Raw genomic sequence first — 72,089 nt, 5'->3', positions numbered from 1 at the left:
TGTGAACAAAACAGACAAAAATCCTTGCCCTCATGGGATTTGCATTCTAGTGGAGGTATACAGACACTGAAGAATACAAACACATAAAATTTGTACATATCACATGACAATAAGTGCTAAATTAAGAAATAAGGCAGAGCAAGGAGAGAGGGAACGTGTGAGAAAAGGTATAATTTTAGACAGGGTGGCCAGAGCAGGCCTTACTCCGAAGGTGATACCAGAATTAAGAGCAGAGGGAGGTGAGAGTGAGCCATGGAGGGGGAAGGGCATTAGAAATAGAGGGAACAGGCCGGGCGCGGTGGCTCACGCCTGTAATCCTAGCACTCTGGGAGGCCGAGGCGGGTGGATCGCTGGAGGTCAGGAGTTCGAGACTAGCCTGAGCAAGAGCGAGACCCCGTCTCTACTAAAAATAGAAAGAAATTATATGGACAACTAAAAATATATATAGAAAAAATGAGCCGGGCATGGTGGCGCATGCCTGTAGTCCCAGCTACTCGGGAGGCTGAGGCAGAAGGATTGCTTGAGCCCAGGAGTTTGAGGTTGCTGTGAGCTAGGCTGACGCCATGGCACTCACTCTAGCCCGGGCAACAGAGCAAGACTCTGTCTCAAAAAAAAAAAAAAAAAAGAAAGAAATAGAGGGAACAGCAATTGCAAAGGCAAAGAGGCAAGAGCATGCCTGGTGTGTTCAAGGAACGGCAAGGCAGCCAGTGTGGCTGGAGTTAAACAAGTGAGTGCAAGAATAGTCCAGAATAGGGTGAGAGTGGTGAGGAGAGGAGGCCAGACTCTCTGGAGCCCTGTGGGCCCAGCCGAATAGACTGTGTTGGTATTTATTCTGGGTGGAAGAGGCAGGCGTTAGAGGATTGTGAGTGGACTTTTGTAGGGGCAGAAAGGTGTGATGCCTTTCCTCACCCATCATCCTCAACCAGCTGACACTCCTAGAAGGAAAGACAGGTTAACAAGGGAAAAGGATAACAAATCTATTTAATTAAAGTTTGATGTGACATGGGAAACTTCAGAAATGAAGACCCAAAGATCCAGGGAAAACTGTCCATTTTTAGACTTACATTCAATGAAGAATGGACAGCCGTGTAGAAATTTGACTGGAAAAAAGGACTATGATCTGATGGTAACAGACTGAGAGGGAAACCCAGCAGGGCCCGTCTGTTCAGATTCCTCTTGGCCTCTCTGTACAGCATTCCTTCCTTTGGGTACAGGGCAGGACCCCTCTGGAACAAGGGTCTTATGACCTATTATCAGACAACGTAGGTCCGAATTTCTTTATGGCCAGCTCCTGCACAGAAAGGCAGGGCAAGGTTAGAGTAATATTTCTAGGTTTTATGGCTTGCTTTGGGGGAGAGGGGCTTTGTTTTATGACTTGCCTTGGGGAAAGAGGAGAGGAATTCTGGTTTTTACGTCACACTTGAGTGGAGAAAGAGGGGCAGGAGACAGGGGGCAAGAGAAAGTCACAGACTTTGATTCTGAGGCTGCTTCTGAGGGCTTCCAATCTCCTGTAATTCAAACTACTCAGCAGCCCAAAGCACCATACTTTGGGGTCTCCTTTTCTGAGCCCCAATATTTACATTTTAACAGTATCACTCTGTCGTGGTGACAGCAGGCTGAGGAGGGACAAGGTTAGGAGGCTGTTGATAACGCAAGTGAGAAATGATGGTGGCTTGGATGGAGGGAGTGAAGGTGGCGAGAGTATTCAGATTTCAGTATTTTGAAGTTAAGTCAACAGGATTTCCTGACAGTTTGGAGGTGGGAGGTGAGAGAAAGGGAGAAGCTGGGAATGACACCCAGGTTTTTGGCCTGAGTGTCTGGAAGAATGGAGTTGCCATTTACTGAGATAACCGTGGGAGGGAACAGGTTTGGAGGATAGTTATCAGGAGCTCAATGTTGGACATGGTGCATCTCGGATGCCTACTAGAGACCTAGATGGAGACGAGTAGGTGCCCAATAAACAGTTCTAGAGTTCAGGGAAGAGATTTGGCAGGAAACACAAATGTGGAAGTCATTAGCATATAGATGGTATTTTTTTAAGCCACAAAATTGTATGAAATCATCAAGGGAGTGAAAGCAGTTTAAGAAGAGAAATCTAAGGACCATGCCTTGGGGCACTCCGAGAATGAGTGGCCAAAGAGAAGAGGAGGAACCAGTAGGAGAAGACCAAGAAAAAACAGAGCGGTAAGAAGAAATCCAGAAGAATGTTTCAAGGAAGAGGGCAAGATTAATTGTGTCAAATGTTTCTGATTGGTCAAGGAACAAGAGGACTGAAACTTAACCCATCAGATAAAAATAAGAAATGCTTAGTAAAATAGTTCCCTTGCTTAGTTTAGATGTGTGTATTTGTCTAGACTTCTCAGCCAATTACAAGCCTGGGAAGGGCAGGAATTTTGTCCCAGAGTTCTGTCCCCTACTCCCCTTGCACCACCATGCCTCTCTTACCTCCTCCCCTACACCGTCACACCCTACCCCAACCCCCAGACACCTCCACTCTGGCTTTGCTGAGATCTGAGGGTTGACTTGCCAACCAAGGGACTCTGGAGCCTGAGCTGCAGCACCAGAACAATGTCTTAGGCGAGCCACTGCTTCCCAAATTTGGCAAAGAGAATAAGCTGCCACCACTCCTTTAATGCAAAGAGGATGGAAAGGATAAATTGGGGGTGGTAGAAGGGGAAGATGTGGCCACCTATGTAAAGGGAAGACAAATTTTGCTTTTAAAAAATGCCTGCAATTTTTTGTTGTTGTTATTCTAAAGAAGCAAAGGAATTTATCTTGGGGCTGCATGGTTCCTTGGTTTAGGTCACTAATGAGCGTTTTCAAGTTGGATCCATCCTGCAGCCCAGACTAGGGTAGACGTTGAGAACTAAATTCCTCTGCACTGAGTCTTTTCTTTCCTTGGCAGGTGAAGGAGACAGGCGTGTCAGAGCCTGGGAACTGGGAGAAGAAAGATAGGAGAAAGATGGCTGGCAAAAAAATTCCCAGGGGTGGGGCCAGGCTGAGGAACCTGTTTTAAGAGAAGTGAGGGCTAACATTATTTTTTTTTATATTGAAGTATCTAATAGATAATACAGAAATGTGCACCACTTGGTGAGTTTGCACAAACTGAGCGCATCCATATGACCAGCACTCAAGTCAAGCAAGACGACATCACCAGCACCCAAGGAGCCCTGATATTCTCTCCCGTCACAACTCTGCCCAAGGGCAGTCACCTATCCTGACTTTGAACAGCATGGACTAGTTTTGCCTGTTTTTATACCTTATACAGATGAGTCTTGCCTTTTCGCGTCTGGCTTCTTTCACTCAACATTACATTTGCGAGATTCACCCACACTGTTGCAGACAGTCATAGATCTTTCATTCTCAATGTTGTACACTCTTCCATTACATGATTATAACGCAATGTAGCCCTTCTATTGTTGATGGACATGTAAGTTGTTTCCATTTGGGGACCATTACAGATGGTGCTGCTATGAACATATTTAGACATGTCTAACACATTCAATTCCTCCCCCCAACCGTTTATTTTGAAATTGTTCAAACATACAGAAATAACTGTACAGTGAACATCTATCTATGAACCACTCAAATTCTAAATTAAAATTTTATTATATTTGCTTTATCATTTATCCATCTTATACCCATCCGTCATCTTTCTTTTTTCATGCATTTCAAAGTAAATTGTACACAGAGGTACACTTTACCCCCAAACATTTCAGTATCATTGACAAAAGCTGAATGTTTATTTATGGGTTTTCCTTTGAGGGGAAATGCACATGTTAACTGTACCATTCAATGAGTTTGGGAAATGCATGCACCTAGGTAACCTATACACTTATCAAAATATAAAATATTATCGTCCAGAAAGTTCCCTCATGCACCTACCCAATTTCCCCCACAACCATTGTGTTCTCAGTTTGTTCACCATAGATCAATTTTGCCAAATTTAGAACTTGATATGAATGCAGTCATACAAGATGCAGTCTCTTGTCAAATGCCTGTCTCACTCAGCATGTTTTTGAAATTCATGTATGGTGTTGCATGAATAACTAGTTTGTCCCTTTTTATTGCTGAGTAGTGTACCCTAGTATGAATATACCATAATTTGTTTATCCATCATCCTGTTGACTGACATCTGGGATGTTTCCAGTTTGGGGCCTTATAAAGAAAAATGCTATTAACATTTTTATACTAGCTTTTTTGTGGACACATGCTTTCATTTCTCTGGGGTAAACACCTGGGGCTGAAATTGCTGTGTCATAAGTGTATGTTTAGTTTTACATGAAACTTCCAGACCTTTATTTCAGAGTGGTTGTGTGATTTTACACTCCCGCCAACAATACAGAAAAGTTATTATTGTTCAACATCCTTGCCAACATTTGGTGTTATCAGTCTTTTTAATTTATGCTGTTCTCGTGGGTGAGTAGTGGTTCCTCATTGTGGTTTAATCTGATAACTAATGATGTCAAGCACTTTTTCAAGTGCTGACTGGCCATTCATATATCTTCCTTCGTGAAGTGTCTGTCTGAATTCTTGCCATTTCTTATTAGATTGCTTGTCTTTTTGCTGTTGAGTTACAGGAGTTCTAAGTCCCAAATACCAATCCTTTGACAGATAAATGCTTTCTTTATAAATAATGTCTCCCAGTCTATGGCTTGCCTATTCATTTTCTTGAATGTCTAAAAAAAAATCTTTGCTTACCACCAAGTGATGAAGATATTTCCTAGGTTTTCTTATAGAAGATTTACAGTTTTAGCTTTTACATTTAGGTCTATGATCCATCTCAAATTAATTTTTGTGCATTGTTTCTTTGTTTGTTTGTTTGTTTTAGAGACAGTGTCTCACTCTGTCACCCAGACTGGAGTGCAGTGGTGCAATCCTAGCTCACTGCAGCCTTGAACTCCTCAGCCTCCCAAGTAGGTAGGACTACAGGTGTGTGCCACCATATCCAGCTGAGCATTCTATATTTCTTTTAGAGATGGGGTTGTCAAGACTGGTCTGAAACTCCTGGCCTCAAGCAAGCCTCCTGCCTTGGCCTCTCAAAGTGCTAGGATTACAGGTGTGAGCCACGACACCTGGCTGTGTTTTTGTGTATAGTATAAGGTAAAGTTTAAGGGTTTTTTTGTTTTTAATATAGACATCCAGTTGTTCCAGCATCATTTGTTGAAAAGATTTTCATTTTTGTATTGGTAATTTGGTCAAAAATTAAATGACCACATAAGTGAATTCTACACTATTTCCATTAACCTATTTGTCAGTCTTTATGATAGAATCACATTTTCTTGAATACTGTAACTTTACAGTAAGTCTTCAAGTCAGATAGTATAAGTCCTTCTAATTTTCTTCTTTTTTTCTTTCCATATTGCTTTGGATAGTCTAGGTCCTCCAAATAATTTTTAAAATCAGTTTATCATTTTTAAAATGAAAGCAGAAGATAGAGATGATGCAAATTATCCTAAGGTTTATGGGATGAGGCTGAAGCCCCTTATTTGCGTGTTGCATGTAACCTCAGCAATGTAGAGCATGGGAAGAAGTTTAGTTCAATTTGGCAAGTATTATTAAGTGCTTAATGTGTACTTTCAGACATCTTCCTTTTCAACCAAAGAATGGGAAGACTCTACAGGAAGACCCCCACCCAACACCACCACCACCATCACTGGGTCTACGGGGTCTGCTGACTCTATGATACCGCCTGGAAAAGCTGATTACCAGCCAGATGCTGCCAGATGTGCCCTGATGAACAGGTGAACATTTCAAAACAGAGAGAGTTGAAAAAAGCTTCCTCTCACTATCTGATGCCAGGGAAAGACAACTTTTCCTGAGACACGTGTTGCTCAGGTCACCAGAGCCAGGCACGTTTGGGCCAGGTGGTATGAGGTGATTCCAGATTTCCCTAGGAAGGAGTCATGCAGATCTGCAGGCCAGAACTAGGGTAAGTCAAGTGCAAAATTTAAGGGGATGCCAAAAAAACTGAACAATCAAGGTAAATAGTATTTTAATGCAATACTTTAAAAAAACAAAGTTAATGCAAAAAAAAAAAAACCTTTGATGAACAAAATATTGAACTTTTAAATAAGACAGACTGACTCTACATTCTCACAACTCACATCACTTGCCTCCCCCTAATCCTAGCCCTGTTGGATCCTCCCTTTACTTAAAATGTTGGTGTTTTATTCATTGTGGATTTTTTGCATTGATTTTGATTTTTTTAAATGTTGCATAAAAATGGCACTTATCTTGATTGCTCACGTTTTGAGCACACCTTAAAATTTACACTTGCTTCACCCTAGTCCCAGCCTGGAACATCACTATGGACCTCTTTAAAATCTTCCCTGCTGCTGGGCGTGGTGGCAAACACCTGTAATCCTAGCACTTTGGGAGGCCAAGGTGGCAGGATCGTTTGTGGCCAGGAGTTTCAGATCAGCCTGAGCAAGAGTGAGACCCCGTCTCTACAAAAAACAGAAAAACTAGCCGGCATCATGGTGAGCACCTGTAGTCCCAGCTACTCGGAAGGCGGAGGCAGTTGGATCACTTGAGCCCAGGAGTTGGAGATGGCAGTGAGCTATGATCAGCCCACTGCACTCTAGCCTGGCCTATGAGCAAGATCGTGTCTCAAAAAAAAAAAACAAAAAAAGAAAAATAGGCCGGGCGCGGTGGCTCACGCCTGTAATCCTAGCACTCTGGGAGGCCGAGGCGGGTGGATCGCTCGAGGTCAGGAGTTCGAGACCAGCCTGAGCAAGAGTGAGACCCCGTCTCTACTAAAAATAGAAAGAAATTATATGGACAACTAAAATATATATATACAAAAAATTAGCCGGGCATGGTGGCGCATGCCTGTAGTCCCAGCTACTCGGGAGGCTGAGGCAGTAGGATCGCTTAAGCCCAGGAGTTTGAGGTTGCTGTGAGCTAGACTGACGCCACGGCACTCACTCTAGCCCGGGCAACAGAGTGAGACTCTGTCTCAAAAAAAAAAAAAAGAAAAATAAATCTTCCCTGCCATACCCCCATGCCCACTAAAAGAAATCCCTCTGGCATACTTTGATGATAGCAAGGCATTTTTTCATCCATAAAAATAACAAGCTCACTGGTGACACTAATAACAACCAAGTGAGGGATTTGGGTGAGTTCCTGGCATAGTTCACTTAACAGTTTTATACCTAGGAATTCTAACAGACTTCTGGATCCCAGTGTAAAAATTCATCAGTTAAAACAATCCCAAATTTCCTCATTTCAACATAAAAGACTACAAATGAGGTTGAGAAATGCAAGAAATTTGAGTATATTTTGTTATGTTTGTTATAATGCACATTAAGTATTTGCTATGCATTTAGGGCTGCAAGTGGATGGTTAATTAAATCTCAGATCTGATACTTTGTGGCGGAAGACGGCCAGCACTGGTACCATTCATGAGACATTTCATCCTTTTTATTCAGTCCCTCTGTGTGTCAGCAGAGGCAACATGAAACCACAGTGAGAACTCTAGATTGAAAATCTCAGTTATAACATACATTACCCATATCAATTTGAGCAAGTCACTAAATATCCTTGGGTCTCACTTTCCTCATCTGTAAAATGGGACTACAATGTACCATGTAATTTAAAAAAAAAAGGAAAAACTTTAATTTCCTCCTCCTTTATTTATGCTAAATAATTACAGGCTATCTGATTATCCGTGGTCTCTAAAATTATAAAAGTTAACTCTGAAAAATAAAAAATAATTTCTAAAGAACATTTTGAAAGAGAACATAGGAATAAGTGGAAGAAGATTCTATTCTATTTTTTAAAAAATAATTACAAAACCTTTTGGAGGCCCACATATTGATATGCTTATGCCTGATGGGAGACAGAGACCATTTCTAATCTGCAACTCCGGAGAGTTCTGAATAAATACTCTGGGCTAAAACATCAATGATCTGGGTTGATTAAAAAAAAAAAATCCGGATTTAACATTTGAGCTAAAGCTTCAGCAGGTCAAGACTGCTCTTGACAATGGCTGTCATTCTCAGAGGACAGAGGCATCATGCTGTCACCAGGACTTAATTAGGAATCCAGGCTATATTATTAATTTCCTATCCAAAGGGAAGGAAATCTTGGGATTATAATTTGTCAGTATGATTGTACAGCATTTGATAGGTTAGAATTATTCTTTCATTATTTTGGTAGATCATTTCCTTTTGCTCCTCACTTTCAATTCTAGTGGTTCCTGTCTACCTTGTAGCCAGGTAAGTCTCTTAGGACCTTCTCTAAGCACCCCGGCAAAAGACACATTAATATCTTAATCAAAAAGAACAGGAACTAAGCCCCTAAGAGGTCCCCAAGATAGTTTGTCTCTTTTTAATCGGTAAATAACAACTTTATTGATATATATTATATACCGTACAATTTACCCATTTAAAGTGTACAATTCAATGGCTCTTAGTCTATTTTCAGAGTCAGGCCACCACCACCACAATCAATTTTAGAACATTTTTATCACCACTTCAAAGAGAAATCCTGTACCCTTTAGTAGTCACCCCTCATTCCCCTATGCCCACCCCTAGCCCTAGGCAACCACAAATCTCTTTTCTGTCTCTATGTATTTCCCTATTCTGGACATTACACATAAGTGGAGCCATGCATTATATGGTCTTTTGTGATTGGCTTCTATCACTTGGCATAATGTTTTCAAAGTTCATCCATGTTGTAACATGTATCATGACTAAATTCCTGTTTATGACTGAATAGTATTCCATTGTACCGATATATATAGCACATTTCCTTTATCCACTCATCAGGTGATAGATATTTGGGTTGTTTTCACTTTTTGGCCTTTGTGAATAATGTTGCTAAGAACAGTTGGGTATAAAATTTGATGTGGACATTTGGTTTCATTTTTCTTGGGTATATACACCCGGGAGTGGAATTGCTGAGTCATACGCCTCTTTACACTTTTTAACAGAATAATGTGTTAATTACCTATTGCCGTATAGAGAATTATCTCAAAACTTCATGGCTTAAAATAACAATACATCTTACCTCTCACGGTTTCTGGGGGTCAGGTTATTTGGGAGCACCTCCAGGTTTCTCATGAAGGCGTAGTCAGATGCTGCTCAGGGTGGCTGTGATCTGATGACGTGGCCAGAGCTGGAAGATCCATTTCAAAGGTGACTCACTCACACGGCTGGCTAGTTAGTGCTGGTTATCAGCTGGGGGCCTCAGTTCCTCTCCACAGGGCTGCCTGAGTGTGCCCAAAGTATCTGGCTTCCTCTGAAACAAGCTAGCCAAGAGACCAAAGTGGAAGCTGTGTTATCTTTTATGATTAAACCTCAGAAGTCACATCTTGTCACTGTCACCATATTGCATTGTTCACCTAGGCCAGCCCTGATTCCCATGGGAGGGACTACAGGAAGGAGTGACACCCGGGGAGGCTGGCTCCCACAAATAGGTTGACTTCAAAGCTCTATTCTGTTGTTCCTGAAGAGATAATGCAAATTTATAGACCTCAGGCAGGAGGTTAAAAAATACGTGTCAAAGTTGGTCGGATCCTGATAGCACTGTGGTTTGCTTCCTCTTCCTGGTGAATTTAACAACCTGCAGCGGAGCTTCCTAACTCTTCTGCTGGGGAATTTGAGAAGAAAGAAAACTGTAGCGCACTACATAATAGAAATAAGGTTTTAAAAACTCCAAGGCTACATGCTGCTCTTGTATGAACACACCCTGGAAGAACTACTCCTTTGTCTACCTACATGAGCAAAAACCTTCCTGGAATGTCATTTGGGTTATTTAATCCAGTAGTCAAATCCACTTTCTCTCCTGGCAAATCAGCAAGTTACTTATTAAGCATCTACTGTGTACCCAAGAGCAAATCCCAGGATCATTTGAGACTAGTGTAGATAGATAAGCCAAAAATGCGCAGGCATGACCAAAATAGATTGTTGTCAAACCCACCTGTCCTGAGGCTTCAAAGGCAAGGAACTGAAAAGGATTTCTTTCTTTCTTTTTTTTTTTTTTTGAGTTAACATTTAGAGAAGTCACAGCCACAAGAATGCTCTCAGATTTATTTTCATTTAGCAAATAACAAGGACACAAAAAACAAAGAGAGATTGAGAAACGATTCTAGATTAAAGAAGACCAAAGGCATCTGACAACAGGATATAATGCTTATCCTGGATTAGATCCTGGACTGGGAAAAAATAGTTGTAAAATACACGATTAGAAATTGGTGAAATTGGAATATGAACTGCAGATTAGATCATGGTATTGGATCAATGTTAACTTTCTGAAATTTTATAGTTATATTGTGGTTATATAATAAAATAAAACATATTTGTTCTTAGTAAATACACACTAAAGTAATAAGGGTAACTGTGTCTACAACTTAACCTTCAAGTTGTTTAGGAAAAAAGTCTATATATACACACACAACTATGTGTTGGGGGAGGGAGAGAGAACAAATGGAGCAAAATGTTAATTAATGAATCTGGGTGAAAGGTATACAGGAACTCCTTATAGTAATACATTTGCTGCTTTTCTGTAAATCTGAAATTCCTTCAAAATAAAAAATTTTTAAAAAGAAAACTCCTGAGGGTCTCCTGTCAAGCGTGGTGTCATCGCTCCTTCATAGAAGAGGTAGAGATCAGACAGCTGCCAACAATCCACATGACCAAGCTGCTACTGTGTCTAGGGTGCTGGAGGTGACAACTGTCTGAGTTAATAACATCTCCTGGCAGCTGTTAGGAACCCCAGTGTTACCAAAACTTTGCACTGTCCTTGTGACCCCACAGTTAGCCCCTGACAGCAGCAGTCTCCACTTGTTCCATCCCAACCTGTAGTCTAGGGACAACTCAGTGACTCCTCCAGGAGGTCCCAGGCTGGGTAGTGGCCCCGCCCACCCTCTTGCTCCTCAAGACTTGAGTACCACCTTCTGCTGAGTCGGGCCCTGGGCCAGAAGGCAGAAACGTCTCCCTTTCCCTCCAGATGAGAGGTGGCCTGGCCAGAAAGCCATGATACAAAAATCCCCCAAGTTTTCCAGAACATTTCAGAGCTATGGAGTTAACCAAAGTCTTTGAGCTGGTCCACAGTAAGAAAACCCCTCCCCATTATGCCACACAATCTCGGAAGTCAAGGCACATGCCCTGATTCCTATTTCACCAGATAGGGAAGGGGCGGGTGAGAACTCCACTGACATAAGAAACAGAGCCTCTGATCAGGGCTCAGAGAACACCCAAGTTTAACAAATTGGCCCTTTGGCCTTCAGAACTCACTCAAAATGAACTCTACAAAATAGCTGCAATGCCAGCCAAGCCTGGGTATCACCATTTGCCTGCCAGAGCCAACCAACTGACTTCCAATTAGCAGTGAGAGGAAGTGGAAAGGCCACCAGGTCCAGGGGCTTCAAAGAGGAGGAGATCAGGGAGATGCCTGACAAGGGAATCCATCACAGAGCACCTGACGAGAACAACAGGAGAAAGTCTTTCTAGTTTTCATGAAAGTGGTTACTAGACTGTAATGGCCCCAGGCAAGCCCATAGGCCAGACGGCCTCCTCCTGGGGACAAAAACCTTTCTCCTCCAGCTCTCATGTGAGTGGCCTCTGGCTGTACACCACTCATAGATGACATCCTCAGCCCTCGTGATTCCATGAGATCATGCAAATGAATCACAGGCCCCAGCACATAGCAAGCTCTCACCGGCAAACATTTTCTTGGTGCTTACCAAGTACGGTCCCAAGCAACTCATGTCATCCCAAGAGCCTTATGAGCATTTAACAGATGGGGAAACTGAGGCACAGAGAGGTTAAGTAACATACCCAAAGTCACTGACCTAGTAAATAATGAAGCCAGGATTTGAACCCAGGCATCTGGCCTGAGTCTATGCTTTTAACCACTTCCTTATGCAAGTCCTCCTAGCTTGTTCTACATGCCGTCTCCAAAACCCGTAAATAAGGAAATAAACACTCATATTTTGAAAATCACACATAGACAAGGAGAGATGGATATGGGGGATCTGCAAACCAGGTTGACAGATGACAGGAAAAAGGAGCAGGCCTCACCGTTACCTGGTGCACTGATAATTCATATCATTCATTCACTTATTCATTCACCCTCTCATATTTACAGTTCAGGGCCTACTAGGTGTTAGAATGAGGGGAAATAAGAGGAACAAAGTTGAGCTAATGAAATGAAACCTGAAAACACAAATAGTAAAGTAACCAGAGGAGGACTGCAGGCCCAGCCAGTGGTGCTGACGTCAGCAGCAGGGTGGGCTCAGGAAAGGAAGGTTTGGCCAGTGGAGGGGGAGCGGGCCACAGCTCCAGGAAGCCTTCCCTGACCACTCGCCCCACCGCAGGCTAGGGGCCCTTCTTCCTTCCTGCCTATCCAACCCACACACAGCATCCTCATTTTAGCATTTCCCATGCTGAGCTGAAGTTTCCTATTTGCTTCTCTGTCTGTTAATAATTTCTGTATCCCCAGGGCTAGGCATAGACTCAAGTGTTTGCTGAATGACTTTCTGAATGAAAAAGGATCTGGGGGTGGGGTGGGGGTGGGAAGCACAGGTGTACTGAGGGGAAATGAGCAGGCAGGCCACCTGAGCAGGGGGACTGACTGAGGCAGCTGCTTACCAAACTATAACATGCATAATGATCACTGGAGGAGCTTGTGAAACTGCAAATCCCGATTCCGTAGGTGTAGGGTGGGGGCCTGACAGTCTTCATTTCCAACAAGCTTGCTGGTGATGCCCATACTCCTGGTGCCTGGACCCCACTTTGAGTAGCAAGGCCCTAGATGACCCCTGACCCGTCTCCAGCCCCAAGAGAGGCTTATTCCACACCAGGACACTAGGACTTCCCCTGTCAGCCTGCTGGTCCCTTTCACCAGCCTTAGTTAGCCACTGCTCCCATTTCTGCTGTTCCTTTCCAGACCCAGGTTTGAAGACAACCTACCTGATGCTAGCAGTTCCCACAAAATGTGCTCCACTCGTCCCAAGGGAGGCCTGGCGAGGGGGCTCCTGCAGTCAAAGACATTTCTCAGAACTCAGAATCACAGCTCGCTTTAGCTCCAAGAAGCTAAAGGCTTCTTTGGGGAGCCAAGAAGTCCTGCAATGACAAAGCTTTTGGGAGCTGGGGCAGGGGGGAGGAGGAGGGGAAGGGGTGGCTGAGATGGGGGAGAGACTTAGTGCCCCCATAATCCTCATCAGCACCCCACCCCCACAGACTCAAATCTAAGTGATATCTGTGTTCACTACGCAATGGTGGCTTCCTCGTCATCCAAATTGCCATCCTTAGATCCTTACCATACGTAAATTCCAGAGCCACCACCGGGAACAGGTAAGGTTTGTCTTTATTTGGAGGAGAGCAACGAGGGAGGCACTCTTTCCTCAGTCAGTGATGCTCTTTTCCTCGCGACTCCTCAGGACAAGGTTCCCTAATCTCCTTTCCATCTCCTTCTTGAAGGATCTGATGTCTTCACGCTGAATTGTAAATGACTGATAAGACTAAACTATGTCACCTCTGAAGTCTTATTATCCTCGGTTTGCTCTCCTACCCCCATCCCAAATCTATTCCCTCCTCTTCTCAGCCCCAGGTAGGCTGACCCCTGGGAACAGCATTCCCCAGGCCCCCTCAGCCTCTGGCTTCCGGTTGGGCTTGGCCAATGGGCGGCACTTCCGGTAGAGCGGAGGGCAGAGGAAAGCAACATGGCGGCTACTCTCATGTCCCGGGGCAGTGGCTAAATCTCCGCAGCCTCGGTCTCGCTCAGGGCGGCTCTTGGCGCAGCTCGGCTCTCTCTGCGCCTCCTCGGACTCTCCTGCCCTAGGGTGCTAACGGCTTTCCTGTTGTTGCAAGGCCTAGGGTGCCTCAGTTTCTCCTCTGGTTCCTTTAATCCTGCCCACTTCACCGTAAATGGCCCTTTTACCACTTCCTTTTTTTTAAATCTTTATTTTTATTTTTTCAGTTAATCCCTTTTGAGTTTTTCAGCGTGCCTTGTGTTTCCTGCTAGGACTCTGACTGATACAGAATGTTGCATTTTTATCAGATACAGGGTCCCGATTTGGCTTAAGCCAAAGAAATGAAGCTCTAATCATAGATTCTAGGGCTAAAGAGAGTCCAGAGAGAAGATATTCTTGAAGGGGAAAGTGCGTGGGTGTTTCTCAGCGCCTTGAAATCCAACTACATCAAGGCCAGGGAGCTAGTTTCTCATTAATTGTATTCTTTTCCACCGTCATGTGCTGCTGTGTTCCAGACACGGTGCTGAGGATTGTGGGAGCCAAGGACGATCAAGACCAGGCCCTGTGTCCCAGAACCTCACACTCAGGGACACTCAGACCAGGGTAGGATGAATGCCCTGGAATGGAATTGAATGTGACAGGCAGCCAAGCAGGGCAAAGCCGGCTGAGATAAGGGCCTAATCAGAGTTCAGACAGAACAGTGGAAGAACAGCAGGCGGAGGCTTTGTTCCAACGCTGGAGGCCTCGGAGATCCTCAGGAGCGGGAAGGAGGACATCACGCAGGACCCTGGAGGACTGTAAAGCAGGCCCATCCGTAGCCTCAGCCCAGAAGCCATAGCAGGCCTCTCTCTGTGGCCTCCTCAGGGAAGTCTTCTCAGAAGCCCGGGCCGTTTTATCTGCTCTTCCCTGGACGCTTCCTGCATGGTTGCTGTGCAGCTCCCACTGACCAAGGGCTTACCACGTACATACGCTGTTCTGGGGCTTGGCCGCGTGAGCTTGTTCGGTCCTCCCAGCCACCCTTGGGGTAGGTATTGTTCATCCCGTTTTATAGCTAAGTAAACTGAGGCTCCGTCCAAGATTTCATAAATAGACACTGGAAGAACCAGAGTTTGAATCCAGGCTGCCTGGCTCTAAAATACACACTCTCAACCACTATATTATTGCCTTTATTTCTAACTTATTGTAATAGCAGCATCTACAACCAGCTAGGGCTGATGCCGAATACTTTGCAATCAATCCTCAGAGCGCCCCCATGAGGTAGGTCCTAGTATTACCCTCACTTTACACACAAAGAAACGGACCCGCCAAGAGGTGACGTCACTCCCTGAAGGGCCCACAGCCAGATAGTGGTGGAGCCAGAGTTTGAACCCAGGAGACCAACTCCCAGTCCATGCCCCCAACCACGACATTCCTTGAGGGGAGGACCTTAATTATTGTTTTTTTTAAATTTTTGAGAGAGAGTCTTGCTCTGTTGCCCAGGCTAGAGTGCAGTGGCATCATCATAGTTAAATGCAATTTTGAACTCCTGGGCTCAAGCGATCCTCCTGCCTCAGCCTCCTGAGTAACTGGGCCTACAGGTGCGTGCCACCACACCGGACTGATTTTTCTATTTTTGTAGAGATGGGGTCTTGCTAGGTTTCCCAGACTCAAACTACTGGCTTCAAGTGATCCTCCCGCCTCAACCTCCCAAAGTGCTAGGATTACGAGCATTAGCTATTGTGCCTGGCCAAATTATTATTTTTTTGATAGACCTTTTTTGGTATAACGTTTTTAGATTTACAGAAAAATTATGAAGATAATACAGGGAGTTTCCATATACTCCATTTCTACTTTCTACTATTATTATATATTTGTTACAGTTAATGCACCAATATTGATATATCATTATTAACTAAATTCCATACTTTTTCCTTAGTTTGCCTAATATCCTTTTGTGTCCCATCCAGGATACTATATTATTAATACTTTGAATTGTCACATCTCAGTGACAATTTCTCAGATTTTCCTTGTTTTTGATGACTTAACAGTTTCTTAAATTGTGTTGAAATATACATAACAAATTTATCTTCACCATTTTTAAGTGAAAATGGTGAAGATAACCAAGTGAACACCAGTTCAGTAGTGTTAAGTATAATATATTCACATTGTTATGAATCAGTTCTTCAGAACTTTTTTATCTTGCAAAACTGAAACTCTATACCCCTTAAACAGGAGCTCCCCGTTCTGTGTCCCCCCACACCTTCCTTGGTAACCACCATTCTACTTTATGTTTCAGTAAATTTAACTACTTTAGATAACTCATATAAGTGGAATTTGTCTTTCTGTGACTGGCTTATTTCACTTAGCATAATATCCTCAAGGTTCATCCATCTTATGCTATGTATCAGAATCTCCTTCCGTTTAAAGGCTGAGTAATATTTCATTGTGTGTATACACCACATTTTGTCTATTCATTCATCTGTCCAGGGACACTTTATTGTTTCTGCCTTTTTGTTAGTGAATAATGCTGCTATGAACATGGATGTACAAATATCTCTTTGAGACCTTCTTTTCAATTCTTTGAGGTATACACCCAGGAGTGGGATTGCTGGATCACATCGTATTATAAATTGTATTTTTAATTTTTTGAGGAACCATCTTACTGTTTTTCCACAGTGGCTGTACTGTTTTACATTCCCACCAACATTGCACAAAGGTTCCAATTTCTCCACATCCTCATCAACACTTGTAATTTTCTGGTTTTTTGACAGTAGCCATCCTAGTGGATGTGAGGTGGTATTTGTGGTTTTGATTTGCATTTTCCCAGTGACCGGGGTGACAAGCACCTTTTTTATGCATGTGCTTATTCGCTATTTGTATATCTTCATTGGAGAAATGTCTATTCAAGTTCTTTGTCCTCTTTTTTTTTTTTTTTTTTTTTTTTTTTTGAGACAGAGTCTCACTCTGTTGCCCGGGCTAGAGTGCCGTGGCATCAACCTAGCTCACAGCAACCTCAAACTCCTGGGCTTAAGCGATCCTACTGCCTCAGCCTCCCGAGTAGCCGGGACTACAGGCATGCGCCACCATGCCCAGCTAATTTTTTCTATATGTATATTTTTAGTTGTCCAGATAATTTCTTTCTATTTTTGGTAGAGACGGGGTCTCGCTCTTGCTCAGGCTGGTCTTTGTCCATTTTTAAATCTGGTTGTTTTGTTGTTGTTAAGTTATAGGTGTTCTTTATATATTCTAGATATAGAATGGCGTGAGCCATATCAGATACAGTCATGCATCGTTTAACAAGGGGGATATATTGTGAGAAATGCATTCTGAGAAGCTGACAATTTTGTCATTGTGTGACTATCATAGAATATATATACACAAGCCTAGATTGTATATTTTTTTATTTATATATATTTTTTCATATGAAAAACCATATGTCCCAGAACCATTACTGAATATCAGTCATTTCCCCTACTTGATCAGCAATGCCATTATGAAATGCCATATGTCAACTTTCTATAAATGCTTCCTTATAATCTTATAGGACCACTGTTGTATATGTGGTCTGTCGTTAACCAAAATGTCTTTATATGGTACATGACTGTATATGATTGCAAATATTTTCTCACATTCCATAGGTCGCCTTTTCACACTGTTGATTGTGTCCTTTGATGTACAACCTCGACAGGTTAGAGAACTACTGATCCTAACATTGTAGGATGGCCCCTCTATTGGAATATTGTCTGATGATTTTTTCACTATTAGACTGAGGTTGAGGGTTTTGGGGAGGAAGACTACAGAGGTAAATTGCCATTTTCATCACATCATATCAAAGGTACATACTATCAACATGATCTGTGACTCTTTTTTTTTTTGAGACAGAGTCTGGCTCTGTTGCCCGGGCTAGAGTGCCATGGCGTCAGCCTAGCTCACAGCAACCTCAATCTCCTGGGCTCAAGCGATCCTTCTGCCTCAGCCTCCCAAGTAGCTGGGACTACAGGTATGTGCCACCATGCCCAGCTAATTTTTTTCTATATGTATGTATTTTTTTTAGTTGTCCAGATAATTTCTTTCTGGGCGTTTTTTTGTTTGTTTGTTTGTTTTGGTTTTTTTTTTCAGTAGAGACAGTGGTCTTACTTTGCTCAGGCTGGTCTCGAACTGCTGACCTTGAGCTATCTGCCCGCCTCGGCCTCCCAGAGTGCTAGGATTACAGGTGTGAGCTACCACGGCTGATCTGTGACTGTTGATGGTGACCTTGATCACCTGGCTGCGTTACTCTTTCTACTCCCCCCGTTTGGAAGAAAGTCAGTAGGTGTAGCCTTTGTGGTTTCTCTATACCAAACACACCTTTATGCACAGTTCCTTTGTTAAATTCTCCTCAAATTATCTGCTGGGACCCTTGCTGCAATATAAACAAATCACGTGTTTCATGCAAGTCTTTTTGTGGACATATGTTTTCATTTCTTTTGGCTAAATACCTTTTTATTATAGGTTTCTATATCTACCAATGCTTAGCACCTCGCCAGTACTCAAAACCTGTTTAAGACGAACTCAGTTGCAGAACTTATAGCTGCGAGGTGGTAATAATCATTTCATATAATAAAGTGCAGCCATCTCCAAAGTTGAGCATGAAGGCCAACGGCAAAGGCTGAATAAAAAGAAAGGACATCTGAGGTAGACACTTAATGATTCAGTTAAGAATTTTGAAAAAGGACAGGCTTTGAAGAAGAGCCAAAGCATGGGGACAACCAGTAGACTTCCTCCTGCAAGGGACAGAGACTTCTCTCCCACACGCTGGCTGGACAGGGAGTCCTGGAGGGTGTCCCTGCTGGTGTCACAGCCTGGGGCAGTGTGGGGGAGGGAGGCCCTGAGGGAGCAAAGATGACAATGCCCTTGCTTGGTTTGTCGGGGAGATTTCTCATGATGTTTTGTATCTTATTGAGGGGCATTAATATCCTTTGTTTTTCCCTCTGTAAATCCATTCCTGAATTGCCACACTGAGAGGGTTTATCCTGGCCAGGCATAATCAGAACAGGAGACAATCCAGCACTATTTTCTCTTTGGCTCTGGGAATTGTTTGTGTGTAGTCGGAAACTCTGGGCTTCAGCCACTGGCTAGCCATGAAATACTGTGACGCAACAACTATGCTTCTTTTTTTCCAATACATGCTTTTTCTTATTACAAAGGTATGTGTATTCGCCATAGAAAGCTAGAAAATATAAATAAGGGTACAGAAGAAGATATAAAGTCACTCAATTTCACCACCCGGTGCTAACTCTTACTGACATTCACTCATTTATTTAACAAACCTTTATTGAGTACCTGCTATGGGCTGAGCACTTTGAAATATATCTTTTCCGGCTATTTTTATTTATATTTTAGGGAAATCATCTTGCTTTGTAAACTACCTTTCGCCTATTAGACAGCTATGAACATATTCCCATGTCGGTAAATATTTCCCTACAATGTTCCAGTTTTTTGTGTGTTAATAAACACTCTCAGAGCTAGATTTCGAGCAAATTCATAACCATTTCTTTAGGATAATTACTAGAAGTCGAATTCCTAGGTTAATTAGTCATCACACCTATGAGACTACGAGTCAGTACCACAAAGGCTTCTCTCCCCAGCTTTCTTGACGTTGTCTACTGACACAGACACGCAGAATAAGGCCCAGAGCCGTGTTGTTCATTTCGGCAGACACTATCCACACATGGCTACATGTATTTAAGTTAAAATTAATTTTAAAAAATTAAGCTTCTCAATTTTACTAGCCACATTTCAAGTGCTCAACAGGCATATATAGCTAGTGGTTACCATTACTGACAGCACAGAAAACAATTCCACCATCACAGAAATTTCTACTGGACAAGCACGGTCCAGAATAATGTTCAATTGATGTCAATCATCGTTTTTGGGGGCGGAGAGATTTGGGGTGACTTTCTTTTTATTGCATTTCTTGACCCCATTATAATGAGCATTTATCAATTATTGTTTTACATATATATCATGTTTAAAAGCCTTTCCAAAAGGTTTGTACCTTACGCCTACTAGCCTTCTGTGTATATGTTTAATTCTGCAGAGCCCATATGTCTGGTTATTGGGTTTGAATTCTAATTTTCTTCCTAGAGCTTGAGTACAATAGAGGCGTAGTAAGGATCTCCAAGCAAACTCACTTACGCATGCATAAAGAAATTCTAGAAGGATACATAAATACTTAGGAACATTAGTTACCTATGGCATGGAAAGTAGGTAGCTTGGCAGAAGAAGACAAGAATGGGAGGGAAATTTCCCATGTGAATGTATTACCAATTTGAAATCAGATTAAAAAGTAAATTGAAAAATGTATCTTACGTTTTTAATTACGCAAATAGCATACAGTAGTTTTAAAAATATATCTAATAGTAGACAGTGAAATTCTTTTCCCTGAAGGTTATTGGCAGGTTAACGAGAATCCTTCCAGACTTGGGTCTGCTATGGACAATCGCGCATAGTATCTTTATTACAGAAACAGGGTCATAGACACCTGTGCTCTGCACTGTGCTTTTTTCCAATGACACTGTCTCTTAGACATTTTGCCATGTCAGTGTGCATTTGTTCTTTCTGTAGACATCACCAGAGTCTAGACATAGCCTCCCTTCCTGTTGATGGGCTTCGAAAGCCCCAGAACTTTTTTCTCTTACTGTGCAAGCCTCCCCTGAGAACACCTCCACCTCTCTTTTAAAGCCCCAGCGTCAGACAGTTTCCAGACCACGGCAGAGCCGGCGTCAATGGGTCTAGGTTGATCCACCCTTGCTGCCGCTGTGGAGATATGGGAGGCAGGGCAGTTCCTTCTAGCCCTCTCCCTGCCTCAGGTATCTCAGTTTCCAAGACAGTGAGGTGAATAAGGAGCTCTTCCAAAGTACTAGGTGGAGCCTGGCTGTAGGAGGGAGGGACATGGACCTGTGTCACCTATAGGTCCCTCTCTCCTTCCCCAGGCAGCCAGTAACAGCACTTTTGTTTACTTGTCTCATCCAGCCTCAATTCCAAAGCCATTCCCAGCCCCCACCTTGCTGGATGCATTTCTAAATCTTCCTTAACTTCTTTGCATTTCTGTAATGGATTTGCTACATTGACCTTGGAGAGTCCATAACTCCCTCCTTCACTGGGTGCATCTAGGCTCATGTCTGCCACGGGCAGGGGAGTTAAAGGAGCAAGGAGCGTTTCCAGAGGACTGGGTGGGCCTGGGGTGGGTGTAGGAGGGAGGCAGGGACACAGGGTGTGAGTCACCTTCAGGTGTCTCTGATGCTGTTAGAATTCACCACCCAGTACCTGCACCAAATAGAGAAACTTCAAGTTCAGGGCATCGTCTGGGCTGGTGGGTGGCCATGTCCCCTCACTGAGAGGACCAGCAACTGGTCTAGCTACAAAGCCTGTTCTCCCAGCCTCACTGGACTGGAACATGCAAATCCATAGGGACAGAAAGAGATCAGTGACTGCCAGGTGCTGGGGTTGGGGCATGAAGAGTGACTGTTAATGGGTAGGGTATGGAGTTTCTTTTTGAAGTGATAAAAATGTTCTGGAATTAGTGGAATTAGATGGTTTCTCTGTGAATATGCTAAAAAATCACTGAACTATACACTTAAAATGGTTAGATTTTATGGAATGTGAATTGTATCTCAATGAAAAATTAGAATGTTGCAAATTTACTGAGTTCTAATTTATATGCAAAAAAGGCACGCATTTAAATGCAGAGTTCAGTGATACTTGACAAACAACACAGCCTTGCCAAATGTCAAATCCTGGAGGACACAGACAATATCTGTCAGTCAATCTGAGTTAATTCATTCAAGCACCGCAAAAATAATAGAAAGAAGAGAGAAAAATAATAATAGTGAGACACATTCCTCCCTCCAAGGAGCTTGCAGTCTAGTAGCAGGTATATGCACCCACCAGGTAGCTAAAAACACCAGAAAGAACAAAGTGGCACAGTCATCTTTGTAACCGTGGGCATGATGAGCACGTTGATGACACCTGATGGGCTGGCTTTTCCCACGCGCAGTCACCGCGAATGCTGCCCCAGCCCTTCTCCGAGACGGTCCTGGGCAGTCAGGTCAGGTTGAACCAGAGAGACCTCTTTCTTCTGTGTTGCTCTGGGTGATACACACAGTCCTAGGGCTGCTAGAGGGATGGGCCAGGGGACTTGCTGGAAACATCGGAGCCCCGCAGAGCAGCAAGGGCAGGATGTACAGCATGCACTTCTTGGTTGTAAGGATCTGGGTCCCTGAGTACTCCCCCATGATACGAGTGGTAGCCACCATCAGTCTCTCATTTCAAAGCGGTCAAGACAGTTAGCCTGGGTTCACCCTAACTGATTTATTGGTAGTTAATGAGCCTGTTTCTCCATTAGGTTCTTTGGCATCATTCAATTTCGACCATTAGGGAAACTCTTAAAAAGCTACTCTTAAACGTCATTGCACTCAGCATAGCCCCATGGTCTGAAAAAGCCAGTGGAGCCACAAAGGAGGCCAGTCTCCATCCAAGGACTAGCTAAATTCCAGGAGCCCTGAGATTATTAAGGTCTCCTCAGTGTGCTGAACTGGTCCCACAGCCAGAGATGATGTGGAAAGAACTGGATCCCAGCTCTGTCACTTGTTAGCTATGTGACCTGGGGCAATTTACCTAACCTTGCTGAACTCCAGTTTCCTCATCTCAAAAAATAAAGACAAAACAAAACAAAAAAAATGAGGCTAATAACTTGAGCATTGTAGGGTTATTGTGGGATTAGATGAGATCATGGTATGCAATTGGCACTCAATACATCCCTCCTTCCCTCCTCTTGCCTGCTGAGGAGATTAACATTCTGCAGGGACAAGATCAGCCAAGCAACTTTCTCTTTAGGGGGATTTGAATTTTTATTTTTGTTTTCCTGGAAGGGCAGGAACAGGGAACTTTGAAGAGCACTGTAGCTTTGGCCCTTCTAAAATATATTAATCGAAAATTTCTATGAGGTCTTAACCACCATGCATTTTTAAGGATATTGTATTACAAAGGGATTTGTCTCCACTGGGTGTGTTTGCTTGGGAAACACTCCACCATCTCTCTATCTGTAGTGCCACCAACGAGGTCCAGGGCACCATGACTCCACTCACCTGGACCACTCATCAGCCTTTCTCATGGGAGCCCACTTTCACTCTCGCTTTCCCCAAATACACTTCTGTCCATGGAGGCTACTTCTAAAAATGCATATCCTATAGTCCCTGGCTCTACATTCTGCGTTGTCTTCCTATTCTACTTGCAATAAAATCCCAACTCCTTCCCGTGGCCAGCAAAGCCCAGTGTGACCTAGCCCCCACCTGCCTCTCCCATCTCATTTCCTGCCCCCATCTCCAATCTGTGCCTCTAGTAGGCCAACTTGTTCCAGCCCCAGAACCTTTGTTTCCTCTGCCTAGAGCTCTCCAACCCTGTCTTCTTAGAGACGTCTCTCTGATCATGTCCCTGCCACCATCACATGGATCGATTCACCCTATTTTGTGTTCATCCTTGCACTTGTCACTACCTAAAATTATCTGGTGCCTCGTGTGTCTTATTGCCCTGGTACCCCCAGAGCCTAGAACCCTGCCTGGCACACAGCATGTGTTTGTGAAATAATGGAACCCCTCTGTTTCACCATTGAAGCGTAAATCAATGACCTTCAGGATCAGTTCTCTCTTCACATTAGAGCTTCTAATATGTAAGTGTCTAGACAGTCCTTTTATTTTTGGTATTTTTGGCAAAGCAAATTGCTTCTGGAATTTGACAAAACCAGACAACGCCTGTCTCCCTAGAGTCTCATCCAAAGCTGTGCCACCTCTTCTTCCGTCGGCTGGGACCCCCACTGCTCCCCGAGCCCCGTCCCCCGTATGGAATAAAGAGGCCACGCATGAGACAAAGGTTTTGCAAACCCTGCTGGAATACTCTGCTGAAAAATTGGAGAACCCCTGGACTGGAGCCTTCCATCAGGGGCAGCCTGAATCCAGCAAGGGCCCCTGCTCCTCCTTGGGCTGGACAAATGGGATTTATTCCGGCAGGAGCCAGGCAAGAAATGCTGGCCCCCGCAAAGAGCTAAAGAAAGGGAATTTTAAGATCTAGACTGAAAAGAAAGCTGGGGTGGGTGGGGGGAGGCATAAGGACGGGTAGGAAGGACTCACTTTCCTTAACCCGAGGGATCTTAATCTGCTAGGATTGAAATTCAGTGTTTCATTTGGGGTATTTGCATGGGCGTGTGCATGCGTGTGTGTGTGTGTGTGTGTGTGTGTGTGTGTATGTATTCTAGAGAGAGAGTCCGGAGTTTTTATCAGGGTTGCTATAGGGTCTGTGTCCCAAAACGTTAAAAAACCACGGCCCTGGCAGGCATGCAAATAGGCTAGCGAGTCATCCCCATCCTAAACATGACCTGAACTAAAACAATCACGAGAAAGGAAAAGTGTCTCATGCTCCAAAGAAAACAAAAGCCACTTCCAACAGGAATTGGCTGTCACATTCTCTGTACTTGGAAAAAAAAAAAAAAATCAACAGAGCATCCGCCCAGCCTGCCCAAGGCCCATCCCTTAAGCCCAGGTCTCAGGGGAAGGCAGTGAGCCTTTGTTTTCCATTCTGTGGGCAACCGGCTGGGCAAGGAGCCGGAGGGGAGAGACCTTGGTGTAGGAAAATAAGGTGATGTGCCAAGTCGTACAGGCTGGAAGCATCTCGAAGGTGGGCTCTGGCCGGCGGTGGGACAGAGATGCCGCAAAGACCCACCACGGGAGGAGCAATGTGTGGCTTGCAGTGCTCTCTCCTGCGTTCTTGACTTGGCTCCAGCCAGGATGTTGGGCCTGCTTTTCTCTCTCGGTGCTCCAGGGCACCACGGTGTTAATCATGGGCCTCCGTGTTTTACTAAGTAGAGTTTGGACGTTTTGTGGTTGGCAAGCCCGTGTTTCTCCCTGGGGCCACCCCAGCTACCAGATCAGAGCTCCTACATATTTAAGGCTGTGTCACATTTGGTGTTCAGTGAACACTCCCTTCCCCTGGCCCTTCTTGCCTTTATAAGAGGAGGACCTGGGACGTGGCAGAGGTCCCAATAAACGCTGGAAGGAGCCCCAAGAGCAGCGGGCCCGGAGCCAGCCTGCTGCGCCAGCACTCGGTGTAACCTCCAGGGAGGGCGCAGTCCACACACGTCCTGGCTTCCAGGAGGCAGGCCCTGGGTGTCAGGCCACAGCCATCCTCTCTGGCTCAACCTCCGCTGTGAGCCCCGGGGGCTCTCACTCAGCCCTGAGTTGTTGTTTTTCTATGTTTGCATATGTCCTATCTTTAATATGTCCCAGAGGGGACTCTTGGTTCCCTCCCCCAAATCTGTTTCTCCTCCAAGCTTCCTCGTCGCCCAGGGGCTCATCCTTCGGGTCCCAGCTTGAACAGCAGCACCCTGTCCTTGGAAAGACCCTCCTGGGGACCAGATCTAAAGTGCCTCCGCCACCCGCCCACACACCAAGATGCCCTTGCTGCTTGTCAGCCTGTTTATTCATCACATTCTGTGATTATGTTATTTTTCTGTGTCCCCACTCAACATGTAGACTCCACGAGGAGGATCGGGACAGGTAGATGTGCCGTTTGCTTGTCTGGATTCACTCTTTGGCCTTCTCCCCTCCTGCCTGGGCCGGGGCTGGCTTCCTGGGGGTCTCTGTAGGCTCCTGGCGAACTGCACGTGCAGTTCACACCCCCTGGGCACGGAATCCATCGCCCAAGCTCCCAACCCCACTGGCTTCTAGTTGTGTCCTCTAATGGGAGGCACAGGTAGGAGACTGAAGAGCAGAGGACAGCAAAGCCAGGGTGGCTCTGTCCCTGCCCGCTGCTACAGCTCCTGCCGGGCTCTGGGAACCACGTTCTCCACTTGTCCTTGCAGACCCAGAGGGGTAATGGCTGCCATGTGTCACCACCCCTGGAATGCACCACCATGCCCTCATCCAGGGTTTCTCTCAGCCCTGCCCACACTGCTGCAAACAGTCCCTTCATTAAACTCCCCTCAGTGACCCCTTTTGAACGTGCCATTTGTCACCTGCCAGGACCCTGATGATGGTCCTGACTAATGCAGATGCCTCAGCTAACTCAATGGGCACTGCTGCCCCCACAATACACTGGGGAATGTCTGGCATGGCTTAGGTACTTCATACATGTGTGTTTTGAATAAATGAATGATAAGAATGTGCTTTTATTTACATTTTAAAGATATTCATGTACTATAAAGTTTGCCCTTTTAAAATATACAGTTCAGTGTTTTCTTAGTATAGTCACAAACTTATGAGACCATCACCACTATCTGATTCCAGAACATTTTCATCACCTCAAAAGGGAACCCCATACCCCTTAGCAGTCCCTGCCTATTTTTCCTTTCCCCCAGTCCCTGGCAACCACTCATCTACTTCCTGTCTCTGAATTCTGGACATTTCATTTAAGTGGACTCATATGGTTTTCTGTGTCTGGCTGCTTTTCCGTAGCATCATGATTTCAAGACTCATTCATGTTGTAGCATGGGTCAGTACTTCATTCCTTTCTACAGCCGAATAATATTCCAGTGTATGGATACAACACATTTGGTTTATCCATCCATCAGTTGATAGACATTTGGGTTGTTTCCACCTTTCGGCTATTATGAATAATGTTGCCATGAACATTGGTGTACGAGTTTTTGTGTGAACATGTTTTCAGTTCTCTTGGGTACATACTGAGGCATGGACTTGCTGGGCTACATGGTAACTCTACATTTAACTTTCTGAGGAAGGATACTGTGTTTTAAATCTCTGTGTTTCCCACAGAACTACACAGTACTTTGTCCTATGGTTTCAGGTATTGGCATCTACATGGAAAAGAACCCAAACTGACAAGGATATAGAGCAAAGGAAGTCAGAAACACTGCAGGTCCACTCCAAGCTATACATCCAGGAGATATTCTTGCTTGTATACACCAGGCAATGTAAACAAGAATGCTCATAGTAGTGTTGCTGGCCAAAAATTGGCAATAACCCAACGCCCATTAACAATACACTGGAGAAATACATTGTGAACAGTACGTCAAAGAAAATAAATAAATCACAGTTACACATAACAGCATGGATAGAACACACGTGGTGTAGAAAGAAACAAGTCACAAAAGAATACCCACATTGTGATTTCATTTATATAAAGTTCCAAAACAAGCAATACTAAATCATGTGGCTTAAGGTTGCATATGTAGGTGGAAAAACTATTAAAAAATTATTATAACAAAAAACAGGATATTGGTTACCTCTGGTGGAGAGAGAGGGAGACGTGTCAGGGAGGAGCACAGGAAGGTCTTCTGGGCTGTAGCCAGTCTTCTAGTTCTTGTCCTGGGTGATGGATACATCGGGGTTTATTTTGAATTATTTGTAACTGTATATGGGTACTGACCTACTTATACCCTATTCTGAAAGTATTTATTTCACAATTCAAAGAATCGGCAGAACAGAACCCAGGTCTAGGTGTCAGGAGACCTGATCCCAGATCGGGTTTACCGCTAAAGAGCTGTGTGACACAAAACAAGTCATTTCATCTCTCTGCCTCAACTTTCTTATCTCTAAAATCGGGATTAGCCTGGTCCGAGTGTAGTGGTGTTTGCAACTAATGGATCACAACCAGTTACAGATTCCTTTGTTCCTTCTCCACTCCCACTGCTTCACTTGACCAAGCCTAAAAAACTAAAATAAAATGGGGATTAATAATAACTGTCACTTATTCAAGGCTCACTATTCCTAGGCACCATACAAAGTGCTTTTACATACGCTGTCATTAGTCATTATATGTCTCTTGGGCACAAGAAACACATAACTGAAGCCAGCTTAAGCAAAAAGTATTACAAGGAGAAAGAAATGGGCTGCAGGATCCAAGGGCAGAGTGCACAGACCCTGGGGGCTCCATCTCTTATTGCTGCGTTTCTGTCTGCAACTGATGTGTTCTCTTCTCTTGCTATAGACGGCTGTCTTTGCATCCCAGTGCACATGCGAGAAAATGACCACCCACAACTCCCAGGTTTATATATTCTGCATTCAAGACACCAGTTAGACTGAGCCTGGGATTTCTCAGTGCAAATGACAAAGTTCCTTGGGGAAGGGATTCTCACTGCTCTAGTTTGGATCGAGTGTCCAGCTCTGATCCAACGAACTGCAGCAACGGGGCAGAGTCACATCATGCAAAATGTGTAGTAGGGACACACATTGAGAAACTCAATGGGGAATATGTTGGTTGGTACTCAGCCCCGGAACTCTCATTCTGTAAAGATGTATAGTCTAAGAGGGCAGTTCCTAGAACAGACAACCCAATGTCAACTGTTATTTGATCTAGTCTTTATCACAGCCCAATGAGATAATGTCCATATCCCCATTTTACAGATAAAAAGACACAATCAGATGAGGCCCAAGGTTGCTCAACAGTGGCATGATGGACATTTTGGGCTAAACAATTCTTTGTTGTGGGCGGATGTCACATGCCTTGTAGGATGGTTAGCAGCAGCCCTGCCCTCTACCCGCTAGACACCAATGACATCCCTCCAGTTGCAACAATCAAAAATGTCTCCAGACTTTGCCAAATGTCCTCTGGGATTGAGAACCACTGAAACAGGTTCAGTAAATTGTGCAATTCCATTCTCCTAGTAAGTCAAAGCCGGGATTCAATCCCAGGTCGCCTGACTCTAAAGCCTGTTCTCTTAGTCATTGACTCTCGTATGATAATATCTAACTTACCTCAAAAGGTTGTAATGAAGATACAAGTGTGAAAGCACCATGGTTAGGTGGAAGATAAATGTATTATTATGTTTCCACCTTCTTCTTGTGAGCTATGAATCTGGGTGACTGCTTAGCAGGACAGGGCCCTACATCTCTAAAGAATTGGAATTCCATGGGCCAGACCACCAACCTACCATATTCTCCATTTAGTTTCATGATGTGACACCTCTCCAAAGCTTCTTCCTCATGAGGATTGATATTCCCAGGTTCCTGCCTCCATATATCCCACTCCACTCTCTAAGGTATGATTTATGGTAACTTTCCTTAGCTGAGTTTCCTCTAGCACAGCCAGATCTTTCTCCAGATAATTAGGTCCCCAAAGCCCATTCTTCTTCCACCAACAGCTAAGCATATTATGTCTCTTCCTCCATGAACTACAGGTGTCAGTAACCTGGGCTGCATGAGGCTTATAGTTGCTTTCTTCCAAACCCAGTGGTTTCCTTGGAGTTTTCCTCCCATAACTACAACCTCTCAGACTGTTGCTCCTCCATGGACCAACTCCAATCTGTTAGTTTTTATTCTGGTTTTTAACATTAATATTAATCATGAGTGGATTCTAAAAATGATGAAGCCCTTCATTTGCAAGGCTTTGAGGCCCTTCCATTCAAACTAAAAGGAGAAATATTTTGGCTGAGATAAGAATGAGTTGGCCACACACTGGTGACACGAGAGTTTTACTATCAGCTTCTGGGGAGTTTATTAAAGAAAGCATATCCTATTGCTTCGTTTGGCTGCCTAATAAATAACCAACCTGCTACCCATATCCTTCCAGACAAGATATAACGAGTTTGTTTGGAGGTCTGGTTACAATATTACATTTTTAAAATAAGCTTCTAAAATTGAAATAGAACTTACATGCAGAAAAGTACACAAAATCATAAGTGTACAGCTCATATCCTAAAGTAAACACACTCATGTCACCACCCCCAGATCAAGACATTACTAGCGTGCCAGAAGCCCCTCTCAGGCCCCCTCCCAGTCACCATCCCCACCCTCTCCCTAAAGGCAACCACTATAATTTTAATCTTATGACCTCCATATTTTTATATATCTGATGGCCCAGATAATTATCTCTGGAGGCCAGAGTTAATCAGAAGCCGGGAGGATTGTTTCCCCGTGAGTCATTCCTCGTAAGAATAGTTTATCAGTGAGGATGCTTCCAGCTGCAAGTAATAGAAACCTCAACGCAAATGGCTTAAACAATTAAGAAAATTTATGATCTTCGCTTCAATGTAAGTCCTACCGTAGGGCAAGCTTCAGGGTTAACAGAAGTTTACAGCTTGAGTCAACAAAGACTCGTGTTCTTTCTAGCTCTTTACTTGGTGTTTGCTTCATCCTCAGGCTGGTCGCAGGATGGCCTCAGCGGTTTTCTCGTGACTCTCTCTTTGGAGAGGAAACTTCTCCTGGAGGTCCGTCGGCAGACAGCTGCTCACATTCCACTGGTAAGAACTGGATCACACGTCCCACCCGGGGCCTGGGGTTACCCCAGTTGACTTAGGCTTATCATCTGGGGTGGGATGGACGTTGAGAAGTCCACTCCAAAGCTCCCCACAGAAAGCCATGGAATCAAATGGAAACTGTCTGATTTTATGCATAAACATGCTTTACATGGCTAAATGGTAACGAGGGTTATAAACAGTGGGGATGTGTGGCTGAACACACTGTCGGAGAGTCAAGGTTAGAGGGAAGTAAGCAACTCCCTGCTAGGAAAGAATAAATTGATCGTGGCAAAATAAACACAGCAGCCCTCGCCCCTGTGTCTCTCCCCCTTGTGAATGTCAACGATCCCTCCTCTCTGAATTGCCTGTTTGGGCACTAAGTCACACACATATTTTTGAAAGTTATTGGGATAGTGTCTGTTACCAGTTATGTTGCACAGGACATAACGTTTCAGTATACACTTAGGACAAATCCTAGCTCTTTACAAACCACATGGCAGCACGCAGCGCACCTGGGGACATGCCACTTAAATGCTGCCAGGTGTGTGAGCCACGGCTCCTCAAAAGACTCCAGGGTCCTTCATTTACCTGGACAACAGCCAATAGCCACTCAGTTCCCCTAGATGTTTCAATATTCTCACATTAAAATCACAATTCTTTCCAAAGAATATAATAAATGAGAGTCATGTATATGGATATATGTATTAAAACTCATTTTCTTAAGGTAGTTGGAAATGTAACATGTTTACATGCCTTTTGTCAATGTGCTGGTCACATATCATTAGAACACTGGAGGAATATTTGTTGGAGGAATCTGTCACTGAAGGAGGTCTGGGTAGGTAAGCTACGATCATTAGTGAAAAGCAATCAAAATATTGATAGATATAATAGTGCTATTTTTGTGTTAAATGGTAAAATGTATATATTCATGGATGATAGGACAAATAGCAGGTAGGTTTCATAGATTAGGCCTCACACTATATATGTATATAATATTTTACATATATATGTGCATATGTGCCAATAATTTTATATATTTTTAAAAGTAAGTCTTTAAATAATCATTCACAGTGGAATAATACACGACTGATATTATTCTCTGCACCAAAAGGAAAGGATAAATACAATGATAATTCCAACTGAAGAGTAAAAAACCCAGCATATCCTTGAGAAAAATATTTACCACAAGACTGACATTCCTGAGGAATTTTTTTCTTACAAATGTTGTAATATTTTAATTGTACCATATTTATAAGATAATGTATCAGCACAAATATGATAAAAATGATAATATCTATTATGTACAGTTCTAATATGATAAAGCACGTCAGTAACACACTTGATCTCAATGGGCTTAAACCTCCCTCAGTTTCAGAAAATTTATTCTTTTGTACAAAGTGAAAATATGATATCCTGCGATCATCAATCATTTTAGTTGTTCTCACAGTATCCAACTGCCATTTGATATCCTATGGATTTTTAAATTTTCATTCTTGTTAGGATTCCAGGTCTTTCTTAAGAATAACATAGGAGTCATATATATCTTATTATCCATTCTAACATCAACTGCAAATGTATCTTTTATTTACAACCTAATACTACCCCACTTTGCTTTTTCAGTCTTTTTGAAAGAAGTTGAATATTTCATGATGTCAAGACCCAATACAGTCAAGGATCCTCTAATGCAGATCCTAAATGTTACGAAGAAGCGTCTGTTTGCTCTATAAAGGTCAGATCAAGGTTGTAGAGATTTTAAGAGGAATGTTCTTTCTCTACCCTACCAGCAGAGGGCACATTTTCCACTTCTGTTTTGTTATAACTACCCCAACCAAGCAATCCCGTGTATTCTGGGCATCAACCGTGTGCGGGGCGTTGCACTGGGTACGGTGATGGAACATAAAGTTAGTATACTGCCCCATCCCTGCCCTCAAAGAGACTCCAGTCTAGTTGGGAAGACTAACACACAAACTATTCGGGTGCCAAAGAAAGAAACAGCATGAGTGTGACACGTACTCAGAGAAGGGGGAATTCAGTTGAAGCAGAAGGGAGTGATTTGAGGTTTCATGGAGAAAAGTGAGACTTGCGCTGGACTTTGGAGTCTGGGTAGGACTCAGGAAGGCCAGCATGGCAAATGTGCTGCCTGTCTGCTGCTAACACTCTTCATGCCCACGGCAGGCATTGCTAATAAGTGCCAAGGTGGCTCCACTTCCTACTGAGGTCAGAGCCAACCCAGTGCTCTGGGTAACCCAGACCTAATCACTGGAACCAGAACTCATGATGAAACCCATTTGGTGGTAGGGATGGGTTGGGAGTGGGCGTTGGTTATCGGCTCATGGAAAAGAACTCCCCAGGTAGGAGGGAGCAAGGTGGAAGTAGAAGACGGTAGAAGTGGCTGGCTGAGAGCAGGTTGTCTAGGTAATCAAGTCTGATGGGTAGTGATGAGTCAAATCATAGAGGATATTGAAAACTAGGCAGTTCTCAAATAAAGAATGTGTTTAATAAAGAATGGCTTGGAAGGAATATGCATATCAAATACGGAAAATGATACGGGTGCATCGGTTTAAAACAAATCTCATTTAGAAAAAACCCAAACCTCTGAATAGCCTTAAGAGTGATAATTCTCACGAACAAGGGATTTCTTAAGTCACCAGACTGGGTTCATTTGAAAAGGATTATGGTACCAAAATGACTTCTACTTTACAAGTGCATAAGAAGAGATACACCAGCATTGGATCTGAGAGATTATCGGCAAAGAAAGTATCCAATTCTGCAGTGAAACAGGCCCCCTTAGATCCTGCTGTTGGGACTGTACATTGTGCCTCTCTTAGAAAGTGACATGGAAAGTGGCTCTAGAGCCTTAACAACATGCATGTTCTTTGACCCAGTAATTCCAGAGCAAGAAGTTTATCCTTAGGGAAAAAAGCAAAGAGGCATAGTAAAGGCTTTCTGACAAAGATTTCTTTGCAAGGCTGCTTATAACAAATAGATCGTTAAATGCCAAATAAAATTGCTAAAGAATCCCTGTACACTAATCTTAGCATTCATTGGTAGCCTTACATTTGTAATTTCTAGAATTCTTATTCTCTGAATGTTACTTTCCTAAAATAGCATAAAATTGTATTCATGGAGGCAATATCATCTCTCATCTCTCTTAAAGTTACCAGGTTTTTTTTTTCCCCCTCTTAAGTTTTCTTCTGCATTGTTTCTTCCTCTGACTTTTTTCTTCCTATTTGTTTTGGCCTCTATCTTTTATGGGAAGGCTTTCCAAAAATGGGTGATAGTCTTTGGCTATCCACTCATGGTTAACTGCCAGGCAAGGCACTAAAAACCTTTTCAGGATGCTTTGCATCAGCAGAGCTAGTAAATTCCAGGAATTCACTGTAGGGTGACCAAGTAGAAGCCTCAAGATGTCAGTATCTCTAGCTCTTTTTTCTTGAATTGGTCAGTGTCTCTAGAGAGGAATCTTCTTACTACCTGCCTAGGGGAGTATAACCTTGACTGTTGGAGTTCTAGGAGCCAAGGGGTGAGAGGTCTCAGCAATGAGGATGAAATGCCACCCGATGCCCACTTTCAGCTCCATACTTACCACTGCCCTCATATCAAGGTCCTCTCGTCGGGTTCAACTTTTCCCCACTTGTGCAGGGTAGCTGGGACTACAGGAGCATGCAACCATGCCTGCCTTTTTTTTTTTTTTTTTTTTTTGAGAGACTAAGTCTCCCTCTGTTGCCCAGGCTGGTCTCAAACTCCTGGCCTCAAGCAATCCTCCTGCCTCAGCCTCCCAAAGTGCTGGGATTATAGGAGTGAGCCACTGTCCCCAGCCTGGGGATGTTTTTACGTGAGGAATATTTCTTCTTCCCAGAGATACTGAGACCCGGCAGGGAATACCAAATGAGTTTCTGCCTTACGGGAGTTTAGCTATACTTGGAAAGACAGAACCCTTATAAGGACATTACCAACGAAAGTGTTTTAAGGTCATTTAAGTTGTAGAGACCACAGTAGTCACGTGCATTTCAGAAACCGAATTTGAATTAATTTAAGACAAAAGCAAACTGATTGACTCACATAAAATGTCCAGAGGTAGAATGTAGACTTAAATGAAGGTTAATAGAAATGTTCAAACAGAAACGCACTACTTAGATGATCCAGTTTATAAACAAATTGAGTTATTTCTCCCAAACATTCTCTAGGACAGACTGTTGGGCACATTCTTGTACCACACTTAAAAATGAAGAGGTAGCGGGCACAATGCTGTGTGTCTGTGTGTCCCAACTACTTGGGAAGCTGAGGAGGGAGGATCACTTGAGCCCAGAAGTTAGAGTCCGGCCTGGGCATCATAGCGAGATCAGATCTCTTTTAAAAAAAAAAAAAGACGACGACGAGGACGAGCACAGCTGAGGCACCATCTCGTCCTTTATAGAGTAAAACATAAGGCAAAGTAAGAGGGGCAAAATGAGGTAGGATGAGAGGTGGGGGAAAAATCAAATAAAAAATGAAAAAAAAAAAAGATTCAAAAGAGAGAAGGGGGTCGGACTGGGAGACTTGGAAACCTCATTTTCCTGTGCTGTCCCTGGCTTAGCCTCTCCCAATTCTATCTCTATTTGTCCCTGATTAGATGTCTTAGGTAATTAAATCAGAGCAGGTAGGTTTGTGAGATGATTTGTTTTTACCGTGAACATCATTCTATTCTATAAAATAATCCCACCTCCATTTCTGAAAAACTGGGAAAAAACTAGAAAAAAGAAGGAAACTGAAAGAAAGATCTCCAGAGTAAGCTCTTTAAAGGAAAATGAAACTACCTGCAGTTTTTTGTGTTTCTTTTTTTCAATTTTTTCTCTTTCCAGGTCCATGTGGTTCTAAAGTTAACATCGCTCTTTCTTTCAGTTGCAGAGATTCGGGACCAGGAGCAAATAATAGGAAACTTCCTTGAGACTGGTACTTGTTACACTTAACAAACAGCATTGTATTTGCATTATGTTGTATTTTTTTCTCCAGTGAACTTGAATCATCTTTTCACCATATAACAATTTCAAAAGCTGGAAACCACAGTTTCCAAATCTTATGTTACATGCATAAAATATAAGATTCCATTTCTCATCCTTCCAAGATTCACAGAAATCCATTCAGAAGAGGCTAAAGTTAAGTCAACCAATCAAACATTGCTTCTCATTAAAAACTATATACTTATACATATTGTTCCAGGTTAAATCTTATCCAGGACCCAAGACTGGTGAAGTCACACACAGATTTCTCATCTGTGCTGCTTCAGGATTTCATCAGTTGTCCTCAATTCTCTACCCTTTATAGGCTGCCTCATCAAAGGTTGTTTCCAGCAACATAGTTCAATTCTAAAGTCTCATTAACTGGCTTCAGGAAACTGTTTTGCAAGGGATTCGAGGTTCATTTCAAAGCAGTTGTCTCTACTGAGACAGGCTTAAACCCTGGCTCTCCTCTTAGCAGCTCTGTGGCACCAGGCAAGTCAGGTGGCTCTCTGAGCAGGGGTAAAATTTGGATGCCCCCATCTGCCCTGTAAGGATACTGTAAGATTAAGGATTAGCAATGTTGGTAAACTGCCAAAGACACTGGACGGCAAACAGTAGGTGTCATATAAATGACAGTATTACAACTGCATCCTCACGGCTCATCTGAAAAGCAACTCTAATCTCTCCTTAATGCTTCCTAAAGGAATTTCGTTTTTAAAATGCTGGTATACATGTGATTAAGCTGAGTGGGCACTGCAATACATAGTCTAGATATCTAGTTAGCTAATTCACATGAGATGTATGCTATCAATGAGCAGCAGTTTAATAGATTGTGTGGTGATTTCTTACTTTAAATTTACATAATTGGAATCACAGTCTTCTACCTCAGGCTTTTGTGAATCAAACCGGGATTTGTCAAGCACCTACCGAAATACTCAGGATCAGAGAAAGTGCTGTGACAATGAACGCTTATTAGTCCTGAAGATTAAACATTAGATCCAAACGCTGGTAACGAGAATGGGGCTATCCTTTCCTGTTAGTAATCCTCAATTCCTGTGATAGTGAAACCACCAAGCCCTAATGAACGATCTCTCAACGGTAATCTGATACAATGTTAGAAGGCTATCAGTATGTTTTAAAGGTAATTATAAAAATGGTTTATTTCCCTTATTTTATTAACACAGTCACTAGAACTTCAATCTCAGTGTTTAATTTTCCCCAACAGTTTAGCTATTTCCAAGAAAAACAATCATTTGAAGACTGGCCTTCCAGATAACAAAACATTATTAGTTTGTATTGGCTTCTCTTTACGAGATAGTTTCAGCAAAAACAGACCCCCAAACCTATCTAGCTGGTCCCCGCTTCACATACATTATTAGGGCAAAAGCCTTGATTTTTGTATCTCCTGATTATAAAATGAGCAACTCACTTCAAGCAAAGAGCTGTGACAAGAATGCTGAAGACCCACAGAACTCCCCGTCAAGTTAACACTACACACAATACTAGCACCGGTACAGGTGACTTTCACGCTTTTCAAATTCTTTTCTTCCAGAACACTTGAGGATTACAGAGGCAATACTTCTACTTAAAAGAACACATTAAAAAAAAAAAAATGTAGTCAGGGCAAGAAAAGGAAAACAGTATCTTTATTGTGTGTAGTTCTAACAAACATTCATTGTGTGCACATTCCAACAGAAAGAGACAAAGATCTTTGTTCAAAATATGCTGAAATAAAATAGGTAAACAAACTCCACTATTGAATACCAAAAGGAATGTTAATATTACTCGATCACAGTTGAGGGTGAAGTAAAAAGAACAGAAGTTAAATACCTGAAATAGTGTTTTGCCCAAATAGCAAATGTTTGGTGCTGGCGTGGGCAAACAGCAGCTACTAAAACTTATGAGTAAGATGCTGGCTGTAGGGTAGGTAACTTGACAAATACCTCTCTGCTTCTTTGGAACCTCACTCCTAGATCACCCCCACAAATTCCAAACTTGGCTCTTTCAGAGCACAACAGCCAAATGTGACTAAACTCCCCATTACTTCTGTGATATTTGGCAACAGAGTGAGATAGTTTAAAAAAATTGATTTCTTGTTGAGACAAGACATGTCTGAATCCATTTCTCCTGGGATAGGAGGCAATGAACATTAATGTTCTGCATTTCAATCTCCTAAAATGCAATTTAACCAGATAGGTATCACTTGACATTTTAAAGCATGAGATACCATAAGTAATGACATACCTGGCCTGCAAAACATTTTTCATTGCACCACATCGGAACTAAATGAGTATAAACTCAACAATGTTCTTATTTCACAACATATGCATTTATGATAACTGCTTAAAGAACTTTACAGGCCCAAATTATAGGTTCCAATAGAGTTTCGTTTTTGCTTAAGTGGTCACAAGGAGATCTAAAAACAATGTCAACTTTGACCATGCCACTTTCTTTCTTTTTTTTTTTTATTTCATATCTTATTTATTCATTAGCTATCATCAAAAAAGGGGGCATCTATATTCTGAAAGTAATTTTTTCTCTAAAATCTAATATTACATTTTAGTATTAGGTTTTTAATTATTAAACTTTCTAAAATATTTAAGAGAAAACAATTTTTAAATGTATATAAATGTTAATATTGATAACATAAAAATATTGTATTTTTAATGTCACGCTTGAAGGTGCTGACTGGGGGGGGGATGCAAGGAGGGGATGGGTATATACCTACATTATGAGTGCAATGCGCACTGTCTGGGAAATGGACACACCTGGAGCTTTGACATGGGGGGACAGGCGGTACACGGGCAACGTATGTAACCTGAACTTTTGTATCCCCCATAATAAGCTGAAATAAAAAAAAAAAAAAAAAAAAAAAAAGAAGGCCGGGCGCGGTGGCTCACGCCTGTAATCCTAGCACTCTGGGAGGCTGAGGCGGGAGGATCACTCAAGGTCAGGAGTTCGAGACCAGCCTGAGCAAGAGTGAGACCTCGTCTCTACTAAAAATAGAAAGAAATTATATGGACAACTAAAATATATATATATACAAAAAATTAGCCGGGCATAGTGGCGCATGCCTGTAGTCCCAGCTACTCGGGAGGCTGAGGCAGTAGGATCGCTTAAGTCCAGGAGTTTGAGGTTGCTGTGAGCTAGGCTGACGCCACGGCACTCACTCTAGCCTGGGCAACAAAGTGAGACTCTGTCTCAAAAAAAAAAAAAAAAAAAAATATTTAAATTCAGCTATGTTATGTTCAGTAATTTATAATGTTTTTTGACTTAAGATTTTTTTCAACTGAACATAACTTTACATTATACCACTTTCTTATCTTTATAACCGTAGAAGTCATCTGGAAACCAAAAGCAATTCCCAAGAGTCAGGAGCTAGGAAATTTTGGAAAACAGGCACTAACACCCTTTATTCTGGTGGCACAAAATTCCCCTCATCTGCTCCTTCTGAGTTCACCAGCTATGATGTGTACAATATGGTGTGCAGCAGCAGCTAGTCTTCCTCGGAATAAACAACCCAGCACCCCAGAGACCAGCTGGCATTGTCCACCAATGGGGACTGGCTCCACTTGCTCTCCTGAGGTGTTTTCACAACCTACTAATGTCAAGACTGTTTCGAGAATTCAAGTCTGCTTCTTAAACAAAACTCCTTTTTGATGGATTTGGCTCATGTACTGTATTACTTTATTGTTTAGAAAAAACTCTGCAAACTCTTACACAAGATCTACCTTTCACCTGGCTGTTTTTGTAGGCAGCAGAATAATAGTAAATGGACCCAAAAGTGGTTTTTATAATACAAAGTGACATCACATTCGCAGTAGCTTCAAAAGAAGCCCTGGGTACTGGATGGATTTCATGGATGGTAGTGACAAAATCTGAAAATTTTTTCCCTCTGGCTCTCGGTAAAAACAAGTCTACATATAAACAGGAAAAGAAAACCAATACGAAGTAGAAAAACATACCTTTTCATTGGTGTTTACCCTAAAAATATCAAAACACCAATTTTACTTAAGACTATAGTTCTTTCACATTTCTTAGAAGCCAGATGTTTTTCATTCAATTTTGGAGACTGCCAACACACTTTTACAATTGATTCAAGTTATCTTCTGGCTTAGTTTTAGCTTGAATGTCCCCTTTCCAGCTCCTCACTGCTCCTTTGTTCTTTACTTCTACCCGAATGTACTCTCCGTAATCAAGTAATCCTGCCACTTAATTATTACAGCAAATCCATATCCTTATTCAAGGAACCCTTTCTAGCCTTTAAATGGAGGAGCTTCAGTTCACACCACTTTTGTTACATAATAACCAAGGACTTTTGTTCAATAAATTGTCTTAAAGTGGCATCTTATAATACATACAAATATTTTCTGAAGATAAAAGTTTTACTAAACCCATATCACAGATAATAAAAGCCAGCCAGAAATGCTCTAAAATTACTCCAAAATATATTCAAGTGTATGTGCAAATACAAGGTTAATATTATTTAGATGAATTCTAAATTCATTCAACAGCTAAATCACAGGATACAAGACCTGGGTTGAACTTTTTCTTAAATAGTTTACATGGGCAGACACTGGTTTGCTGGGCAGTTTCCTGTCTCATCAAGTCCCTGGCAGGCTGGAGGGGAGAGAGGAGATACTGAGCAGCATCTCTGGTCCTTCCTGAACTAAGATGCTCCCTGCTAGAAATGACAATGGCTCAGAAGCAGACTGGCAATCCTAAAAGGAAGCGGAGAAAAATCACCACAGTTGCCGGCAGAAAACGGATAGTGCTTCCATGGGAGAAAAAATAAAGCCAAATATGCCAGAGAAATGGCTGAACCAATAAGAAACAGTAACATAATTCTAAATAATAACCTGCTTCTCAAGGAAACACACATCCAAGAAAATAAACTACCATTTTTTTTTTTTTTTTTTTAATTCTCAACAGAAAAACAGAACAAAATCACAGGTTGGAGCCATGGAGGTAAAATACAGATGCAATGGAAAACAGTCTCTTGTCACAATCTTCCACTTTCAAATGCCATTTTATAATGGAAGTTATTTTACTGGGGCAAACAGAGGGTCAAATTGGAGTCTCTCACTTTTGTAAAATATGGAATCAAAAACTTGCTAATCAGTAAATTAAAAAGCATCAAAAATCCCTGGTAGAGTTCTACAGACATAATTATACATTTATATTTTACCAATAAAAGATAGCTAGGGGGAAAAAAAGAGTTGGCCAGAAACTGGTGCCAAACCAAAGTGAAAGCTTTGGTGCTTTTTCTAAACTCCTATCCTAAAGTAGTGTTTTTCACTATTTTTCAAAAGAAAGATTACTCTGAATTTGTCAGGGTTCTAACACTCCAGTTCATCCCCCTTCCTTTCTGTGTCTCTTCCCACCCCCAAGAAATAACGGGGAAACGTAGTTTTGTCCAGCACCATTTGGGAAGCGGAGGGGCTGGACTTGGATGGGAAGAGCTCCCTGCTACACTAGCTTGGGAGGGAGGAGAAGGCCACACAGTTCTTTGTGGTTTTAACAAATACAAACGAGGAACAGATCATTTGGCAGTTATATTTTAAGTAATAAGTACACACCTTTACCTCATAATTAAACCCCTTATGATGAATAATAGAATTAAATCAGAATTTTTTTAAAAAATTTACTTAAAAGAAAAATGGAAAAAGCTTCTACACTAGACTGCTGCCCTGTTAAGAATGTATAATGTGGAAAGTATTGGAAAGCAGGCATTTTTACCAAAAAGCAATGTCACTACAACATATGAATTGCAATTATGAACAGAAAGTTTTGAAATGTAAGTGGAAACCAGTGCGAAGAGAGCGAACACTGGCAAGGACACAGACTGGTGAGCAGGTGCTCTGGGCGTAAGGCTCTGAAAGATGAAGGACACACTGGTCCCAGATCTGAGGCGGATGTCTAACCAACCGTCTTGACTCAAGGGGGAAGGATACAACTGGCAAGATTCAAAGAGAGGGGATCGTGGCAGCCCCCAAGCAAGTCTCTGGTTTTCACTCCCAAGTGGACATGTTTTCCAGACTTCAGCCAGGCTTCCTCAGGAGGATTTGCTTTCCAGTGTGTAGTAGCGATACAGGAAACCTAAGAGAATAGCGCCTACGATGGGGAAAATCCAATATACCCAGCAACTAGAAGTAGGGGAAAAAAGAAATAAAGTTGTGAATGTTTTATACCAAATGTTCACTATCTTTCAGCATTCATATGTTAATATTTATATGAGCAAAGAGTTTGGATTTACTTTGGGAAATTTAACTGCTTTTATCATACAGTACTTGGAAAAAAATACTTGGAGTATTTATTATTCAAAGCTCAGAAACAGAATGAATAGTATGATTTCAGAAAAGATATACACACGTACTTCCATATGTGTTTCTACAAAGACTATATATAAGTGGTTATTTCTGGGTTATGGCATTATGGATAGTTTCACATTTTCTTATTTGTGCCTTTGTTTTTCACTTATTCTACAATTAACATTATATAAGTGCCATTTCATGTATGTATGGAGGTATAACAGAGTTAAGCAAATTGACAGTTGGCTTAAAAAATATTGCAAGAGATTATCCTTAAGAGTTTCAGAAAAGTAATCATTCTCCTTAAATTCTTCTTTTCTAATAGAGCTTATTAGCACACTAGTTTTGAGGTATAATTCTTCCATGATCCAAATGACCTGGCTGCCCTTCTACTTAAGACATACGCAGTCTTGGCATTAAAAGGTTTGAAGCCAATAAAACCAACTGAGATCCATAATAAAAACGATTCTCTTTGCCTAAACATGCCTAGTACTTTGTACACTTAAGTATGGCAGAAAGCTACTCTGGACAAGTTTAGAATGTCAGCCAGGTAGCTTTATTTTAAAAACAGGCAAGACAGCACATGGGAACTTTGAATTAATCTCCCCAAAAGAGTAATGAATTCAGACTTCTTGAAGAGCAACCACAAAAGACTAAAGAATCCAAAAGTAGGATCCCTGAGAAAATACCGAAGAAGAAAAATTCTTCAGTACAAAAGACTAAGAATGGTTGACCACTAATCCTCATATACTCTTTCCTAATACTTAACTGCCACTGAGGAGAGACCCAGAGAAAACACATTTACAGTAACTTCATGGCAAAAGACAGAATTTTCTTCTTGGAGATTCATTCATGTTACTGCATGTTTGTGATTCATTTACTTTTATTGTACTTGTAGTATGAATAAACCAATTTATTAATTCATTTTATTAATGAACAGATATTAGGGTTGTTTCCAATGTTAGAATATCTTGACTAATGCTACTCTGAACATTCCTGTACGTATTTCCTGGTATACTTGTGCATACATTTCTATTGAATATATCCCTAGAAATGGAATTACTGGGTCAAAAGTTATTTATATTATCAAATTTACTAGATAATAGCAAATTGTTTTCCAAAGTGATTATACCCATTTACATTACCTTAGGAGTGCTTAAGAGGATTGGGGATCCACTTCCTAATCAACTCTTATTTGCAGAATTTTTTTCATTTTTGCCAATCTTGTAGGTATGAAATATACCCATGATTTTAATTCATATCTCTCTGATGATGAATGAGATTAAATCTTTTTTCTATATGCTTATATAATATTTGCGTTTCCTCTTCTATAAAGTGCTTGAATCTTTTTCTTATATTCTACTGAGGTATTTTTTAAAAATTGATGTGTTGGAATTCCTGATGTATTCTGCACAATAATCTCAATCAGTTTTATGCATTAAGTCTATTGCAAGTTTGTGGCTTGCATTTTCAAATTCTTTATGCAACATTTGGCTGACTATAGTCCTTAATATCAAGGAAACTGAATTTACTAATAGTTTATACTTTGTCCATTACTTCAAATAAAAGACCTGGCATTTTATTGGAAAAAAAGATACAATTTTCTCCCTTTCTCTGCAATACTTTAAGTGAGATGTCCAAAAGATACAAGAGCTAGGCTCTACATAATCTCTACAAAGATTTTTTTGACAAGCCAAGGATCCCACAGTAGTCATCTCAAGTAGAGGCACTTAAGGGATGGTAATTTATACCTTTCAGAGCTAATACTACTGTATTACTAATATTACTATAAGGGATATACTGTAAGGAAACCTCTGAGAAAACCCAAATTCCTAAATATGACTGTAATAATCTTGTTTCTTCTGTTAAAATGTAATAATAGCACCTACCTTAAAGAGTGGTTGTGAGGAGTAAATGAGAATAAGTTTTGGTGGAATCACATAGCTGAGCTGAGCTGCAGAGACTGAGGGATTGACTTAGCAGTAGTTACCTGTCCATGCACAATGGACATTAATCTTAGTGTGATTCCAATTTATGTCACAACGAGATTTAATAATTACTCAAGGCATGAACCTTTCAGATCATTCAAAATGGTTGCAACTGTAAAAAATCATTTTGCTGAAGTCAAGGAACTACTGAATTTGCAAAGATTTTGGCCAAAAAAAGAATTAGCTGTCAAACTGTACTCGTAAATTATGTTATACATGTATATTTACGGAAGAACCTCCTGCCACATTATGTTGAGCATAAGGAATTCTGTTAAGGGGATACTAACCTTTTGCACGTATTATTTTCCGAAGGGTCCTGAAGATGACACATATTCAAAAATAACAAACAAACAAAAAAGAAGATTAACACAGCACATATAAATCTTCTTGAATAAGTATACAAACGCTGTAGCTGATAACAGAACTTCCTCTTTCATGCATTTTGATGTTTATAAATGTATAAGCAATGGGTGGGCTGGGAATTTTATTTCTGATAACATGCCAGTATTCCCTAGTGAAGAACCACTAATGAAAGCAATGACCTAAACTATTTTAGATGTCAAAAAAAAATGCTTATGATATAAAGTATATTGAAATGGACTAATCTGCAGTCACAGTGATGTGCCTGGTTCAGCTGGGCTTGCCACTGGCAGTAGCTAACATCACATTTTCTTTTTCTTTTTTTAAAAATAAATTTGAGAAGCTTGTAATATATTTATTGGTTATATAGGTAGTCTTTTTTTTTTCTCTCTTTTGGGGACAGAATCTCACTCTGTCACCCTGGTAGGGTACAGTGGCCTCATTGTAGCTCACTCACTGCAACCTCAAACTCCTGGGCTCAAGCGATTCTCCTGCCTAAGCCTCCCGAGTAGCTGGGACTACAGGCACGTGCCACCATGCCCGGCTAATCTATTCTATTTTTTGTAGAGACAGGGTCTCACCACTTTTGCTCAGGCTGAACTCCTGAGCTCAAGCAATCCTCCTGCCTCAGCCTCCCAGAGTGCTAGGATTACAGGCGTGAGCCACTGTGCCTGGCCTAACATCACATTTTCTGTAAACATTTTAAAAAGCCGAAAAAACTCTTCTCTTGTAACATATAAATCAACTGTGAAATGCTCTAGATCATGCAGGTGATCGCTTTATGGATTATAGAAATGAACTGGTTTACACTCTGAAATATTTATAATTATGACTAGAGACCTTAGGGTGTATTTCACAATGAAAAGGGAAAGAATAGAATTAAGGGAAAGAAAATGCCAAAATAATCTTCAAAAACGAATTTTAGCAATAAAAAGTAATGAAGCTGGGCGTGGCGGCTCACGCCTGTAATCCTAGCACTTTGGGAAGCTAAGGCAGGAGGACTGCTTGAAGTCAGGAGTTCAAGACTAGCTCTGAGCAAGAGCAAGACCCCATCTCTACTAAAAAAAAATAGAACAATTAGCTAGGCATTGTGGCGCATGCCTGTAGTCCCAGCTACTCAGAAGACTGAGGCAGGGGGATCACTTGAGCCCAGGAGTTTGAGGTTGCTGTGAGCTACGATGACCCCACTGCACTCTAGCTGAGGTGACAGAGGGAGACTCTTGTCTCAAAAAAAAAAAAAAGTAATGAAGTACTGATATATGCTACAACATGGATGAACCTTCAAAACATTATACTAAGTGAAGGAAGCCAAACACAAAAGACCACATGTTATATATGTCTGTTTATATGAAATCTCCAGAACAGGACAATCAATAGAGGCAGTAAGTAGATCAGTGGTTGCCTAGGGCTGGGGGCAGAGGAGGAGTGGTGGGGAAAAGGAAAATGACTGCTAATGGGTATGGGATTTCTTTCTGGAGTGATGAAATTGTTTTAAAATTGATTGTGATTATGGTTGCACAGCTCTGCAAATATACTAAAAATCACTGACTCATACATTTTAAATAGGTGAATTGTACGGTATGAGACTTGTATCTCAATAAACCTATTATTAAAATTTTTAAAACTCACTTTAAATATCAAATGAAGTTACTGATTCCCTTAATTAGCTGTATAGTACAGAAGGCTTGCAAACTTAACTGCCAGAGGGAAAAAACCCATTAGCATAGGTTGCTGCTGCCCAAAATATCATCTCTGCCAATATGTAGAAGTATACCAGGCTATGAACATAGAATATCAACTCTGCCTAACCAGTTTTCCATAATCTCCAAGAATTTTCAGAAACCAAACATACTGGCCCAGATATACTTTAGAGCAGTCTGTGAAATGAGTTTTAATTCCGTATATCCAAAACACTTTCTTTTTTTTTTTTTTTTTTTTTTTTTTTTTTATTTTTATTTATTTATTTATTTTTTTGTTGAGACAGAGTCTCACTTTGTTGCCCAGGCTAGAGTGAGTGCCGTGGCGTCAGCTTAGCTCACAGCAACCTCAAACTCCTGGGCTTAAGCGATCCTACTGCCTCAGCCTCCCGAGTAGCTGGGACTACAGGCATGCGCCACTATGCCCGGCTAATTTTTTCTATATAGATTTTTAGGTGTCCATATAATGTCTTTCTATTTTTTTTTTAGTAGAGACGGGGTCTCGCTCAGGCTGGTCTCGAACTCCTGACCTTGAGCAATCCACCCGCCTCGGCCTCCCAGAGTGCTAGGATTACAGGCGTGAGCCACCGCGCCCGGCCCCAAAACACTTTCTTGCAAATGAATACAGGCCCCACACTGGAAAGAAATTAGCCTATAGGCAAGTAAGACTTCAAATAAAAGTTTTGTATAAACCATATATTAATGTATTACTATACTTCTTCAGGACCTTGATGATTATGATCTGGGACATTTCTGCTACCACAGTAAGCATCCATCTAATTAAAACGTGTTACAGGTCAATCTTTGAGAAATACAACAAATGTTACTATCTTATAGATGTGGAAGGTGGTAGTGGTGGCAACGGTGGTGAGTGCATCCAGTTAATTTATAATGTTGCCATTTGAAATATTCCATTATAGTAGCAAAGATATAATTGAATTCCATCAAGAAAATGTCCATGACCTTTTATGCTTTATCCACATATATGCCAATGATTTACAGAACAAAATATTTAGTTACTATTTTAAAAAAAAAAAAAAAAAAAAAACTGGGATAATTGGAAAGGCTTATACAAGAGCATCACTGCATAATGTATGTATCATGATGTTTAATCTATAACTACATTAAAAGTTATATACTTCATTTAAATGTATTCTCTAGATGTCAAAGCTTTTAGCCTTTTTTACAACCAAAAGCCCTGGATGTATGCTAAGTAGAGTGAGCCTTGGACAGTGTAATAAGCAACTGAGAGAAGAAAGAGAAAGAGAGACCAGAGAGAACCAAGAGCAGAATATGCTGAAATTGTAATGGTTTCTAATAAACAATAAATAATTTAAAATATGTATGGTGTTTTATCAACTAAGTACTGCAAAGTGCCCCTCTTTCAAGATTAATCCATCCCAGGAGGCAAAAAAGACTGACTTGTCTTGTACCTTAGAGGAACAAGAAGAGGAAGTATACATTCCCTTTAAGATACTGACAGCCAAGTAAATGCCAAACTACGGTGACCCCACTTTTAATCAACTACAATATAATGAAAGAGATGTTTAAGACACAGCTCTTAGCAGCCAAGTCCCTCAACCAAGTTTGGAAAGAAGCCAAATAAATTATTTTTAATTTTATAAAAGTGAAAAAAAGTTCTATTAACACATAACGTTCCTTGGCCTTCACCCTTCCTCTATGTGCAGTTTCCCAATCCTCATTTCCACAGCTAAGTGCTGTGCTAAACCTAATGGATACTTTAGTGAAATTCCTACAGTTTATAGCTGACTTTAATTTATCCCTTTGGGTGTCCGGGCATATCTGGCTAGTTATGTTCATGCCCAGACTTTAATACTCTCAACTTCTGGCATGGAAAGTACTGCAATACTGTGATTTTAGTTACAAGAGAACAGATCAAATCCAAAGTTCTTCCAGCATAGCCTCTATTAAGTAATTAATATGCATGTTTCTTTATTCTCACTCAAAACTAACAGAAATTAACTGTGTAAATAAAACTGGTTCCTAAAGTTCAAGGTTCGTTAAGGCTTTAATTCCCCATTAAGATAAATAAGGAAATAAATGTATTTATATACAAATAAACAGTAAAGATGGGCTGTGTAGGGCAAAAGGAAATATTTTGTAATACCTGAGTAAGCTTTTTAGAAAGCTGCTCATAACTTAATTTATGTCTAATACCTTCAAGCCCAATGCTGTGAATCAGTTTCCACATTTATAAAATGAAAGGCTCAGATCAGATGAACTTGAATTCTAAAGTCATATTCAATTATCTCAACACAATTTTCTGAGCCAAAGGCATTTTAGTAAAACCTACAAGAGCAGCCTTCTGAAGGGTAGAGAAAGGAAACACCATTCTCTCATGTCTAGGAAGACTGAAGGAGCACATGTAGAGTATTCTCTCTTCCAGCAGCTATGTGAAGGAGAGTTTTTCCAGATACCCTTCCGAGAGGCACTACACCATAAATAAGTACTGACTCAATCTGATATGGTTAAAAGAATGACAAAGAAATGTGACAATTGGCAACCACATGGAAAGGGACTTAGGGGTCTGTAGGGGTAGGTTTCACTATGAATTCTGTTTATGAGAAAACATGAGAACAGAGCACAGATTTAAGGAATGTGGTATACTTTGTCCTCAGGATATAAATAAATTTAGGAAAGAATGAGCCAGAATTATGATTACGATGCATTAAAACATTATACACCTTCATCTATATAGTTTATATTTAGGCTTTCCAAGGCCTTTCCAAGATCCTCCTGCCTCAGCCTCCCAAGTAGCTGGGACTACAGACATGCGCCACCATGCCTGGCTAATTTTTTCTATATATTTTTAGTTTTCCAACTAATTTCTTTCTATTTTTAGTAGAGACGGGGTCTCGCTCTTGCTCAGGCTGGTCTCGAACTCCTGAGCTCAAACGATCCACCCGCCTCAGCCTCCCAGAGTGCTAGGATTATAGGCGTGAGCCAGCGCGTCCGGCGTCTTGGCCAACTTTAACTGCTGTGTCAAACCTGTTCAGTAATTCCAGCACAGTGAGGAATGAGGAATGGGAGGGAAGCAAGCAGCTAGAAAGAGGAAAAGGGGAAGGAGGCAGTATTGCTTCCATATAGGTTCTAGGCAGCACCTAAACTGCTTTCCCTTTAAACTGAAGGGCACAGCTTGGGCAACATAGTGAGTGAGACCCAGTCTGTATAAAAACTAGCCAGGCGTGGTGGTGCCTGCCCTGTTGTCCCAGGTACTCAGGAGGCAGGAGGATTGACTGAACCCAGGAGTTTGAGGTTGCAGTGAGCTATGATGACGCCACTGTACTCTAGCCTGGGCAACAGAGCAAGACCTTGTCTCAAAATAAATAAACAAATAAATAAATTAGAGGACAGTGTAACAGCTATCTGAAGGATGGAAGTCAAAGAAAATCTTAAGGGCATAAGGGAGATGAACCACTCAGCTTGTGGGAAGCAAAAAAGGCTTTCATATTTTCTTCCTGGTACCTAACGTAGTGCACATTAAGGTTTTCAAACATTTGAATACTTAATCTTTTGTTTTTCCCATATCACTGAGTAACTGGGAAGTACGTGGGCCTATCTGAGCCTCCAGGATAAAAGAATTAAATTTAGGAAATAAGGACAGAAAGGCCTCTGTATTACAGATAAACAAGATAACTAAAGTTGCAAGAAAAAACCAACTTTCCGATTCTTTTTCCAGCACACAAGCAATTATTATCACCTGTTCTATATAATGTAAGAGTAAGATACTTTTGTGCAACTGAACCCATAAACTAATTTCTTTCAAAACCATACGGGGCATAGCTTTGGAGTTTCAATTTTTTGAAAAAGCATACAGATGCATTAACAAAATGTTTCCTACTATTCAAGTCAGCTATTCTTTTTTCCTGAGATGGTACTGAGTCCAAATTCCTGAAAAATAGGATTTTGGCTTGGGGAAAAAGTAAACACTTTTTAACTTCTCTTAAGATAATTTTTTTTAAAAAGCAATTCTACTTGAGTAAACAGAAATATAAACAATTAAAATACATAAAACAAGTTGATGACTTCTTACCTTGCTACCACTTTCAGGTTTAAGGTCACTCTGCTCAAAAGAGGAAAACAAATAATATTTTAAGATATATCCAAATGAAATCTTACTTTGTGCTTATTTCTAACCTTGGAACTTGATACTACATTCTGGTGACGGTGAATTCTCTGGGAGACTTCCGGGTCTTTAGATAGGTACGGAACCCCACCCTGAGTACATCAGGGTGCCCTGTTAGAATGGTATGTATGGATGGTTTAAAACGTCCACAGTTACTACCTATAGCACGGAACTCACAAGAACAGCCAAACCACTATTTTAGACAGAGATGTTATTAATTGCTTTACAAAAACACATCAATCAATAAAAATAATAATCCCAAATCAACTCCCTTAGTTTTTCAGAGATATACACGTGCTGCTTGGCCAATAAGAGGCTATGTCTTAGCACAGTAAGGCTAGATGATTTTAGAGAAAATTTAGTCTGACTGTTGGGTAGAATGAATTTCCCTTTTAATAATTCCTTCCCTCATCCTGTTCTGTGACTGTTTAGTAGTTTTCTCTGCATAAGCTCTCCTAGCTCTGATAGTTCTTACCGGATGGACATCACCAATATAGTACTGCTTTAACATTTCTCTGGCATCAGTGGAGTGTCCTACATCTTCAAAGCTTTCACTTGCATCTACACCAGCTTGTTCCAGCAGAACCTCTTCTCCTCCAGGATGCTGCAAGGAAAAGAGATTTATTGAACAGGGAGTTCTCTGAAAAGCAAGCCAAATAAGTTATTTTTTCACCCTACTTTCCTTTCTCTTTTCTCCCTTTAATGGGAATGATGGAACAAAGTGGCATCCTGTGCCACCTGATAGGATGCAATGGGAGGAACACAGCCTAACTTCTGTGATATTCTAGCCAACAATGCATAATATGGGGATTACTGGGAGAAAACCTAGGACAACTGCTAATTGAGAAATATTCTACAAAATCTCTATGGACAGGACTGGCCTATGATCTCCAAAGATATCAAGGTCATGAAAGTCAAGGAAAGACTGAAGAAACTGATCCAGATTGAAGGAGGCAAGAGAGACATGACAACTGGGAACAACATGTGATCCTGGGTTGGTTCCTTTTGCCAACATTATTGTGACAGCTGCAGAAACCCGAATGGGGACTCCAGTCAAAGGGTATGTGAATTCCTTATTCTATTCTTGCAACTTTTCTGTGAGTTTGAAATTGTTCTAAAGTAAAAGTTTAAATAAATAAATAAGTAGTACCAGAGGAAACAGATTCTATAACTATAAGCTATGTGACCCTGAACAAGTTATTAAAAAATTGAGAAGTCTTTATTTATAAAATAGAGATAATAAGAATACTTATCTTGAGAACTGTGCGTATTAAATAATGATGCAAAACACTGTGTGCTCCTGAAGAACATGGTACAGTAGGTATAATATGCTACCATCTATGATTTTAAAAAGCAGATATTAATAGATACACATAGGCTTACACATGCATAAAATACCCCTGGAAATGCTGAAGAGAACCTGGTGGCTGGGAAACAAAGTGGGAAGGAAGACTTCACTGTATACACTCTTGAAATTGTTTTACCAAGTAAAGCATTACCTATTCAGAAAATAAATCGTTTTTTTTAAATTACACTTAATGTAGTCCTTGACTTAAAGTAAATAGTCAATAAACATTTACTTATAATTAGCAAATTTAGAATTTACATTATTCAACATATCCAAATTTATATTTTCGAAATGCTAAGTAATGCTTTTTACTTGGTTTTTTTTTTAACAACCATTTACGGGAGAACAATACCATTCCTATCTTAAATATTTATTCAACTGAAGTACAAAAACTCTAAGTGTAACCTCTCAGTCATTGTCACTTGCCTATGAGCTCCCTGAGGATAAGGAAAACTTCTATTTTTGTCTCCTAAAAGGTCTCCACCCAGCAGGTGGGTCTCACATCCCAGTATTTAAGCATGCTATTTTAAAGCAAAAGTAAGACAGTAACCATTTGTTATTATATCTGAAACCTCAGATGTGTTTTCTGTCAAGGAACTAAGTCATTAGTTCTGAAATTATGTCCCAATTTGCTCTATGCACCTCAGCTAGGGAAGATATTTTTTTCCTTCTGACACATCCCAACTATTATGTTTCCTTTCAGAGTAAAAGGACAACAAAACTTCTTAGAAGCTTGAGACATTTCAGGGAAGGACTGACTTCCTATACAGCTCTTTCTACAAAGTACTTTCATTTTCATCAATCTCTTTAAATAAGTAAACAAGGCACAACACTTTTAAAAAATATAAAAGTAAAAATTACATTAATATATTCACTGTGATAGATTTGGAAAAAACAAGAATAAAGAATCAACTATAGGCCGGGCGCGGTGGCTCACGCCTGTAATCCTAGCACTCTGGGAGGCCGAGGTGGGCGGATCGTTTGAGCTCAGGAGTTCGAGACCAGCCTGAGCAAGAGCGAGACCCCACCTCTACTAAAAAATAGAAAGAAATTATATGGACAGCTAAAAATATATATAGAAAAAATTAGCCGGGCATGGTGGCGCATGCCTATAGTCCCAGCTACTCGGGAGGCTGAGGCAGTAGGATCGCTTGAGCCCAGGAGTTTGAGGTTGCTGTGAGCTAGGCTGACGCCACGGCACTCACTCTAGCCTGGGCAACAGAGTAAGACTCTGTCTCAAAAAAAAAAAAAAAAAAAGAATCAACTATAGTCCTGTAACAGAAATAAGTACACTTAACAATTTGGTACATAAAATTCCATTGCTTGTCCTGTGCATCCTTTCAATCATTTCAGTCATTATTCTACAATTTCTATTGAGGCTGTACTATTAGTATTTTATGTAGTAGGTAGTGATAAATAAAAGTTTTTGTGTTCTTACAAAAGTGAATTCATACAGTACATGTTTTATTAGCCCTTTTTTCACTGAAGTGGGATCAGAGTGGTCCCAAAAAACACTTGGTTTAGTAACTCTCCCTCTAAAATGTGGTCTTAATAGAGATGGCTTAGAACAAGCAAAAAGATTTCAGGGAACCCTTGCTTTCTGTTTTAAAACTTTACAATCTTCAGATATTGTTATTTAAAATCAAATGGATGCAGGGCTACACAGGGCCTCCGGCAACCCAGCTGAAAGCAGTGCACTAGGTCCAAAACCACAGCAGCATCCTGGGCCAGTCCTAAGCCAAGACGATGCCCAGGCTGAGGGGCATGAGAAGGCCTTGAGGAGATTCCAAAGAAGAGCCTCCACGCCCAAGTAAGAGAAGCCAGGCAAGCTCTCAGTGAAGATGGTGGGTAGGAGCTGCTGGTTGACTCCAAGTCAGCCTCTGGATAGTCCTGCCATATTTATCATCACCTTCTTCTAGGGCATCATCCACCACTACGTGTTCATCCTGCTGCAGAGCGACAAGGAGCTCATCCAGGAGCAAGTATTTGACAGTTAAGTCCTAAACTGAAGCAGAGTCTTCAGGGAAAATGGAAATTACCTTCCCAAAAAAGGCTTTTTTGACATGAAAATACGACTTCAACAACCCAGAGGATGGATTTTTCAAAAAAGAAAAAGGAAAACAGTGCCACTTTCTCCCACTATGCTCTTGGACATGATGAAAGGCAATGTAACCAATGTCCTCCCTATGATTTTTACTGGTGCATTAATCAACATGACATTCTCAGGCTTTCTCACAACCAAGGTCCTATTTCCACAGACCCTGTGTTTTTAAGCCTATGCTCAGCAAGGCATCAAACTACCCACATTAGAAGTGTCCTGGGAGAGTTCTGCATCTTGTCATTTCCTCAATGTATTTGGGCCTTAGAGCATTTACTCTCTGATCCTGGGCCAAGATCATGGCCATGCTCAATAAAGAATGAGACAAGAGCAGATGACTGGAGCAGCCAAGGCCAGCCCGCAGATACCAACAAAGCTTCTAAGACAAAATGGGAAGTTCTGAAGGTAATGAATCGCCACTGGCACCAGATGATGTCAAAGAAGAGCTCATGGCCAAAGAAAAGACCTGTACTTTGAAGGCATGTTCAAAAAGAAATTACAGAGCTCCTTTTTTTTTTTTTAAAGACCAAGCAGAGATTTGCTCTGCCAGAACTTGGAGTAGCCCTTAACTTGCTAATGTTCATTTGAGCTAGAGCCTCTTGGAATAAAAAGAAACATGCATGAGCTGGTGGGCGTGCAGCAAGCATCACTCTTATCAAAGCCAGATTCCCCTTTTTGCCTGAAACTAGAGGAAATGAGGAGTATGTGCTGGGTGACGTGCAGGAAAAGAGCCACGTAAAAAATGTTTTTAATTTTCCTTCTGGTGATTCTAGAAATAAAAGGTAGACAAAGGGGGAAAACTCAAGCTAGTGATAATACATAAAAACTTACCAAAAATTCAATCTTTGGAAAAAGGATTGAGGATTATAACTAATTATTATGGTCAGTAAGTCTGACTTTCTTTTTTTTTTAGAGACAGGGTCTTGCTCTGTCACCCAGGCTGGAGTGCAGTGGCACCATTATAGTTCACTGCAGCCTCAAACTCCGAGCTCAAGGGATCCTTCAGCCTCAGTCTCTCGAGCAGCTGGGACTATAAGCATGGGCCACCACACCTGGCTAGTCAGTCTCACTTTTAACCACAGTAAACTCCTGTTTTCTTGGGATCCAAATACCCTACATTTTTACATTTAACTGTGTTAATATTTCTTTTTGTGTGTGTGTGTGTTAATATTTCTGTATCTTTCTTTACAAAGGTAATAATTTTCATTACTGAAAACTTAGAAACTATGGATAAGTAAAGTGAATTGTCCTGTATTATTGTTCTTGAGCTTACAGAATGATGTGAAGAACAAATGTGTCAAAATTTTATTCACATAAACTCTTTAGAGTGAATACCCAGGGCTAGGACAGACTTGGCAAACCTTCCCTATCTTTTATACTGTCCAGGGAAAATTGGCAACACTGACATACTGCTTGATTTTCAAGTGCTTTCAGGACTATCAAAGACAGGTTAAAAAATGAGAGGTTCTTAATCTAGAGTTGAGAATGTATCAAATCCATTGAAAAAAATCACTGTTTCTGTATTGTATACGGCCACTCAGTAGAACTAAAGACCCAGTTATTCTGTATAAAAGAGTTTATATAATGTTTTAAGAAGGGAGAGAGTAATTGCTAGCAGACATAGAGATAAGTATTGTCCAGGAATTATTCTGTCTGGATTAAATGTGCCAGGGTGCCATTTCTATATCAACAGGTAGATGTAATTTGCATGATGAACACTATAATCAAGAACAAATGACTCTTGGCTACAAATTACACCAACCTGTTTTCTCTTTAAGAAATAAATCAAATGGAGGCCAGGCACAGTGGCTCACCCCTGTAATCCTAGCACTTTGGGATGCTGAGGTGGGAGGATCCCTCGAGGTCAGGAGTTCGAGACCAGCCTGAGCAAGAGCGAGACCCCCGTCTCTACTAAAAATAGAAAGAAATTATCTGGACAACTAAAAATATATATGGAAAAAATTAGCTGGGTATGGTGGTGCATGCCTGTAGTCCTAGCTACTCGGGAGGCTGAGGCAGGAGGATCGCTTGAGCCCAGGAGTTTGAGGTTGCCGTGAGCTAGGCTGATGCCACGGCACTCTAGCCCAGGCAACAGAGCGAGACTCTGTCTCAAAAAAAAAAAAAAGAAAGAAAGATATCAAATGGAAGTAAAACTGGAAAAATCAGAATAATGTCAATATCCTGGTTGTGATACTGTACCACAGTTTTGCAAAATGTTACAAGTGGGGAAAACTAGGTGAAGGGTACAAGGGATCTATTATTTCTTACAACTGTATATGAATCTACAATTACCTCAATAAAAGTTTCCATGAAAAAAAAAATCAAATGAGATTCCCTAAGAACATACTCAAGAGATGTGTATTAGATACATGTATACACACATGCACACACACAAAATCATAGCAGCATTATTCATTATGGTCCTAAACTGGAAATAACCCAAATGTCTATAGCAGAGTGCAAATAAACTGAGGTACAATCATACAATGTAGTTCTAATCAGCAATGAAAAAGAATGAACCATTGCTATGTGCACAATACAAGAGAATATAACATGTTGAATCAAAGAAACCAGACACAAAAGTATATGTATACTGTGAAACTCCCATTTATAAAAAGTTAAAAACATGAAAAGTGAATTTACACTATTACAGTCAATAGAGTGGGCACCTCTAAGGATGAGGAAGAACCAGATGGTGGTTATACAAGTGTGTTCACTTGCTAGAGTGACATTTTATGGCTAAATCTCAGAAATATATAATTAAATAGAAAAATAAATTCCAGAATATGACATACAATATACTATTTTAAAAAGTAAAATACAACTACTCTCATGTATACAGTTCAAATGATCTTCAACAATGGTGCCAAGAACACTCAATGGGGAAAAGACAGTTTCTTCAACAAATGGTGATGTAAAAACTGAATATCCACATGCAAAAGAATGAAGAAGGATCCCTGTCTTATAACATATAAAAAGTAACTCAAAAGGTTTAAGGAACTAAATTTAAGACCTAAAACTATAAAACTCTTAGAAGAAAACACAGGGGGAAAGCTTCATGACATTGGATTTGGATATGACACAAAAAGGCAACGGAAGGAAAAATGGGACTACATCAAACTTAAAAACTTCTAGGCATCAAAGGACGCAATCAGTAGAGTGAAAGGGCAATCTACACAACAGGAGAAAATATTTGCAAATTCTGTATCTGGTAAGACTATATAAAGAACTCCTAAAACTCAACAACAAAAATACCCATTAAAAGATGGGCAAAGAACCCAAATAGGTACTTCTCCAAGGAAGATATTCAAATGGCCAAAAAACATGAAAGGATGCTCTGATGCTCACCAATCATCAGAGAAATGAAAATCAAAACCACAGTGAGAAACTACCTTATACTCATGAGGATGGCTACTATCAAAATCAACAACAACAATCAAAACAACAAACATCAGTGAGGATGTGGAGAAATCAGAACTCTTGTGGGGACTATAAATGGTGTAACCAGTATGGAAAATGGTATGTTAGCTCCTCAAAAAACTAAGAAAAGAACTACCATGATCCAGCAATGCCACTTCTTGGTAAAAATCCAAAAGCACTAAAAAGCAGCGTCTTACAGAGATATCTGCACACTCATGTTCATAGCAGTATTATTCACAACAGCCAGTAAGTTGCAGTTCAAATGTCCATCAATAATGGATAAACAAATTGTGTTGTATATACTCATAATGGAATATTATTCAGCCTTAAAAAGAAAAAATGAAATCCCGTTGCATGCTACAACATGGATGAACCTTGAGGGCATAATGCTAAGTGAAATAAGCCAATCACAACATGACAAATACTGTATGATTCCACTTATATGAGTTATCTGAAGTAGTCAAATTCACAGGAACACACAGTAGAATGGTGTCTGCCAGGTGCTGGTGGGAAGGGTAAAGGGGACTTGTTTAATGCGTATAATTTCCTTTTTGCAAGATACAAAAGCTCTGGAGAGCTCTAATTCACAACAATATGAATATACTTAATACTACTGAACTATACACTTAAAAAATGTTTAAGATGGTAGATTTTATGCTTTTTTTAACCATTATATATAAAAATTTTAAAGTAAAATACAATTAAAAATAAAAATATATATTTACATACACACACTTTTAAGGAATATATCTAGATGCTATAAAACTGGGAAAAGGATGAAAATACTGAACATGGAATTAAGAGTGATGGTTATTTGGGGGGGGACCAGAGCCAAGGGGAAATAAAGGGTCTAAAGGGTAAAAGACTCATTTGATCAGACCCAGGTTATTTTTAAGGTCCTAATTTTTGTAGTGAGTTAACAGGTGTTACATTTAAAACAATCAATAACTACATACATTTATATATGTGCATATATATAAAAGAAATGTATTACATATGGAGTATATTACGCAAAAAAAGGCATCTGGAGTTAGAAGTCAGAACAGTTACTTTGGGGAAGCAGGGAGGGGTATTGATTAGTATTGATTGCTAGGGTTTCAGCATTATTCTCTTTCTCAAAGTGGATGGTGGTTTCAGAAATGTCTTGACTTTAGTGAAAACTTGTTGAATGTCTTTTTAGGCTTGGTGCATTTTTCTGTTACAGTTTTAAAAACTATTTCTTAAAAATCATGCAATTGACTTTTGTAAAGAAGAGACACCTAGGCTGGGTGCAGTGGCTCACACCTGTAATCCTAGCACTTTGGGAAGCCAAGGCAGTAGGACTGCTTGAGCTCAGGAGTTGGGAGACCAGTCTGAGCAAGAGGGAGACTCTCGTCTCTTCTAAAAATAGAAAGAAAGAAAAAAATTAGCCAGGCATGCTGGTGTGTGCCTGCAGTCCCAGCTACTCAAGAGGCTGAGGCAGGAGGATCGCTTGAGCCCAGGAGTTCTAGGTTGCAGTAAGCTATGATGATGCCATTGCACTCTAGCCTGGGTGACAGAGCAAGACTCTGTCTCGAAAAAAAAAAAAAAAAAAGAGAGAGAGAGACACTTGAATATATTTACTGATTAGACACAAGGCAGAGTTTTTCAAAAATTTTTAGCCGCAGAACACTTTCTTCAAGCAATATTTTGGACAGAAGCCCAATACACACAATCAAGTAGATGTGATTAAAGTGTATAGCAATCTTCAAGAATCAATTTGAAAATCAGTGACACAGGCAAAACAAGAAATAAGACTAGATTACAAATTAAGTAATACCAGTGGCAGACACAGGGCAGTAGGTTCTGGAAGATGAGTTTAATTTCAGTTATGCTGGGTCTGAGATAATAGCAGGAATTCAAAGCACAAGGGGCTAAGCTCAGTCAGCCACATCTTCAGATAGCACACTTATAAACCATCAGTACACAGGAATGTGCTGCAGCAAACTTAATGTAGCTATCAAAATTTAAAATGCACCAGAAGTGGTCAGAGAAGGAAGAAACAAACTACAATAATGCACAGGGAGCTCCACTCCTTAAACTGATTCAAAGATTATAAGGCTAGTGGTAGGTAAAAGAGTATGTTCCAACATGTTGAGATGGATAGGCCAAGTTTCAATCTTGGAGCCCAGATTATCAACAGATTTGGTCCAACCAGTTCCTGTCTACAAATACTGATGAATGAGGTCTTGGCTTAGAAGAATACATAGGAGTAAATCTTCATGACATTGGATTAGGCAATGGTTTCTTTGAGACATCAAAAACACAAGCAACAGAAGAAAAAACCAAAAAACTGGACTTCATCAAAATTAAAAGCTTTTGTGCTTCAAAGAACACTATCAAGAAAGTAAAAACACAACCCACAGAATGGAAGAAAATAATTGCAAATCATGTATCTGATAAGGAACTCATGTCCAGAATATATAAAGAACTCTTAAAATTCAACAAAAAGACAAATAACTCAATTTTTTAATGGGCACAGGATTTGCATGGACATTTTTCTGAAGAAAATGTACAAATGGCACATGAAAAGATGCTCAATGTCATTATTCATTAAGGGAAAGTAAGTCAAAACCACAACGAGATTCCACTTTACACCCACAACAATGGCTATAATCAAAAAGATGGACAATCTTTTTGCCGATAACAAGTGTTGGCAAGGATTTAGAGAAATTGAAACCCACATATTGCTGGTAGGAATGCAAAATGAAACAGCTGCTATGAAAAATGGTTTGGCAGTTCCTCAAAAAATTAAACATAGCGTTACAATATGACCCAACAATTCCACTCCTAAGAATACACTCAAGAGAAATGAAAACATATATCTACATAAAAACTTGTAAATGAATGTTCATAACAGTATTACTATTCATAATAGCCAAAAAGTGGAAACAACCCAATTGGTAAATAAATAAAATATAATATATTCATACAATGGAATATATCGGGGCAGCTAAAAATAATGAAGTACCGATACACCCTGCAACATGTATTAACCTTACAATCATGCTAAATGAAAGAAGCCAGTCACAAAAGGCTACATATTGTATTATTCTATTTACACAAAGTATCCAGAATAGGCAAATCTATGGAGATAGATGGGTGGATTAAAGAAAAAAAAAAAAAGAATAGGCCAGGTGCGGTGGCTCACGCCTGTAATCCTAGCACTCTGGGAGGCTGAGGCGGGTGGATCGTTTGAGCTCAGGAGTTCGAGACCAGCCTGGGCAAGAGCGAGACCCCGTCTCTACTAAAAATAGAAAGAAATTATCTGGCCAACTAAAAAATATATATAGAAAAAATTAGCTGGGCATGGTGGCGCAGGCCTGTAGTCCCAGCTACTCGGGAGGCTGCGGCAGAAGGATCGCTTAAGCCCAGGAGTTTGAGGTTGCTGTGAGCTAGGCTGACACCATGGCACTCTAGCCCAGGCAACAGGGTAACACTCTGTCTAAAAAAAAAAAAAAAAAAAAAAACACATGGTAGGGGGTAGAGGAAACCTTTTGACTTTTCCTTAAGGTCATTTACTTTATTTACTAAGTACTATTGGAAAGAGGACAGAAAATTTATGTTTAATAGAGAAAAGAGGACAAATTACTAATGGAAAATAATACTTCCTGATTACTAATTCTATGGAAAGAATAGAGGACTGATGGGCTGAAAAGAGGAGAATGTTAAGAATGACAAACAGTTATAGAATAAAAATCTTATTGGAAAAAAGCTACAAATTGTCTGTGGGTGGAAATTCCACACTGATGTAATAAAAACCCAACAATACTAGAGACCACCTGACTTGGAAAATACAATCTAGAAACATTAAATAAGATTGAGGAAGCTGCAAAATTAGGCCTGGTGATGAAAAGAGGGACCTCTAGCCAAACACATTACCTCATGAAAATAAAATATGGAGGTTAAAATTTTGGAGAGGACAAAAACTACTTCCTGAAAAACGGTCTACAGGGCAGAGAAAGATAACAGACTTCAGTAGTGAACAGGAGGAAACGGTGGAGGCCCAAAGGCATTTATTTGCATTTGGACTAGATTGAATCTGGTAAGACAGAGGTGTTACCTAGGAGAGGCAAACTAGCTGGCTGCCAGAAAGGGTGTAACCTTGGCAAAGTCACCACTGCCCAGGGTCTGAAGGTCAGGTCTGCAGATCGAAACATAACTTGACATCCTCATCCCCACCAGATTAGACCCACAGCTATAGATTCTCACAACTCCATAGGCGACTTCATGGTATTAATATTTATTTATCACACTGTATTTCTTTATTTATGTGCTTCTTCCCCACCAGACTATAAACTCCAGTGGGAACACTTTGGCTGTCTTATTCATGGCTGTTTCAGCACACAGCATGGTGCCTGGAACATAGAGAGATTTAGGGAGCTAGCGCTCACTCTGTTCTCAAGACTGCACACACACACCTCCATGCCCATACCCACGACCACAAGAAAATTAATAAATAAATAAAAGTAGATTCCTTGGCCGGGTGTGGCGGCTCACGCCTGTAATCCTAGCACTCCAGGAGGCCGAGGTGGGAGGATCGCTCAAGGTCAGGAGTTCGAGTTTGAGACCAGCCTGAGCAAGAGCAAGACTCCATCTCTACTAAAAAAAATAGAAAGAAATTAGCTGGACAACTAAAAATATATATATAAAAAATTAGCCAGGCATGGTGGCACATGCCTGTAGTCCCAGCTACTCGGGAGGCTGAGGCAGTAGGATTGCTTGAGCCCAGGAGTTTGAGGTTGCTGTGAGCTAGGCTGACACCATGGCACTATAGCCCGGGCAACAGAGTGAGACTGTCTCAAAAAAAAAAAAACAAAAAAACTGGTTAAAGTAGATCCCTTGATCAGGTCACCTCGCCTGGGCAGTGCTAGAGGTTAAATTCCGTCCCATCTTATTTCTAGTCTTCCCAGGACTAACCACTTAAATATGTTAATTCCACTAGCTAGGTAACAATCAAATTGCACTTTCTTTTGATCAATCTAAGAGAAATCCAGTAGGAATTATGAGTCAAACTCTGAAGCTTTCAGGAGATGCCCTAGAGCTGGCATTCTCAGTCTTCCTTAAGGCCAGTCTCTACCTTGTATGACAATTAGTTGTGCATGGATCCTCCCTACAAATCCAAGACATCTAATTTACCTTTAAATCCTTCAAAGCACCTGCCACTTAGCACTCAAAAGATGCTGCAGGGAACACTGTAATTTTGTATTAATAACAAAAATAACCACTAACACTTACAGAGTTATTTAAGCCAGGTAGTACGCCATACTAAGTCTTTATATGCATTATTTAAATTAATTGTCATAACCACAATCACCCAGTGATGTAATATTACTTCCGTTTTACAGATGGAAAAGGGCCTGCACAGAGCTTACTTGCCCAAGGTTACACAACTACTAAGTGGTAAAGAAGGAAACTGAACCAGACAATTGGATCTCCAAGCCGGCACCCAGCTATTAGAAAAAATGCTTTCAAGTCAATAATAAGAAAATAAACCCAATTTAAAAATGGACAAGACTAAACAGATACCTCACAAAAAAAAACATATATAAATGGACAATAAGCCCATGGAAAAATACTGAACATCATTAGTCATCAGGGAAATGCAAATATTAAAACCACAATTATATACCACAACACACCCATTAGAATGGCTAAAAGTAAAAGGATAAATAAATGTGTCAATGAAAATGTGAAGAAACTGGAAAACTCATACAGTGCTGGTGGGAATGTAAAATGACGTAAACAGTTTGGGAAAGGGTCTGGCAGTTGCTTAAAAAGTTAAACAGGCCGGGCGCGGTGGCTCACGCCTGTAATCCTAGCACTCTGGGAGGCCGAGGCGGGTGGATTGCTCAAGGTCAGGAGTTCGAGACCAGCCTGAGCGAGACCCCGTCTCTACTAAAAATAGAAACACATTATATGGACACCTAAAAATCTATATAGAAAAAATTAGCCGGGCATAGTGGCGCATGCCTGTAGTCCCAGCTACTCGGGAGGCGGAGGCAGTAGGATCGCTTGAGCCCAGGAGTTTGAGGTTGCTGTGAGCTAAGCTGACGCCACGGCACTCACTCTAGCCTGGGCAACAAAGTGAGACTCTGTCTCAACAAAAAAAAAAAAAAAAAAAAAAAAAAAAAAGTGCAAAAAAAAAAAAAAAAGTTAAACAGGCCGGGTGCGGTGGCTCATGCCTGTAATCCTAGCACTCTGGGAGGCCAAGGCGGGTGGATTGTTTGAGCTCAGGAGTTCGAGAGCAGCCTGAACAAGAGCAAGACCCTGTCTCTACTAAAAAATAGAAAGAAATTATATGGACAACTAAAAATATATATAGAAAAAATTAGCCAGGTATGGTAGTGCATGCCTGTAGTCCCAGCTGATACTCAGGAGGCTGAGGCAGGAGGATTGCTTGAGCCCAGGAGTTTGAGGTTGCTGTGAGCTAGGCTGACACCATGGCACTTCTAGTCAGGGCAACAGAGTGAGACTCTGTTTCAAAAAAAATAAATAAAAATAAAAAAAAATAAAAAGTGTAACTTCAAAAAGAAAAAGAAAGAAAATGCATCTAATACACCTAACCTACCAAACATCATGGCTTAGCCTAGCCTACTTTAAACATGCTCAGAACACTTATATTATACTATAGTTGGACAAAACCATCTAACACAAAGCCTATATAACAAAGTATTGAATATGTCATGTAGATTATTGAAAGTAAAAAACAGGATGGTTGTACAGGTACTCAAAGTATAGTTTTTACTGAGTGTGTATCACTTACTATCATAAAGCCAAAAAATCTTAAGTTAAACCATGGTAAGTTGGGGACCATCTGTAAACTGCTTCAATGTCACCCCTCATCTTAAAACACTTCAGTGGTTTTTTTATTACCTTATGGATCAAATCCAACTAACTACCAGGACTTGCATGTCCTGGCTCCTGCCTAGCCCTCCTCATTCACTACATTACAGCCAGAAATTCTTTCAGTTCCACTATTTAATAATACACCAAATTCCTGCTTGACTGCAAATGCTGTTGGAATGCTCTTTTCTCTATTCTTCCCAAAGCTAATTCATGCTCGTCAGCTCAGTTAAAAGTCATCTTCTCAGAGGCTTTTCCCAGATCACTCTTACTAAAGATTTTCCCCTATTTTTCTTTCTCAACTCCATTTTTCCTTTATAGAAAGTACTAGAATTTAAAATTATTTCATTTGTTTATTTCTGTTTTCTTTTGTCTCCCCTAGAATAGTAGCTTAAAGGTCGGACCATATTTATTTTTATACACCACCAGGGCCTAGTCCTATATAGCACTTAACAAATATTTGTTGAATGAAAAAACTATTCCCATCTATAAGACAGGTCCTAAAGTAATATTTCTATTTATGCCGACAGTTACTAAAAAACACATACAAAACTTTAAAATATTGCAATGTGTTATTTTATTAAGTTACTCTTTTGAGGAATGGCAATTTATACACAAGTCAATAGCTCCCAAATTTTCACTTGTGATACACAGCAAGAAAATAATTTTACACTGCAATCCAGTACACACCACACATATAATGTTCTATATAATTAACTGAAACAAAGTTTTACAAAATCATACTTACTCTTGGTAAGGGAGGTGCACGTTGATATTTTCTAGTCAATACCATAAGATATTGTGACCATTTTAACATGATTTTTCTTTTTTTTTTTTTTTTTTTTTGTTGAGACAGAGTCTCACTTTGTTGCCCAGGCTAGAGTGAGTGCCGTGGCGTCAGCCTAGCTCACAGCAACTTCAGACTCCTCGGCTTAAGCGATCCTACTGCCTCAACCTCCCGAGTAGCTGGGACTACAGGCATGCGCCACTATGCCCGGCTAATTTTTTCTATATTGATTTTTAGTTGTCCATATAATGTCTTTCTATTTTTAGTAGAGATGGGGTCTCCCTCTTGCTCAGGCTGGTCTCAAACTCCTGACCTCGAGCGATCCACCCGCCTCGGCCTCCCAGAGTGCTAGGATTACAGGCGTGAGCCACCGCGCCCGGCCAACATGATTTTTCTAAACTATTAAATGGTAGAAAGACAATGATGTGTGTACTATTTTCATTTAGGATTGCAATAAATTAAACCAACAGCACTGATTCCAAAAATGCAAAATTAATCTGTTAGGGAAAAGATAATTCAATTATATTACCGATTCTAAATTATCACACACAAACTCCAGTATATTCTAACCACAGTTATTAACCAAAAAAATGGTAATCTATAGACACAGGATATTTCGATTAGAAACGCCTTGCTAAGGAGGAGCCCCAGAGTGATTTCAGATTGGAAAGAGAAGGATTAAAACCAATGTAAATCTTCCCCATCTCATCTAATAGGAACCCAGTTCTTGCAGACCAAAAACTTGGGTGTTATCCTTAACTCCTTTTTCTTTCATTCCCCAAATCCAGAGCACCGTTAAATCCTACTGGCTCTACCATCACAACACATCCAAAATCGGACACTTGTCACTACCCTCACTGCCACCATTCTGGTCCAAGCCACCATCTCTCTTGCTTTAATTACTACAACAGCCTCCTAACTGGACTCCTCAATTCGGCCCTTGTTCTCCTTCAGTCTTTTCTCAGCAGTGCAGTCAGAATGATCCCATTAAACCATTATGTCACATCACGTCACTCTTCTGCTCCAATCTTTCCCATCTCAGAACAAAAGCCAAAGTCCTTCTTTTTTTTTTTTTTTTTTTTTTGAGACAGAGTCTCACTCTCTTGCCTGGGCTAGAGTGCTGTGGCGTCAGCCTAGCTCACGGCAACCTCAAACTCCTGGGCTCAAGCAATCCTACTGCCTCAGCCTCCCTAGTAGCTGGGACTACAGGCATGCGCCACCATGCCCGGCTAATTTTTTCTATTTTTTAGCTGTTTGGCTAATTTCTTTCTATTTTTTTAGTAGAGGCGAGGTCTCGCTCTTGCTCAGGCTGATCTCGAACTCCTGAGCTCAAGCAATCCTCCCGCCTCGGCCTCCCGGAGTGCTAGGATTACAGGTGTGAGCCACTGCGCCTGGCCCAAAGTCCTTCTTAAAACCTTCAAAGCCATACTTGATCTGCCCTCCCCAATCATTCCGATCTCACCTACTATTTAATCACCATGGCTTCCCTCACTGTTCCCTGAACCACACCAGACATACTCCCATCTCAAGGCCTTTGAACTTGTTTCCTCGGCCAGGAATGCTCTTACTGAAGTTATCCACATGGCTAGCTCCTTTACTTGCTCATGGCCTTTACTCTAGTCATCTTTATAAAGCCATCTCTGGTTATCATATCTAAAATTTCAACCCCTCATCCTCGCACCCTCACTGCATACACATCCATTCCACAGTCCTCTTCCCTGCATCATTTTTCTTCTTACCATTTACCACTAACACAGTATATATTTTAGTAAATATTTATTTATTCCGCTTTTTGTCTTCCTCCTGTAGCGTGTAATCTCCATGAGGGCATAAATGTTTATTCACTACAGTATCCCCAGCACCTAGAATAGTATCTGGTACACAATAAAGGCTTAATAAATATTTGAATAAGTGAATGGATGAATAGGCTTGGAATGAACAAGAAAACAGGGATAGAGATTACAGAACAGGTTAAATGAAAATGGCAAACTGCAGGTAAAGACCTATGGCTCTACCTTCACCAGCCTTGGTGCACCACGTGATGTCCATGGCTATATCAGGATGTGGTAAAACAGGAGAGACTGAATTAATGTTCTCTATAAGCACTGAGTGTTCCTTCCGGGTTCACCATCTATTCTGAATTAATCAAGAAGAAATTTGGGCAAAATGAAACCACAAATGAAGAACACAATTGCCTACCCATTATGAACTATGTTTTAACATGGAACTTATTATGAGGCAAACACCAGAGGATGTAGCTAAGGCTAGAAGTTTGAAGTAATGCTACGCAGACAAGAGAAATCAAGGGATGTGTCTAAGCCAGATTCTGCCATTAATCAATTCTATAACCAGAAATCTCTCTAAACCTATTTCTTGTATCCCTGTTAAAATAAGGATCGTTAGTATATAAGTCACTCTCAACTAGTTGTTTTGAGGACGAAATAATGGGTAAGTACTTTTAAAAGCATAAAATGCCAAGCACATAAAGATGCAAAAAGTTTCTAAATTGAGTTGTTAAATTACTGTCCACTACAAAAATTTACTAAAAACAATGCTCTTTTGAGGAAACTTTAAGTTTTAAAACTTTATAGAATTATGAGTCAGGAGGTAGTGATTTCTCCCTTAGGCCCCAGATTAATAGAAAAAATATTTTACTAGTATATTTGCTTCATAGAAATGGAATAAAAAGAAACTTTTTTCTCAGTTACCATGTTATATTATGCAAATGTTTGCAAGGAATTGACCACAAGATTATTAATCTATTACTCTAGATAGAATGATTCACACACACAAAGAAAAAAATCAAGGCTTTAAACTAATCTTTAATGGTTGCATACCACTAGTTGGCTGGGGGTGGGGAAATGATTGCAAAAAAGCAAGAGGGAACTTTTTAGGGTGATGGAATGCTCTACGCCTTAACATGAATGAATATATTTGTCAAAACTCATCAAACTGTACATTTTAAATGAGCACAATTTGTTTTATGTAAATTATACCACAATAAAGTTAAAGTAAGTAACAGTGATTTTCCCCTTCAATTAAAAAAAAAATCACTCAGTTGCCCATGGTCACAAGAAGAATTTGTAATGTAACAAGATCTAATACAAGCGCTGGGCGAGGTGGCTCACGCCTGCAATCCTAGCACTCTGGGAGGCAGAGACGGGAGGATTGTTTGAGCTCAGGAGTTCGAGACCAGCCTGACCAAGAGCGATACCCAGTCTCTACTAAAAATAAAAAGGAATTATCTGGACAACTAAAAATATAAATAGAAAAAATTAGCCGGGCATGGTGGCGCATGCCTGTAGTCCCAGGTACTTGGGAGGCTGAGGCAGGAGGATCGCTTGAGCCCAGGAGTTTGAGGTTGCTGTGAGCTAGGCTGACGCCACGGCACTCTAGCCTGGGCAACAGAGCCAGACTCTGTCTCAAAAAAAAGAAAAAAGATCTAATGCAACAGGCTTGAAGATATAAGAAAGGGTGACAGAACCTGAGACAGTGGCAAAAAAAAAAAAAAAAAAAAAAAGTCAACTTAGGACCTTCTGGCCTTAAGCTCAACTCAAATTAGGAAAAAAAAAAAAAAAGTAATAGCAGCATAATGGCGGGAGGGAGCGGGGAATCCCAGCTTCTCAAGAAAATGAAAACCAAAAATGGTATTACTTAAAAAAGCATACTGGGAAAAGCACAGGTTTGTGCACTTCAGACCTAGGTTTGAATGGATCTAGGCCGTTAAGTGCGTGACCTTGAGCGTTCTCAACCCAAGCCTCAGTTTCTCTTTCTGTAAAATGGAGATAATGATGGCTTAGAGTTCAACCTAACACACAGTAAATGCTCAATACATAAGTAACACACGGTAACAGAATTTGGTGCTGGCTGGAAATGCATGCAGACCTAAGGCCCCCCCGTTTTTCTATCAGAGGGTTGTGGTCCCTTCCGTACGCCTTATCGCCCTTAGCCAGGCCTCACAGCCTTCTTACACACGCTCCACATGGCTTTTTCACCCTTCACCACAGCAGCTTCCAGGAGCCTCCCACCTCGTTGAGGAAGCGGGTGACATCGTAGACTCGCCCGTGGATCACCAGCCATAGTTCCTTCAAGGAGTTGCGCTTCGCCACTTCCTCCAACCGATAGTAGGTGACGGAGGTCTCAACCCCCTGCTCTTTCCCATCGCTGCTGCTAGCTTCCACAGTCGCCATTGGGCCCGAGATACCTCCGCTTACTGGGCTTCCGCAGGTAACTTCCTTAAGGTAGATCCCGCCCTCAGCCCTCCTCGGCTTCCGTAACGAGGGCCCATAAGGCCTTGGGAGGGTTCCTAGCAACAACCAATCACACTTCCGAATAGTTCCCTGTTGGCTTTCTTTCCACCAGTGACACGAGGAGTTCAGTTCCAAGTCCCGCCCACTCCTCTCCCGATCCTCGAAATAAAGGTCCGGTTCGAGGTCCAATTAACCAATCAGAGTCATCCAGCCCAACCTCGCAAATCAGATACCGTGATTTTGGAACGGCGCCGAATAGAGACGTGTTGACATAGGTCTCCTCAGGAGAGAGTCCTCTTCGCTCGGCCTGTGGACCTGCAGAGTCCTAGAAGAGGGGAGTGAGTGTCCTGTTTCCCGCTTCCCTTCCCATCGCTGTGGATCCCTCCTGAGTCATGCAAAGCTCGTTTCCCCCACTTCCTGTGCGCCTTACATTCCAACCTCAGATTTACAGCTGTGCTTTTCTACCTCCAGGCTGTGATCTGGCAGATTCAGTCTCAATAAGGCTCAGTTTCCTCACCAGTAAAATGGACATGATAAGCTCTACCTTACAGAGAGGGTTGCATATTTAAATGATAGTGTCTGTAAAGAGCTTGGTGCATAATAATCTTTACAAAATAATAGCTGCTACTAGAAAAGGAGGGTGACCGGCCCGAAGCCTTAGGACAGCGATTGGGGATAGGGTATACAGTACCCCAAGTTCCTACCACTACTCAGAATTTTTTGATGATCAGAATCTATCTACATTATTTTCGTTTCTACTAGATCTAAAATAGAATTCACCTCAGTTGTCCCCCGCTAGAGGTCCCAGCAGTTTGGAATTCCAAATTTGGTTAATATGCAGTGTTGTGAGCTACTTATTTTTAACTGCCATTATAACTGACAGATTGGTCTAACTGTAATGTCATTTTCATAATGTCAGTCTCGCAGCCTATCATTCAGGACTCTCCACAATCCATTCGCAACGTCTTTCACTAATATTTTCCACCATTCCCTTTTATAAGCCTTGAGCACCAGCGGAGACTCCTAAACCCACATCCATGGACAGACATCCCAGATACACCCAGTTAAGATATCCTTTTCCTTCCAACGCCTACTGACTTCAAGTCCCTCTTCAGTTTTGTCCTTCTACTGTTCTGAGCTCCTGTGGTTCCATCCTCTTGTAGTAACTAAGCATAAACTATTTTAGGAAACCCACTGTATCTGTAAATGTCAATTTTCCATATTTTACCTCCCCAGTTAGACTGAAACTATGAGAGCAATCTCATATGATTCTTAGAATCCTCCACAAACTCTAGATTCAAATATGTACACTTATTTCAGAGACATTTACTGAATATTTACTGTCACAAGTCCTATGATAGGCTCTGGAAATAAAAGATACCATAAGAAACAAGATCTCTGAAAGAAAAAACTTTACCAAATATATATATATATTACCAAATATTAGCAAATTACCAAATATTATATATATATAATTTTGCTGAAATAGAGATTTCTACCAAATGCAATGAAACACAGCTCTCAACACATATTTGTTAAAGGAATAATTCACACTTGACCCTGGTGCATGCCACACCTGAGAAGGCTATGTTAAAAATGCATATTCCCAGCCTCACCTCCAGAGATTCAGGTCCAGTGCTTCCAGGCTTAGAACCAGAAATCAACATTTTTAGCAAATATTTTGGCTGATTCTAATGCAGATCTGCAGACAGCTTTGGGAAACACTGAACTGTTTTTGAAACGTATTATTAATAGATATGTCTTTATCTTTCATACAATGAGTTGGTAAAAGTATGCATTTCCTTTTTTACCCCCACCTAGGAAAGTGAGTCTAACTGTGTTTTTTAAAGACCCTGAAAGGATAGCGTGGGAGAACCTCTCAGCAAATGTGGGGTGGGGGGCGGGGGGACTGAAAAAATATATTTGGAGTACAGCAAAAGCAGGCATACCCTTGGAGTGGGGAGAGATTTCCAAGACTGGGAAGAGGATGGTGGTTGGGATCCCTCCAGTAGCAGGGACCCCACTGGCTTCTTCAAAGGTACCTGTAAGGTGATAGGACTTCAAAGGGGAAAGGCTACATGGTGCATGCAGGAAGACCTGACCCAGCTAGCAGACATACTTAAGTCCCAGTGTGAAGACTGTTAGCTCTGCAACAGATCTCTCAGGCAGTGACCAATGTGGACTGAATATAAACCATCTTCCTGATGGTTTTCACTATGTAAAAAAATCCCTGGGAAGGAGGAGAGGAGCACCAGTAAATGACAAAACTGAATTTGTTACCACTGTGTTAAACAGAATGTGTATCTAAGAGTTTTTTTAATTATTTAAATTTTTTTAGAAATTCAAACAGGTAAGTTGCAAGAATGATACAATGAACTCTCATATACTTTTAACTTAGACTTACCAATTGTTAATATTTTTCAATATTTGATTTCTTCCATATATGCTTTTTTATTGTTGTTATTGTGCTGAACCATTTCAGACATCATGACTCTTTACCTCCACATAATTCTGCATGTATCCTCTAAGAATAAAAACATATTGTTATATAACTGCAGTATGATTTTCAAATCCAGGGAATTTAACATTCATATAAAACTATTATCTGACATGTTCTCCCTATTATTTTCCAATTATTGCAATAATGTCCTTTGTGGAATTTTGGTGTGTCTGTGTGATCCAGGATCCAGTTCAGGATCGTGTGTTGCATTTATTTATTTATGTCTCTTTAGTTTCATTTAATCAGGAACATTTCCTCAGCCTTTCTCTTTTTTTTCATGGCATTGACATTTTTAAAGAGCATAGCCTCAAATTGAATCTGATACAAAAAAATTATCATAGCCTGAGTGTATTGATTATAACTTCATATTCACAATTTATAGCACGTGTTAGCCAAAAAGTCTGGCTTGGAATCCCTGCCCCTGCCACTCACAAACTTGATGACCTTAGCCAGAGTTCTCAGCCTCTCTTTTTCCATGTGGATACCAACTCATTCCAGCACCATCAGATGAAAACAAAATTCGCCCTTGAATTGTTTTCATGGGCCGGGCACGGTGGCTCACACCTGTAATCCTAGCACTCTGGGAGGCCGAGGCGGGTGGATCACTCGAGGTCAGGAGTTCGAGACCAGCCTGAGCAAGAGCGAGACCCAGTCTCTACTAAAAATAGAAAGAAATTATCTGGCCAACTAAAATATATATATATAGAAAGATGCCTGTAGTCCCAGCTACTCGGGAAGCTGAGGCAGTAGGATCGTTTAAGACCAGGAGTTTGAGGTTGCTGTGAACTAGGCTCACGCCACGGCACTCACTCTAGCCCGGGCAACAAAGCGAGACTCTGTCTCAAAAAAAAAAAAAAAAAAAGAATTGTTTTCATGTCTTTGTTGAAAATTGTTTGATCATATAAGCGTGGATCTCTTTCTGAACTTTCTGTTCTGTTCCAGTGATGTATTTGTCTGTCCTTATGCCAATTCCACACTGTCTTGATTATTGTAGCTTTGTAGTAAGGCTTTAATCAGGTAATGTAAATCCTACACCTTTGCTCATTTTTGTTTTGTTTTGTTCTGTTTTTTGAGACAGAGTCTCGCTCTGTTGCCCGGGCTAGAGTGCCTTGGCATCAGTCAGCCTAGCTCACAGCAACCTCAAACTCCTGAGCTCAAGCGATCCTCCTGCCTCAGCCTCCCGAGTAGCTGGGACTACAGGCATGTGGCACCATGCCTGGCTAATTTTTTCTATTTATATTTTTAGTTGTCCCAATAATTTCTTTCTATGTCTTTTAGTAGAGACAGGGTCTCGCTCTTGCTCAGGCTGGTCTCGAACTCCTGAGCTCAAACAATCCACCTGCCTCGGCCTCTCAGAGTGTTAGGATTACAGGTGTGAGCCACCATGCCCGGCCAGTTTTTCACAACTATTTTTGCTATTCTACATCCTTTGTA

General features: G+C 40.9%; 1 protein-coding gene and 1 pseudogene across 1 annotated transcript; one reads left to right on the top strand and one right to left on the bottom strand.

The window, feature by feature from the left end:
- Positions 1 to 38,159: 38,159 nt before the first annotated feature.
- Positions 38,160 to 68,337, bottom strand: CYB5B (cytochrome b5 type B). The gene is made up of 5 exons (XM_069456391.1): positions 67,934 to 68,337; positions 49,864 to 49,992; positions 49,296 to 49,325; positions 43,472 to 43,500; positions 38,160 to 41,031 (listed from the first exon to the last, which is right to left on the bottom strand). Exons 1-5 carry the CDS (start codon positions 68,093 to 68,095, stop codon positions 40,941 to 40,943), a joined length of 441 nt encoding a protein of 146 aa, XP_069312492.1. The 5' UTR covers positions 68,096 to 68,337; the 3' UTR covers positions 38,160 to 40,940.
- LOC138373901 (ER membrane protein complex subunit 3 pseudogene) lies at positions 52,765 to 53,357 on the top strand (annotated as a pseudogene).
- Positions 68,338 to 72,089: the final 3,752 nt, after the last annotated feature.

This window comes from Eulemur rufifrons, chromosome 23, assembly GCF_041146395.1.
Source record: "Eulemur rufifrons isolate Redbay chromosome 23, OSU_ERuf_1, whole genome shotgun sequence".
NCBI classification, from domain to species: domain Eukaryota; kingdom Metazoa; phylum Chordata; class Mammalia; order Primates; family Lemuridae; genus Eulemur; species Eulemur rufifrons.
The sequence above is the reverse complement of the archived record's forward strand: the minus strand, read 5'-3'. Positions and strand labels throughout refer to the sequence as shown.

Excerpts from the sequence above, each read along its gene's own strand:
- CYB5B (XM_069456391.1), bottom strand. The coding sequence starts at position 68,095 with ATGGCGACTGTGGAAGCTAGCAGCAGCGATGGGAAAGAGCAGGGGGTT. Across the intron at positions 49,993-67,933 it reads TCACCCGCTTCCTCAACGAG|CATCCTGGAGGAGAAGAGGT; the intron begins GTGGGAGGCTCC and ends TTTTCCTTGCAG. Across the intron at positions 49,326-49,863 it reads ATATTGGTGATGTCCATCCG|AGTGACCTTAAACCTGAAAG; the intron begins GTAAGAACTATC and ends TCTTTTGAGCAG.